We start from the raw sequence: 56,388 nt of genomic DNA on the forward strand, positions 1-56,388 counted from the left end.
GATATCACGGGTGTGTACTTGTAATTATTAATACCGTATCTGTCTGTCTGTTCTTGACTTGTATTGTGATTAGACTTGGGTGAGTTTTATTATGACTATAGATTTAAATATAGTGACATTGCAGTATCATACTTTAAGAACTAGTACTGCTTAAGTCCACTCTAGGGACCATCTTCACCTTGTTTTACGGTGTTGATGATTCTTTAAATGTATTGTTGAAGACCTTACGGCAACTATCAAGATGAAAGGCAGGAACACAAACTTTGACCATTGATCATTTGTATTGCTTCTATACATTGGCTTTGTGTGCGATTATGTCCCCATACTCCTTTATTATCTGTTAAAGGGTCTCAGCACGACTTAATGCAAATTTAACCTTTCAATGTAAAAGGTCATATATGGCAAAACCTTGTTTTTTTTCTTCAAATTATTTGATACTGGGAAATATGTGACCTTACTTTAATTCAAACCATGTCAGCTATCTAGTTTTATTTACAATAAAACAAACTGTTTTTATTCTTTGATATCAATTTCAATTATCCATGCAGAAAGGACAGGTATGATTTTTTTGTGTCCACTGAGTAGCATCGCATGTTCTTAAATATATTTCTCGCACAATTCTGGACATCGGTGGACATGCAACATTGCAAAACCACGTTTACAAATGAAAGTCAACACTCAGACTATAGTCATAAAGTAGGACAATAAATGAACAAAAGTCAAACCTGGAACACAAAAGTACAAACAATAGGCCATCAACTCTGAAAACTAAAAGGAAATAGAAACATGGATAACGAAAAACATCCAGGGGATACACCAGAGAGTGAAGAGAACTTGCTTCTTGCAAGACACTTTCCGTGAAAACAATTTGATATGAAAACAACCTTTTTTTTACATGAGGCATTTGTCTCATTTGCCTCAGTCAATGTAGTTACGGCCCTGAATTTGCAATTCCTTGTTGGGCATAGTAGTACTATTGCCAATGTTTTATTAGAAATACACCATACTAAGGAACTATATACTAACTATACGTGAACTCTGAGACTACGATAACAGTAGTCTCAGGTGAACTATACTATACAAATGGTGATGCATTGACCATACCGATATGAAATCCGGATGCTATCGAATAGACCGAAGTTGATTTATGTCATATCACGATTTCTTAACTTCCTATTTCCAAATTTGGCTCAGAAGAATGTCAACAAATGGTCACATATTTTACTTACAAAATGATTTACTTTAACTACATTTTAGACTGAGAGGTCAAATGGTTTGTTTAAGTTCAATATTTTTCGAACCCAGATGATGATTTCTACACGTCTTCTTCAAATTCATCAGTAGAATCGAGAAACCTTATTTATTTATTTGGGTCGGGATAATTTTTACAGAGGAAGTTTAAACAAATATTAATCAAAATAATATTTAAAAAGACAGGAAGATTATCAAAAACTCCAGAATAAACTTTATATTTGTAAGTTGTAATTGATAGCTCAACTGTGTTAATAGATTAATAGCTTGATGAAATCGAAACTGAATAAAAGAAGAATGGATAATGATGGAAGCAACATAAAAAATATTTTAAAAAACTTTGAACATAAATATTATGAATATTGATGATTAGATCAGTTTACTCACTTGGCTATGGACATAGAATGCATGGGTACATCAGAGATATATAGAGATGTCTTACTCTATGTACACAACATAGTCTTCCCCCATTTGACACATGATGATTTTGCAGACTAGATATCATATGGGCAGAGTTATATTTTCTAACTTATTCTTACAAATCCTAATTTTTATGGTATCTTTTATTTGTCATTTATAATTAATAAATATGAAATATTTTATTAAAGAAAGCTCAATTATGAACATAATCATTAATAGCATAGATACAACTAAGAATAACATTTTAAGATATTCTATATTGATCTAATTTTAGAATGTTTTTTTTTATATGAATTGGATATTGAATGATATTCACCACGCAAATCTTTGCATGTTATTACATGTACAATAACAGTAAAATGTTGGACATACAATTGGTTTAGGTAAATAACTGTTTAATACATACATATTTTTCTCTGTCTGAACATGGAATTAAACTATTACTGTCTTTTGTTTCTGTAAATATGTGGTTTAATTGACTTTTAAAAAACCTAATGACATTCACTTTGGGCGTTGGCCTTAGTGAATATCAGTTTTTCCAATTCAATAAAAACCACATATTTACCTCATCAAAAGACAGTAATTGTATATGATTGCAATTCATTTATCTAAATAAACATATATTTACCATGTTTACAGCTACAAAATGTACATTTGTATAAAAGCAAAGTTAATGTGTTTAAACAGGTTTATGCTTTTTTGAGGAGAAATTTCTGAGGAAACAACTGTTGGTGCTGTTTTAACTGAAGGAAATTTGCTTGTTTGTCTCTATGCTGCTTATGCAGGAAAGTTTGATTTAATCTAAGGTGAAATTTTGTGCCTTTTAAAATTTACTGTGACAAAATTTAGAAAGACAGTATTTCCTGTCTTTGCATATCTTATTAATGTACAAATGTACATGTGTATGTTATTAAATATTGGAATAAAAAAGTTAAATGATGTTTGATTTGATGAAAGGATTTTTTTGTGCTGTACTTATTTACAGTTCAGCAAACTACATATAAACCTAACTGTGCAGATACCAATTGTACATTGTATAAGAAGCAAAGTCAGTGTTGTGCAATATAAAGCAATCTAACGTTTATTACCTACCTCAATTTGAAATATGTTTACAAAAGACAATGCTATTTGGCTCATATATTTCAAATTGTATGGACACAGGTCACACAGCTGATGTTGTTTTTAAGGTTGTATATACTTGTATATATATATGTTACATCTGGTGAATACGTGATCTGTTTATTAGGCAATCTCAATGGCAGTGAGCAGTGTTTACATGTAAGAACATCTGTTGTTTGACCAGCTGGAGTCAAATGTGTTTGTTAAAATCTATTTTTTTACTTCATGGTCTTTATGAAAAATGTTGTTTGTGCTGTATTTAGACCCCTCTAGCTACTAAAAAAAAATTGTTTTGCATACACATAAAGAAATTGCAGTTTTTAATCAAACACAATCATAGGTTTAAGCATTGTTTTCAATTACGACTTGTTTGATATTGTATTTTACTTTTGCAACATTTTCATTTCAGAAAGGAATGCCAAACAATAATTTTCTGTAAAGTAGAACTAGCATCATCTATCAGATGAACAACAAAATGGAGAGAGCTGCTTCTCCTGCCAGACTTGCCTACACATCAGATAAACATCCAAGACATACATTAGAATCAATTAATGTCTTAAGGAAACACAGAGAACTATGTGATGTTGTCCTTATTGTTGGTCAAAGGAAAATATTTGCTCATCGTGTGATACTCTCTGCGTGCAGTCCATATTTTCATGCCATGTTTACAGGTGAACTTGCTGAGAGTAGACAGACAGAAGTGACAATTAGAGACATTGATGAGGCAGCTATGGAACTCCTCATTGACTTTTGTTACACATCCAACATAACAGTGGAAGAAAGTAATGTACAAACACTATTGCCAGCAGCTTGTTTATTACAGCTTGCTGAAATACAAGATGTTTGTTGTGAATTTCTTAAGAGACAATTAGATCCATCAAATTGTCTTGGTATAAGAGCATTTGCTGATACACATGCATGTAGAGATTTGTTACGGATAGCGGATAAATTTACCCAACATAATTTTCAAGAGGTAAAGTACTACTCTGTATTAAAACAAATTTTCTAACCAACAGGACTATGTGATCAATTCAATTCAAAATCCTTTATAAATATCCTGAAAACATCAGGATTAAACTACATGTAGCATTAAATATATAAGTAATCCTCCACTGTTCTAATATGAAGGCAACTTGTGACGATACATGTAGTTATAGATGATAAAGGGCTGGTCTCAAATTTTTAGTGTTAAGAGCCGACATAACCAAAACATGTATGTTTTTTTTTCATGGACTAATACATTGTAGTTTTAACTCTAGATATCAAGTTTTTATTTGATTAAAAATACCTCATATAAATGTATATGTACATATAATTTTGTGATGTATATCTGTTTCATTACAGGTAATGGAAAGTGAAGAATTCATGCTTTTACCAGTGAACCAGTTAGTGGATATAATATCTAGTGATGAATTAAATGTCGGATCAGAGGAACAAGTGTTTAATGCTGTCATGTCCTGGGTAAAATACAACACACAGGAACGAAGATGTCACCTACCCACTGTAAGTTCTTTCAGTTTGGCAAATTACACTATATCATAAGAGAACTGTACATGTAAATTAATAAATTAATGTGTACATTTATTATGACAAGTACCCTATAGCTGGTTATTTTGTTTAGTGTAAATTTTGTGATTTTTGTCGAGCCTGCAACTTTTGTTGCAGAAAGCTCGACATAGGGATAGTGATGCGGCGGCGGCGGCGGTGTTAGCTAACTTCTTAAAAGCTTTATATTTAAGAAGGTGGAAGACCTGGATGCTTCATACTTTGTATATAGATGCCTCATGTTACGAAGTTTCTGTCAGTCACATGTCCAATGTCCTTGACCTCATTTTCATGGTTCAGTGACCACTTGAAAAAAAAGTTCAGAATTTTTGTAATGTTGAATCCTCTCTTATTATAAGTAATAGGATAACTATATTTGGTATGTGCGTACCTTGCAAGGTCCTCATGCCTGTCAGACAGTTTTCACTTGACCTCGACCTCATTTCATGGATCAGTGAACAAGGTTAAGTTTTGGTGGTCAAGTCCATATCTCAGATACTATAAGCAATAGGGCTAGTATATTCGGTGTATGGAAGGACTGTTAGGTGTACATGTCCAACTGGCAGGTGTCATCTGACCTTGACCTCATTTTCATGGTTCAGTGGTTATAGTTAAGTTTTTGTGTTTTGGTCTATTTTGCCCATACTTTGTGCAATAAGTCTACTATATTTGTTGTATGGAATGATTGTAAGGTCTACATGTCTAGCGGGCAGATGTCATCTGACCTTGACCTCATTTTCATGGTTCAGTAGTCAAAGTTAAGTTTTTGAGTTTTGGTCTTTTTATCTAATATTATATGCCAAAGGTCAACTATATTTGGTGTATGGAATTATTTTATGATCTATATGTAAGTCCCGCAGGTTTTATTTGACCATGACCTCAATTTCACGGTTCATTGCACAGTGTTAAGTTTTTGTGTTTTGGTCTGTTTTTCTTAAACTATAAGTAATAGGTCAACTATATTTATTGTATGGAAGCATTGTTAGCTGTACATGTCTGCCTGGCATGGTTCATCTGACTTGACCTCATTTTAATGGTTCAGTGGTTATAGTTAAGTTTTTGTGTTTTGGTCTTTTTTTCCCATACTTTGTGCAGTAAGTATACTATATTTGTTGTATGGAATTATTGTAAGGTGTACATGTCTAGCGGGCAGATGTCATCTGACCTTGACCTCATTTTCATGGTTCAGTGGTCAAAGTTAAGTTTTTGAGTTTTAGTCTTTTTATCTAATATTATATGCCAAAGGTCAACTATATTCGGTGTATGGAAATATTTTATGATCTATATGTAAGTCCCGCAGGTTTTATTTGACCATGACCTCAATTTCACAGTTCATTGCACAGTGTTAAGTTTTTGTGTTTTGGTCTGTTTTTCGTAAACTATAAGTAATATGTCAACTATATTTATTGTATGGAAGCATTGTTAGCTGTACATGTCTGCCTGGCATGGTTCATCTGACCTTGACCTCATTTTCATGGTTCATTTGTCTTTGTTTAGCTATCTTGGTTTATGTTAAGTTTATATGGCAGTTGTTAAAGCTTTATACTTAGGACTATCAACATAATATCAATGATTAGTAAAGAAGGCGAGACATTTCAGTGTGTGCACTCTTGTTATACAAAGTATAATAATGAGTATTAATTGAATAAGGTATACAAAATATTTATGCGGTTAACATTTTGGCAAATTCAAAATTTTTATCAATACCTTTGCATGTGCACTTTTAAATTGGTGGAATTTATTTTGGCGATTTTGTTCTATCCACGAAAATTTATACCCCGCGAAAATTGCCCACTATAAGATAACTAATTATTAATAAGGTGAAATGTCAGAATTCCATGATTTAAACTAACATTTGTCTTACAGGTCACACAACATGTTAGATTACCCCTTATGAGCCCAAAGTTTTTAGTTGGAACAGTTGGTTCAGACATTTTAATAAAGAGTGATGAATCCTGTCGAGATCTTGTTGATGAAGCCAAAAATTATCTGTTATTGCCACAAGAAAGGCCATTGATGCAAGGACCAAGAACAAGACCAAGAAAACCAATTAGATGTGGAGAAGTACTCTTTGCAGGTATAATTTGGTTTGTGCTAAACATTTTCATTTTAACAGTTAATGAGTTATGGTCCTTGGAAGATTGAAAAATTGGTACAGACCATGGCAGGTTGAACAAGCCTGAAAGTGACTTAAAAAAAACAGAAAATCATGTTTGCTGTCAATTTGACAGTCATGTTCTTTACAGTACATATTAAAAAATGTAAGGGGCGATGTATTATATAATTAATTGAATTTATTCACAACTGTACAGAGTTGTAGCACTCTTAAATGTAAAATACATGACAGTATGGATTTATTGCACTTTTTTAGAAAATTCTCCTTTTGTATATTCATACATTTTGATAATTCTATGTTTAAAAATTTGACAGTCACTTACTTTTTTCTAAAACAATTCTTGATGCATTTTTAGTTGGAGGTTGGTGCAGTGGTGATGCAATTTCAAGTGTTGAACGTTATGATCCTCAAACAAATGAATGGCGGATGGTTGCACCAATGAGTAAACGGAGATGTGGAGTGGGAGTAACTGTTCTGAATGATCTATTGTATGCAGTTGGAGGACATGATGGCCAGTCATATCTAAATAGCATTGAAAGGTAATTGCCACACTGTCAATCAAAGCAAAGAAACAGCTGGTATGCATTTTTACTCTTACTATGCTGATTTGTTTTCAGCAAATGTCTACTTCTCTTTTATTTGTAAATGAGCTACACCCTGATGCTGATGTATCAATATTAATTTACATCTTATCTTCAAGAAGTTTAGTTGAATAAGCACTGCATTCTATCATATTGGTTATATCTGTCTATACATTTGTAGGTTGGGTTATAAACTAATAGATTATAATATTTAGTCACTTTCAATAGCAGTATATGTTGATTCTTCTTTCAGATTTGATCCCCAGACAAATCAGTGGAGTGGTGAGGTAGCTCCTACCAGTTCCTGTAGAACAAGTGTGGGTGTGGCAGTGTTAGATGGATATATGTATGCTGTTGGGGGTCAGGATGGGGTATCATGTCTCAATTTTGTTGAAAGGTATATTGACTATACCATTTACACATTATGAATTTAGTAAAGTTTACAATTAGAATATGCAATATTCAGTCAGTGTCTGTTTGGTCCACAGAGTAAATAAATAAACAAAGTCAAGTATGTGTATCAGATCAATTTCTTTAATTACATTGAATACAACGTATACAATACAATTTTCTGCAAATACATAAATTATAAATCATATTCAACAGTGAAACTAAGTTCTGTTACTCATAAAAACAATATACAGTGCATTAAGTACTTTTCAATCCAAAAAAAAGATATAGAAACATATTTTCTAATAAAGTACAAAGTTTTCACAAAAAAATAAGTCAATATATTTCCTTTATGGAACATTGTTACAATTCTTGTTAAAGAAATGAATGCTAAAGTCAAATCAAATATGTGCTTACTGATTATGCTCTTTTATAAAAATCATTTTGTGTGTAAATACAATCCAAATGATAAACTGCCATAAACAAATTAAAATAACACATTTGATAGAACTATTGTATGAAAAGCACCAAAGACAGAGCTGCTTGTAGGGGGAACATTACATTTGCACTCATTTGGGGATTAAAATGTTTTTACATTTGTGCGCAGCTTTTGATTACATTTGCACGCATTTATTTTACAGGTAAAAAAGGTAATATAAAAACAAATATATAAACATTTAAATTATACTTTAATTTGTAATTTTTATAACAAAAGACTATAGATTATTAATTTTGAAAATATTTATTTTTTACTTTCCATACTGTTCATATTAAATTCTAAATCAAAATATAACGTGCTCATGATAAATCCTGTTGGAGACTAAGACATACATGTAACTTTATTGTGAATATTTCAGAATATTTGATGGAACAATTCAGAAAATATTAGGTTTAAGAAATTAATAGACTTTCATTTCTCAAAGCAATTGGCTTCAAATTTTCTACACCTACCAATATGAAACGCCATGTACTATCAGTGCTTTTACTTTTACTTTTTAGATTAGCTGTTTTAACATTTTAACATTTTCATTTGTACATTTTTAAGTGCTTGTGCATAATAAAACGGACTTATCCTGTTCGAAATCCCAGTTCCATCTCCTCGTTGGTGCGCAGAGGACTTCAACTGAAGGAAGGGGTACTTGCACTTTTAAATAACTGAAAAAATTTATAAATAAATAAGTGATATTACCGGTATTTACCTGAGTTTACCTGTCAAATAAATGCGCGCAAATGTAACCAAAAGCTGCACGTAAACATAATGATTTTTGAGCGCAAATGTAATGGTAATGCGTGCAAACATAATGCACCTCTTGTAGGAAGGTAATGTGGAATAGTTTGATTTACATTTTGTCTAAAAAATAAAACATTGTGTAACATAATCTTATGGCTTTTCTTGCAGATATGACCCTCAATTAAATAAATGGGCTAAGGTAGCCTCAATGAGTACGAGAAGATTAGGAGTAGGTGTAGCTGTACTGATGGGCTACCTTTATGCTGTAGGAGGAAGTGATGGTACATCACCTTTAAATACAGGTTTGTTATCAAATACATACATATATTTTATTACATGTGTGGCTTTGCCATTTAGTTTAGATAGCATTTATTCTTGTATATAATTAAGCACCCTGGACTTCCAAAAATGATTTCAGAGACACAGGGTTCAATGGCACCCGTCATAAATTATTTATGATAAAAATAATAGAATCTGAGATTTAATGAAACCAATAAATTTAAACTATTTTTATCTTGGTACCAGTTATAAAGACTTTGTTTTTATACGACCGCAAAAATTTTAATTTTTTGGTCGTATATTGCTATCACGTTGGCGTCCTGCGTCGTCGTCGTCGTCGGAATACTTTAGTTTTCGCACTCTAACTTTAGTAAAAGTAAATAGAAATCAATGAAATTTTAACACAAGCTTTATGACCACAAAAGGAAGGTTGGGATTGATTTTGGGAGTTTTGGTCCCAACATTTTAGGAATTCGGGGCCAAAAAGGGCCCAAATAAGCATTTTCTTGGTTTTCGCACTATAACTTTAGTTTAAGTGAATAGAAATCTATGAAATTTTGACACAAGGTTTATGACCACAAAAGGACGGTTGGGATTGATTTTGGGAGTTTTGGTTCCAACAGTTTAGGAATTAAGGGCCAAAAAAGGGCCCAAATAAGCATTATTCTTGGTTTTCGCACAATAACTTTAGTATAAGTAAATAGAATCAATGAAATTTAAACACAAGGTTTATGACCACAAAAGGAAGGTTGGGATTGATTTTTGGAGTTGAGGTCACAACAGTTTATGAATTAGGGGCCAAAAAGGGGCTCAAAAAAGCATTATTTTGGGTTTTTGCACCATAACTTTAGTATAAGTAAATAGAAATCTATGAAATTTAAACACAAGGTTTATGACCACAAAAGGACGGTTGGGATTGATTTTGGGAGTTTTGGTTCCAACAGTTTAGGAATTAAGGGCCAAAAAAGGGCCCAAATAAGCATTATTCTTGGTTTTCGCACAATAACTTTAGTATAAGTAAATAGAATCAATGAAATTTAAACACAAGGTTTATGACCACAAAAGGAAGGTTGGGATTGATTTTTGGAGTTGAGGTCACAACAGTTTATGAATTAGGGGCCAAAAAGGGGCTCAAATAAGCATTATTTTTGGTTTTTGCACCATAACTTTAGTATAAGTAAATAGAAATCTATGAAATTTAAACACAAGGTTTATGACCATAAAAGGAAGGTTGGGTTTGATTTTGGGAGTTTTGGTCCCAACATTTTAGGAATAAGGGGCCCAAAGGGTCCAAAATTGAACTTTTTGTGATTTCATCAAAAATTGAATAATTGGGGTTCTTTGATATGCCGAATCTAACTATGTATGTAGATTCTTAATTTTTGGTCCTGTTTTCAAATTGGTCTATATTAAGGTCCAAAGGGTCCAAAATTAAACTTACTTTGATTTTAACAAAAATTGAATCTTTGGGGTTCTTTGATATGCTGAATTTAAAAATGTACTTAGATTTTTAATTATTGGCCTAGTTTTCAAGTTGGTCCAAATGGGGGTCCAAAATTAAACTTTGTTTGATTTCATCAAAAATTGAATAAATGGGTTCTTTGATATGCCAAATCTAACTGTGTATGTAGATTCTTAATTTTTGGTCCAGTTTTCAAATTGGTCTACATTAAGGTCCAAAGGGTCCAAAATTAAACTAAGTTTGATTTTAACAAAAATTAAATTCTTGGGCTTATTTGATATGCTTTATCTAAAGATGTACTTTGATTTTTTATTATGGGCCCAGTTTTCAAGTTGGTCCAAATCAGGATTCCATATCAAGTATTGTGCAATAGCAAGAAATTTTCAATTGCACAGTATTGCACAATAGCAAGAAACATCTAATTGCACAATATTGTGCAATAGCAATTAATTTTCAATTGGAGTTATCTTTCTTTGTATAGAATAGTAGTTGATAATATATGTTGGAAATTTGCCAGACATGACTTTGATGTCATTTTCTATTTTTATTTGCCAATAAATTTATGTAAGTAACTTCATTGGAAATTTGCCAATATAAAATGTTGCTGATGAAGCTTTTTTTCCTTATCTTATCTAAAATGTTTTTAGATAATGTATGTTGGACATTTGCCAGACATGACTATGATGTCATTTTCTATTTTTATTTGCCAATAACTTTATGTAAATAACTTCATTGGAAATTTGCCAATATAAAATGTTGCTGATGAAGTTTTTTTTATTGTTTTATACAATAAACAATTTATATTCACTTTTACTACCAACCAATCTTTACCATTCAGTGATAACAAGCAATTTATTTTACATTTTAATATTTTATGATGTATTTAAAAGAGTAGTTATTGTTGCAAACTCCATTAGAAATTTGAATTGGGGGGGGGGGGGGGGGGGTGGGGTTAAATTTTTCTCATTTCAGATTTCATAAATAAAAAGAAAATTTCTTCAAACATTTTTTTGAGAGGATTAATATTCAACAGCATAGTGAATTGCTCAAAGGCAAAAAAAATTTTTTAAGTTCATTAGACCACATTCATTCTGTGTCAGAAACCTATGCTGTGTCAACTATTTAATTTTAGATTTAAATAAGTTTGAAGAAGAAATCTTTAATTGATTTGTAAAATCTTGACATTTGTTTTGTGTAAAAAAAACCATGTAATGTCAAAAATTTGATCACAATCCAAATTCAGAGCTGTATCACGCTTGAATGTTTTGTCCATACTTGCCCCAACTGTTCAGGGTTCGACCTCTGCGGTCGTATAAAGCGGCGCCCTGCAGAGCACCTGGTTGTTTTTAAAAGCAATGCTGTGGTATAAAAAGTTACCATCATTTAAAGTACCGGTATATAACAAAAGTTTATCGATATTTTACAGTTGAACGTTATGATCCAAGAACCAATCGTTGGACACCTGTTGCTCCCATGGGAACAAGACGTAAACACCTAGGTGTAGCAGTGTATAATAACATGATATATGCTGTTGGAGGCAGGGATGATACCACAGAATTGAGCAGTGCTGAAAGATATAATCCACATTCTAATACATGGCAACCTGTTGTTGCTATGACCTCTAGAAGAAGTGGGGTAGGTTAATATTTAAAAAGGAATAAAAGATATTTAGGATAAATTTTATTATAAAATATAACTTCAAGACAGTAACACACAAGTTACAGTGTTAAGAAAATTAAGGAAAATAGATGTTTCCATATGTTTTAAAGGACAAGGACAAGCTATCATTCTCATTTCATAAAAACAATCTTTATGCTAGAGACTTTGCCTTTCTTAATACTAAGGTGCTCAACACATTTTCAAGATGCAGCTTGAAATAAATTATTTGAACTGATCAACTCGTTTTAAAATTTCAGCGCTTTGCACTTTTACAAGCACTGTGTTTTGAAAATATGCTATTATTTTATTATGACTTTCGGCTTCATCTGAAAATTTGAAAATCCAAACACATTTTTTTCACAAACTCATGTTAAAAAAAGTCCAACTAATTTTGGCATTTTTATGTAAAAAAAAAAGTGAAATATATTTGTATAGTCAGTGAAAGGTCTTGTGAGAAATGTTTGATGCATAATATAAATGGGAGACAATTTTGGTCATGTGAAGATCAACCATTTCATTTCCTTTCCCCATTGAAAAGCAGATCTAAATTCACACTAGAACCTAAATGAAATGTTTGGCTCATATAAATCTTAGAAAACAGAGCCTATTTTATATGATTTGTTATTTAGATTAATTGGTTTTGTTAAAGGATCATCAATACCTTTAAAATATGCACAGTTATATAAATTAGAATATTTTCCAGATGTGATTCTGCGCTTTAAGTTCTTTATTTATAACTAATCTATGGGTTATACAGGTTGGTTTAGCAGTAGTAAATGGGCAGCTTATGGCTATTGGAGGATTTGATGGTACAACATACTTAAAAACAATTGAAGTTTATGATCCTGAAACAAACAGCTGGAAATTATGTGGTGGAATGAACTACCGACGGCTTGGAGGAGGTGTAGGTGTGGTCAGAATGCCACAGAATGAATCTCATTTATGGTGATGCGAAGCATAAAAAAATTTACAGACCTTCATCACACAGTAGAAAGTTTTATCTGATAGAGAAAAAACCCTTCATTGTATATTTAGTTTATTGGTGCCACATTTATATTAAATTGCATTTATTTGAATTAATTCTAAAATATTTGTGATTTTGTATTTTAACCATACTGACATTCTTTAAGAAGTCTTAGGATACTACTAGATATTTTGCATTTTGTTATTTTACCACATGCATCCTGTTAATTAAACAGGAATTTTCATATATTGGTTTTTTTGGGGATTAATGTTCTAACATTCTTTAAGATTGAGAGTATTGTTTTTATCTTTTTTAATGTATTAATATGCTTGAGGTAAATATTTAAATATATTGCATATTAAATTTCAAATACCTGTCACAGAGTGTATGATGCATATACTATTTTCCCTATATTCCTCATTCTAACTTGCATGAATATACCAATTGTTAAGTATTTTTTTCAGTCTCCAATGAAGTTGTTTGTTTTGTTTTTGTTTCATTTTTCATTTAGGTCAGATTAAAAGAATCCATTGTACACAGTAAATGTCAATTGATAATTTTTTTACCATGTTTTTGTGTGTGTTTACTTATTGACTTGAAAACTATAATAGATAAATAGAAACTTTAAACTTGCAAAGTGATCAGTTGGACAAGATCTACAAAAAAGATCTACATCATGAACACAGGTAGTCATACAGTGTGTCCAATTTGCATTATACTGTATTTACAAGTAAATTGTACATCAAAATAACATACAGATGGGACATTACTCTGTGCCAATAAATTATTTTTATCAAAATATAGTGTTTTCTTTTGAAAGAAATATGCTGTCTAACAATTGAGAGAAATATTTTTTACCAATATCCAATAAGAATTTTAATTAGAAGATTTCTTCTGCATTAAACATTTAAGTTTCAGATCAACTAGGGGCAACTGAACACTAAAACTAATTTTCTTCTGTTTTTCTACAGAGCCAATTAAGATTCCCTCTAAAAAAAATATTATTTTTGCAACTATTTTGACAATAAGTACAATAAGGGTGTATTATGTGCTTGTGGCACAGCTATTTATTTAATTTTTTCATTCAAAAAGTATGTATCAAGATTGTTTAACGGATTATATTTCAACAAGCTTAACCGGATATTTGTGTCAAGTTATGGTTACTTGTTGCTGTCTCATAGTGTTTTTGTTGTCTTATTTGTTTTATATCATTATTGGGCATTATAACATATGTATGTATGATATTTATTATTAGGCTATAATTTTCTTTTGATAAATTAAATGAACAAATGATAAGAGACAAATGTAGATGTAAAACTTAGGACTATTCCATTAAAATGTGTGGGGGAGGGTAGGAAGGGAAGTTTAATTATTAAATGTTGGTCATGGGTCTTTTGCAGTATGCTAGACGTCTTTTACTGTTATGCAAAGTTATCTGCAAAATGTTGTTTGGTTTTAGGGATATCTTGAAAGTCCCTTCCTACCCTTCCCTTCCACATACATTTTATGAAATAGCCGTTATTATATGCTGTTCATTAAAGGTTTAATTTTATTTCTTTTAATGAATTAAATAGTTTAGTACACTTCAGATAATTTATTGTTTTTTTTTATGATAGAAAAGGCACCACTTTGGTATCAATACATGTATCAGCATTCTTTGCAGTATGGTAAATTCAGTAATTGATATATATATAATTCAGGCTTTTGTTAGTGCAAATCTGTGATGTATAATTTATTTTGTGTTAAGGGCATACAATATAGTTTTAAAACCTTGATGATCTTTGACTGCAATTTGCAAACAAGCTATTATTTACCTATTCAATTCAAATAAGTAATAAAAAATATAGCTTTACATGCTACTTGTATAGATAAATGGGGTTGAAATTTTAGACATTTGCTAAACCTTTCAGTTTCTTAGAAATTTCTATTCTTTGGACAAACATACCTAACTTTTTTTGTTTAAAAGGATTTGTGAGAGAACTAAAATTTACATTAGCAATGTGATTATCTCCCCTGTAACTGTATTTTATGCCCTTAAATTTGTATTGGCTTGTTTGACTGATTCAAAGATGGACAATAGTTGAATCAGTTGATTTGAACACTATAATTAGCTTGGACGGACTCAATGGTCTAAATTGTCGAACAAAATCAGTTTAGTTTTGGTGTGGATTTGGTTTGACATGTTTTTCAATGCGGTTTCATTGAAACTATTTAGGCAACTAAACTAAATTTGTTCAAATCATTGTCCTTTTATGGCAGTTGAATCACATCTCCTTAAGTTTTATATTATTATATGAATGATATTTTTTTAAGTTGTATATACTATCAAAACTTAATATGCAATTTTAAGTTATTATAATGATGATCCTATTGTATTTTTAATAGCTATTAATTTACTATTATGTAGTATGTAGGCTATAAATGTGATATTAACTTTCCTTAAAAATTATTCCTTTTAAATCATTATATATATCATAGAGTGCTAAATATTTATATGTTCAATGTTTTCTTGAAGTTATGATCATTTATGTATGTCTTCTGTAAATATTTGTATCTGGCTTTTTTTCTCTCTTCTTCCTTCAATTAAGATCCTTTACAAATTAAACTATGAGAATTGATCCTTAAAAAAAAAGTTCACAAGATTTAACATTGTACATATTAAACATTGCCCATTTGCAGTACAACAGAAAAACATTTGCAGTACAACAGAAAAACATTTGCAGTACAACAAAATAAAATTAAATTGAAAGAGGAAAATTGTACAACCTTTGTGAAGTAATTCTCCCAAGTTTGTTCTAGTGCTAAGCAAACTTTAGGAGATTTTATGTTGGCAAACTTAAGTGATGGAAAGACATATACTTAAAAAACAAGTGCTGTTTGATTATCATCTGAAAATATTTCAAAATCTTCTTGGTTGAAGAAATTTTAAAACTAAATTATCACAGTCTATATCTTAGATCAACTTTTCTTTCGCCTCTAAGAAATAGCATGTGAACAGTCTTAACCAAGAATGTTAGGACAATAATAAATGTTTTATTTACACCTTTAACATCTTGCTTTGGACTATACCAGTTTAAAATATAATTGCATCAATGACTTTTTGTATAACATTATTTCAAATAATTTGTATATTTCCTGTTGCGACCAATTTATTATTATGCTACCTTCATTGTATTGTTTAGATTATAGTTATGTCTGATCAAATCAGAAGTTTTTTTCATAAATTAATGTATTCATAAGAACAGATTTGTGTCTATTAATAAATATTAAATTGAAATCTGTATTGTATTAATTTTTTCTGCCTAAGTTGGCAGTGGTCAAAACCTACAAGAGAAGACACACTAAAATGTTGTGACTTCAGATTTTTGACTGAATAGCATGTGAATATATGAGTTTAAATTCAAATAAATGCATTCAATTACAGGCTGTACTTGTAAAGATCTTATTTCAAGAGGATATATTATCTTTATTTTACAATAATTACATTAGATGTATGTTTCATTATAATATGTTATTCTGATTGGCCAACTGCACATCTCGTGCTATTCCTGAAACAATTGTATTAGACAATAACATTTATCATTCATGATGACACGAGGTCCCACAATAAAGTGCACAGGTAAATTAAATGAAAACTTGATAAAAATCGTGTTTTCATGATTCTAGCTAAAAAAAATGTAATTATAAGTATTGAATGCGTCTTTTTGTAACTTTATAGGGTTGTAAAAGCGTTGACCGTGCGCACATTTTTAGTATGAAGCGCTTCCGCGCTTCATACAAAATGTACTTCGGTCAACACTTTTATACCCCAATAAATTTACAAAAAGCAGCATTCAATTCTTAAGTAACCTCCTATATAGAGGAGAGAATGGAAATAGGGAATGTGTCAAATAGAAAATAGGGGGCAGTGGGGTGCAAGTTGCAAAAAAAATGGGGTGGAGTGGGAACAATTTTAGATATTTTTTTTTGGGGGGGGGGGGGGGGGGGGTCAATTTGCAACAGCATCGTGTGTAGCTAAAAAGCAAAAAAATGAATATAAATTAAAATCACATAACCAGTTCAAGTTCTAGTACATTTGTACTACAGTTATTCTGTGTCAGAAACCCAATGTGTGTCAAATATTTAATTACGATCCAAATTCAGAACTGTATCAAGTGTGGTTATTGTGTTCATTTTTGCCTTAATTGTTCAGGGTTGAACCTTTGTAGTTGTATCCAGCTGTGCGCGGCAAAGCAATTTATAGGTACCTTCATCAGAATTTTTAAAATAGTAACTTCTAAAAATAAATTGACAGCTAAGGAAGCTACCATTTGATTTTTATGGGGGGGGGGGGGCTAGGATGAAATTTGAAAAAAATAGGCAGGACAGGAGTTTTGAGTAAAAAAAAAAGGCAGGATGAGACACTTTGCAAAAAGAAAAAGGCAGGATGACAATTTAGGTAAAAAAAGTCAGGATAAACTAATAAAAAAAATGGCAGGACCGAAGAGAGTGAAAAATAAAAAGGCAGGACAGAGATTACAACTAAAAAAAAATGCAGGACAAAATTTTTCATCCTAGCCCCCCCATAAAAATCAAATGGTAGCTCCCTAATCACCTCAAGACAATACAACATTTCTTTATACATAATTTAATAACAGTGTAAGGGAGGTAATTGAGAATGTTTTTGAATTACCTCCCTTTAATTATGTTTTGTTGTCCATTAACCAGGACACCCTTATTTTTCCCCTAATTCCTAGACAATTTGAGACATTATCCCCAAAAGCTAATTCTTACCATCCCTTTGTGGGGTAGAAACTGTTGGTATAATTTCAGAAAGATCCATATACCATTCTACAAGTTATTTTCTGAAAACTAGAAAAATGCCTCTTCTGGGCCCATAATTCCTAAACTCTCGGAACTATATACCCCAAAATAAATCCCAACCTTCCTTTTGTGGTCATAATCCTTGTGTTACAATTTCATATATTTCTATTTACTTATAATAAAGTTTTTGTCTGAAAAAAATGTTTTGGACAACAACGACCTGATACCAATATAAGACCGCAATTTTTTTAGCAGTCGTATTTAAAATATAAACCCATGAGGAGACTCAATGATCAGCCCTTGAATGATTTTTTGTTTGTTTGCCAGAATTGGTAAATTTTGTTGTTGCATATTAATGATTTTATGCAAAATGCTAGGTGTACCAAATCAACTCATAGTTCGATGTTGTATCTGGTTAGGGTGTCATATTCAGGTGGATGTTTACACCTCAGTGGCAGAACCAGAAATTTTTATAAGAGGGGGCTCACTGACTGCCTAAAAGGGGGCCCGCTCCGGTCATGCTTCAGTGATTCCTATATATCAAAAATTTTCCAAGAAAAAAGGGGGGAGGAATCTGAAACTCAAATTGGGTCATCATCTTAGATCAGTGGAATGAAACTTTTCTTGTAGTAGCATTGACTAGGATTTTATATTTACTGATCCTAAAAATGTATATGGATTTCGTTTCTTTCTAACCTAATCTTGATACATTTGCATTTGGTTTCTAAAGATTATCTGTTAAAATCATTATAAATAGGGTTTTCTCAATCTCGAACAGTCACTGGAACCATGTATTTTGTTTTTACTTAAAGTCCTAGACTGTTTACCATGTCTTGCAAAACCTAGGTAAAAAGCAGGAAAAGTGTCAGATAATACTTTGGCAAATTCAAATTCATTAAAATTCTGAGATACTTTTTTGTACTGCAGGATACATTGCGATTCAGACTATTCGTGGCTCTACAGTCTGTCGATATCTGTATAATGGTATTTTACAAGGTCATGTTTTTCTCTTGGCTGTAAATAATATTTTTCTCTTTTTTAATATAATACCCGAGGGTATCACCAGCCCAGTAGTCATCACTTCGGTGTTGACATGAATATCAATTATGTAGTCATTTTTATAAATTTCCTGTTAACAAAACTTTGAATTTTTCGAAAAACTTCGAAAACTAAGGATTTTCTTATCCCAGGCATAGATTACCTTAGCCGTATTTGGCACAACTTTTTGGAATTTTGGATCCTCAATGCTCTTCAACTTTGTATTTGTTTGATTTATAACTATTTTGATATGAGCGTCACTGATGAGTCTTATGTAGACGAAACGCGCGTCTGGCGTACTAAATTGTAATCCTGGTACCTTTGATAACTATTTACACCACTGGGTCGATGCCTCTGCTGGTGGACGTTTCGTCCCCGAGGGTATCACCAGCCCAGTAGTCATCACTTAGGTGTTGACATGAATATCAATTATGTAGTCATTTTTATAAATTTCCTGTTAACAAAACTTTGAATTTTTCGAAAAACTTCGAAAACTAAGGATTTTCTTATCCCAGGCATAGATTACCTTAGCCGTATTTGGCACAACTTTTTGGAATTTTGGATCCTCAATGCTCTTCAACTTTGTATTTGTTTGATTTATAACTATTTTGATATGAGCGTCACTGATGAGTCTTATGTAGACGAAACGCGCGTCTGGCGTACTAAATTGTAATCCTGGTACCTTTGATAACTAATTAATATCAATTAGATGTAGGATGTGTACAGATTGGTAATTTTAATAGTTCAAAGATTCCTTTTTTTTTTCTGAGCCTGCGACTTGTCGCAGAAAGTTTGACATAGGGATAGTGATCCCACAGCGGCGTTATTTGACTTCTTAAAAGCTTTAGAAGGCGGAACCTGGTTGCTTCCTACTTTGTATATAGATGCCACATGTTATGCAGTTTCAGTCAGTCATATGTCCAATGTCCTTAACCCCCTTTGCATGGTTCTGTGGCTACTTGAAAAAAATATTTTTTGTAATGTTAAATTCTCTCTTATTATAAGTAATAGGATAACTATACAGTATTAGGTATGTGCGTACCTTGCAAGGTCCTCGTGACCATCAGACAGTTTTCACTTGACCTCATTTCATGGATCAGTGCTCAGTGTTGTTTTTGTGTTTGTAATATTTTAGGTCAACTATAATTGTTGTATGGAAAAAATGTTAGCTGTACATGTCTGCCTGGTATGGTTCATTTGACCTTGACCTCATTTTTAATGTTCATTAGTCAGTTTAGTTTTCTTGGTTAATGTTAAATTTATGTGAGTTGCAATAAAGCTTCATATTTAGGACTATCAACATATATTAATATCATTGATTAGTTAAGAAGGCAAGACATTTCAGCATGTGTACTCTTTGTTGTTATTGGATTTTGAATCAGATGTCAGTAACTGCTAGTACTCTCAGGTCTGTTCCGAGTGTCTTCTTGTTGTGGGGGTGAATAAGTACCCTGCCAGGTCCACTCGTGCTTGTTAAGATGAATCATTGCTTTGTATCCATCTGATGTTGAGCCCTTTTCAACTGATTTTTTAAGATTGTTCTATGTTATATAATGTACTATTACACCATTGTCCTAGCCTCCTAGGTAAGGGTAGGGTTTGCACCTTCAAACTAGTTTAACCCCACTACACACTATATGTGCCTGTCAAAAGTCAGGAGCTGTGGTAATTTTTTGTTGGTTCTCATGTATGATAATGTTTTTCTAAGTTTGTGCCAATGCACCAAACTAGTTTTTGAGTATTCGGCTGTGAGTGTGCGTTAAAGGTAAATTCTAAGAAGCACTCTGGATGTGTAAAATTTATAACATTGTTTTCATTTTTAACAGCACTGGTCGGTACTTTCCTGCTGAAGGTTTATCTAGAAAAGCACAAAGATTACATGAAATTTATAATGTGCAAGTTTCATTTTTAACTCTGTCACATTCTGTGTGTGCCTGTAATTCAGTGGTTGTTGTTTCTGGATATCATATATATTTTTTGTTCCATTATTTTGCACGTAAATTAGGCTGTTATTTATTTGGTTTGAATTGTTTTACATTTGTTGTTTCACAGCCTTTTAAAGGAGACTATGATGTATTGGTTTTACTTATAAATGAAGGCCGTACAGTGACCTATAGTTGTTAGTTCGTGTCATTTGGAAGTCATACCACATCTTCTTTAATATTTTTATATGCACCTATTTTATTGCCAGACAGATATTTAAATTCTCTTCCAGACATGAAGACAAGAACATAACATAATGACAAATCCTCTTCATTGTAAATCAGAATGTTCAAGTTTTGAATATTTATCGGGTAAATCTATGTATATTTGGGCCAATTAATACCAGCAAATATGGAAAATTACAAACCTCACAAGATAATAATGATTTTTTTGTAGGCAATATCACAAATAACACAAGAAATTACTCTCTTAGTTTATTAATTTATTCCTTGACAGCATACTTTCGGACAGGGTACAGACGTTCCTTGCGCTGTTGTTTAGCTGTTTTTATGGAAAGTTCATAACTGTTGAGGGCTCTCCTCATGGCTCTTGTCTTTTTTGGACGTAAGTCCTTTGGCTTGTGGCGTTTTGTCTTGTAGAACTTTCTCAGATTTTCTTTTTGAGTCTGGTGCATCACTGTCAAGACACGGGCAATTGATTTACGCACAACTCGACTGAAAAAAAACCAACACATATTTATTATAAACTCAGAATAAAATGGTTTCATTACTTTACTGTTAGAATTTCAAATAGTTTCTATATTAAATTATACTTTTTATCAAACTAAAGCTCATTAATATTATTCACATTGTATTTATGCATTCTATAGCCTTTAATTTATCTCAACCAACTGAAAACTAATCAAGATTCCTTAACTTGGTCAATTTGCACGATTTCTTGCAACAACATAAGATTATTACCAACCAAACCAGGAAAATAAATACTATAATCATAATATAAAAGTCTCAGAAAAACTGTTTTTATGAGATGAGGCGATAATATCAATGATGATAGCATCATTGAAGATTTCCGACCTTCAGTGGGAAATGATATTGCATTGGTTCCATCCTAAATTAGGTCACACTTAAGACTTAAAATTAGCATCTATTTATGAAGAACTTAAAAATTGGAAGTTATTAGAACAAGAGCGAAATAAACTGAATCAGGCCTATCGATCCAATGTTTTATTATTCAACATTTCTGTTCAGATAGAAACATTTCATCATATACAGTTTATTTTTCTCTCTAGTCTCAAGATATAAGATGGGGCAATAACATCAATGTCAGATGGTAGTATCATTGAAGAATTCTGGCCTTCAGTGTGGGATGTTATATATTGGTTCTATCATAAACTAGGTCAAACTAGAAGTAAAGACTTAAAATTCTGAATTTAATTATCAGAACACAGTAACTTCTTCAAAATGAATAGAGTTAATGTAAATGGTTAATAACAGAAATGTACTATTATGGTGACAGGTGTTAGCCACATATCTTTGCTAGTTTCTGTCTTCTTCAAATAAAAGCAGCATTCATTTGTAAAATTAACGGGCTTACAAATTGCAAGTTATTAGAACAAGAGCTAATAAACAGAATCAGGCCTATCGATCCAATGTTTTATTATTCAACATTTCTGTTCAGATAGAAACATTTCATCATATACAGTTTATTTATCTCTCTATTCTCAAGATATAAAATAGGGCAATAACATCAATGTCAGATGGTAGCATCATTGAAGAATTCTGGCCTTCAGTGTGGGATGTTATTAGTTCTATCATAAACTAAGCCACACTAAAGACTTAAAATTTGAAATTCAATGTCAGATCAGAACACAGTTAATTTCTCAAAATGACGAAAGTTAACTGTTATTTAAGAAATAATTCATGGAAGCCATAGATTTGTTGGAAATTTTCACACGGCCCATTGCATTGATTATTTCGTTAATAACTGCTAGAAAAAATATGTTTTATTTTCAAACCCAATATTTCTGATTTTTAATTTACATGTTTTCTCGTAAGCTACCGTTAAATTCAAAATTGACATTTGGTAACGGAGGAGCTGCCATGTTGACTCGCTGAAATCAAAGGCAATAGAATAGAAAACAAAACAAAACCTACCTCAGAATTCCATTTTAATACAATATTATACTAACTTCGATGGTTACAAAACTTAAAATTAGTATATTGATAGCTTTTAAAATTGTAACATCAATATCAAGCTTATTTTCATCCCTTAATGAACCCCTGATTGTGGAAAAAGTGTTCCATGATGAAATTGATATTGCACAAAATATAGCTGTGTTTATACTATATTTAGGAAATAGACAAAACTACATGTAGTTGCAATAAATTAATTCTTTTGTCTTTTGTTTTGTTACAATTTCGAATACAATAAAATTGGCAAAGCGTTTGCAAAGAAGGTTCAAATATATGTAGATTTACGTGGGAGGTATATGTAACATCCATTATTATGTATATCTCCGAGTCTGCGCGAAGTATAGATATATCGAGAATTTTCACACAGTGTTGTTTACAAAGCAAAATAGCATGTCATATTAGAATAGTTTATAACAGAGATGTACAATTATGGTGACAGGTGTTAGCCAAAGATTTTTTCTTTCTTCTGACTTAATTCAAATAAAAGCAGCATTCCTTTGCAAAAATCTAACAAAATCGTAAGTTATTAGAAAAAGGGCTAATAAACTGAATCAGGCCTATCGATCCAATGTTTTATTATTCAACATTTCTGTTCAGATAGAAACATTTCATCATAAACAGTTTATTTATCTCTCTTTTCTCAAGATATAAGATGAGGCAATACCATCAATAATGATAGCTTCATGGAAGATTTCTGGCCTTCAGTGGGACATGTTAATGCTTCAATTCTAATCTAAGTCACACTAAAGACATACCATTAAGATTTTATAGATCAGAACAAGTAAATTCCTCAAAATGAAGAGAGTTAACTGTAAATAGTTTATAACAGATAAGTACTAATTGATAGGTATTAGCCACACATCTCTTTGCCAGTTTCTAATATAAAGAAATGCAGCATCCATTAATAAAGAACTTAAAAATTGGAAGTTTTGATAAGAGCTAAATAAACTGAATCAGGCCTATCGATCCAATGTTTGATTATTCAACATGTTTGTTCAGATAGAAACATTTCATCATCTACAGTTTATTTTCTCTCTTTTCTCGACTATATAATAATGCAATTAATAATGATAGCATCATGGTAAGAATTCTAGAAATGCAGCATCCATTTATATATAGATCTTCAAATTAGAAGTTTAGACAAAACTTAATAAACTGAATCGGGCCTATCGATCCAATGTTTTATTATTCAACATTTTTTGTTCAGATAGAAACATTTCATCATATACAGTTTATTTATCTCTCTTTTCTCAAGATATAAGATGAGGCAATACCATCAATAATGATAATCATGGAAGATTTCTGGCCTTCAGTGGGACATGTTAATGCTTCAATTCTAATCTAAGTCACACTAAAGACATACCATTAAGATTTATAGATCAGAACAAGTAAATTCCTCAAAATGAAGAGAGTTAACTGTAAATAGTTTATAACAGATATGGACCATAATTTGGTATTCGGCCTTTGGTTTCTTTTTGTATCCTTTTTTATAAGTTCTAAAATTTTCACTTTTATTTTGTGGGTTGTGTTGGTGTTAGAATAGTATGAATGGAACAATTGAGTTTTTCGAGAAAAAATTAATACATTTTGATTCACCGTTTACGTGACAGGAAACCAAACAGGAAACCAATCTTTATCTTCTTTATTTTGCACAATATAATTCAAAAGGCATAAATAAACACCATTACTAGTTTTATTTGCTTCATGTTAATATTTAAAATCTATTTTCAATGTTATATTAAAGTTTTTTTTAAACGTGACAGGAAACCATAAGAAACCGAAAGCATTTTTTTAGTTTTATTTTATTGCAAAATCTGCTTAAAATAATCTGAACAGTATACTTTTTCTTAAAATCCATCTTAAATGTAACAGTATTATAAAACTCCTAAATATGTGCTTGTTTTGAAAACAATTGGTACAATTTATTCAGAATTTTCCATATTTTCTTCATTGATACAGGATACCATAATCGTTGTATCTTGATGTTTTGGCCAAAAAAATATATTTATATTTGGTTTTGAAATTCCAGTTATATAAAATTTATTCCAAATCATTGGCAATGTAAAATTCTTTAAATCCAGTAAAGAAAAAAACTTTTAACTTGGAATTAAAATCTTTAAAATAGGCACCATGTGATATTTGTGACCTGTACACCATCTACATGGTTTCCACATTTTAACCTACTTTAGTGGGCTAAAATCAATAAAGTACTTCCTTTCAAGTCATGCCTGGTAAAAGTTTACTTTTCCTTTGACAAGTTTATTGCGTTTCTGAAAAGTGTTTGCAGAACATGAATAAAAAAAAAATTAACAAGAATGTGTCCAAAGTACACGGATGCCCCACTTGCATTATTATTTTACATGTTCAATAGACCGTGAAATTGGGTAAACAATCTAATTGGCATTAAATTAGAAAGATCACACCATAGGGAACATGTGTACTAAGTTTCAAGTTGATTGGACTAAAACTTCATCAAAAACTACCTTGACCAAAAACTTTAACCTGAAACTCACACTTTAATTTTCTATGTTCAGTGGACCGTGAAATTGGGGTCAAAACTCTAATTTGGCATTTAAATTAGAAAGATCATATCATAGGGCACATGTATACTAAGTTTCAAGTTGATTGGACTTCAACTTCATCAAAAACTACCTTGACCAAAAACTTTAACCTGAAGCCAAAAACTTTAACCTGAAATTTGCACTATCATTTTCTATGTTCAGTGAACCGTAAAATTGGGGTCAAAACTCTAATTTGGCATTTAAATTAGAAAGATCATATCATAGGGCACATGTATACTAAGTTTCAAGTTGATTGGACTTCAACTTCATCAAAAACTACCTTGACCAAAAACTTTAACCTGAAGCCAAAAACTTTAACCTGAAATTTGCACTATCATTTTCTATGTTCAGTGAACCGTAAAATTGGGGTCAAAACTCTAATTTGGCATTTAAATTAGAAAGATCATATCATAGGGCACATGTATACTAAGTTTCAAGTTGATTGGACTTCAACTTCATCAAAAACTACCTCGACCAAAAACTTTAACCTGAAGCGGGACAGACGGACGAACGGACGAACGGACGAACGAACGGACGAACGGACGCACAGACCAGAAAACATAATGCCCCTCTACTATCGTAGGTGGGGCATAATAACAAGAATGTGTCCAAAGTACACGGATGCCCCACTTGCATTATTATTTTACATGTTCAATAGACCATGAAATTGGGTAAACAATCTAATTGGCATTAAATTAGAAAGATCACACCATAGGGAACATGTGTACTAAGTTTCAAGTTGATTGGACTAAAACTTCATCAAAAACTACCTTGACCAAAAACTTTAACCTGAAACTCACACTTTAATTTTCTATGTTCAGTGGACCGTGAAATTGGGGTCAAAACTCTAATTTGGCATTTAAATTAGAAAGATCATATCATAGGGCACATGTATACTAAGTTTCAAGTTGATTGGACTTCAACTTCATCAAAAACTACCTTGACCAAAAACTTTAACCTGAAGCCAAAAACTTTAACCTGAAATTTGCACTATCATTTTCTATGTTCAGTGAACCGTAAAATTGGGGTCAAAACTCTAATTTGGCATTTAAATTAGAAAGATCATATCATAGGGCACATGTATACTAAGTTTCAAGTTGATTGGACTTCAACTTCATCAAAAACTACCTTGACCAAAAACTTTAACCTGAAGCCAAAAACTTTAACCTGAAATTTGCACTATCATTTTCTATGTTCAGTGAACCGTAAAATTGGGGTCAAAACTCTAATTTGGCATTTAAATTAGAAAGATCATATCATAGGGCACATGTATACTAAGTTTCAAGTTGATTGGACTTCAACTTCATCAAAAACTACCTCGACCAAAAACTTTAACCTGAAGCGGGACAGACGGACGAACGGACGAACGAACGGACGCACAGACCAGAAAACATAATGCCCCTCTACTATCGTAGGTGGGGCATAAAAATTGTGACAAAGTTACCAACTTTGTACATTCCTAGTGTAACGGTATATTAACATGCATTTTTCATTTAATTATCTTTATTCACCTAAAATATCCAGTAATATTTACTGCTGAAGCAAAATCAATCCAACGAACATCGGCACCATGATAAGAGACGTAATTTCGATTGAATTTTCCATGGACCCTTTACATCGTTATTGGGAAACGTAGTGTGTTTAAACGTCGGTCAAATTTGAAATCGATTTTGTCAAGTCATTGGGCATTTATTTTCACACAAGATCGTATGTAACATTATGCACATAGGAATAATAATACACCCCCGGCGCAATCTCTTTGAAAATTGTATTTTCCTTTTTTAAACAAGTCGAAACAAGTCTACAGATTATGTTTGCTAACATCCCGTTGGAAACAAAAACAATGTTTAGAACTAGTATATCGTATGTCCGGCTGTAAGGGCGTGATCACATGTTAGTCACATGTTTCACGTATGACCGGAAATGATTAGTACTTAAGGACAAAAACAATTTTAATAAATAACTGGACTCCTGTTTCGTGTGAAATGTAACGCATAACGATAACGTCATTTTCTTACTTAATTATTACGAAGATCAAAACAAGAATGTAAATCATCTCTGATTTACCTGTTTGAACATCTCGCGAGAGTTCATATTTGCATATTGTTTTTAAGAATTCTATTACAACAAAGCAGATTACATCATCTAAAATTTGCGTTACGAAATCGGACACAAAAATCACGCCACTGTTCTTACATCTGCTACATAAATACTTATAGTTCTCGGCATTTTCTTCTCACTATTCTTATTGGTCGATGTTCTTTGTTATTTGAAAGCAAAAGTTACGAATTTGCCGGTGACGATTATCTATAAATCAGTCAGCGTTATGCTCTTCGGAAGCAAAAAGTAACGCGAGAAACGACACAAAAATACGGTTGTAGAATCTTTGAAATTCGTATATTTCAATTTTTTTTCTAGGGAAGAGTAGCATACACTTGTATGTTAATAAAAATAATGGCATCTTTAGATGTAGTTCCAACTTTTCTTACAGTAATTCAAATTTTATCACTTTTCTATAGTTATAGGAAACGGAGCCCAATAGCAAATTATGGTCCATATGTACTAATTGATAGGCATTAGCCACAAATCTTTGCCAGTTTCTAATATAAAGAAATGCAGCATCCATTAATAAAGAACTTAAAAATTGGAAGTTTTGACAAAAGCTAAATAAACTGAATCAGGCCTATCGATCCAATGTTTGATTATTCAACATGTTTGTTCAGATAGAAACATTTCATCATCTACAGTTTATTTTCTCTCTTTTCTCGACTATATAATAATGCAATCAATAATGATAGCATCATGGTAAGAATTCTAGAAATGCAGCATCCATTTATATATAGATCTTCAAATTAGAAGTTTAGACAAAAGCTTAATAAACTGAATCAGGCCTATCGATCCAATGTTTTATTATTCAACATTTTTTGTTCAGATAGAAACATTTCATCATCTACAGTTTATTTTTCTTTCTATTCACAAGATATAGGATGAGGCAATTGATTCAATAATGATAGCATCATGGTAAAATTCTGGCCTGTGGGATGTCACTGGTTCAATACTTAACTGTGTCATCCTAAAAAATTAAACTTCAAAGTTGGAACTTCTTTCTACCATTTAAGGATCAGAACAAATAAAAAAGTTTCTGACAGTGCAGCATCCCTTTTTGAAGAACTAGTCTAAAAAATTGAAAGTTTAAGACAAAAAGCTAAATAAACTGAATCAGGCCTATCGATCCAATGTTTTATTATTCAACATGTTTGTTCAGATAGAAACATTTCATCATATGGGACAACATCCCTAATGCGCCTTGAAATGAGGAACTCAAAAGTCACGTGTAAAGAAAAAATCTCTGTGTAGTGATATTGGACATGTTTCTATTTTTAGCAAATGACTGAACTTAATTATTTGTGGTGATTAGGAAAGTAGAGGAACATAGAATAAATGTGTAAAAACTATGGAGCTATTGAATGTGTTCAAAGTATTAAATTTTCAAAGAACTTATTGTGTTAAAAAGCGGATATTTTACCACAAGGAGCCGCATCACAACAGGATGTTCGGGGTTTGCTAATTTACGGAAAAAGTAATCTCACTTCGTACCCCGAAAATTTAACCACATATGTGAAAATGTCACAGCTTCGAAACAAGCTATCATACATATCCAAGTTAACGATATGGACTGAGCTACAGGAAAAAACGTTACCATTACCGCCTATGTAAAAACAATTAAAGATTTTGACCCAAATTAGAAGCTCAATTCCAGAGGTTGTCAGACTGATTTATGGATGATTTCACCTTGTACACCACCGAAAATGATGGTAAGTAGTTTTTTATTTATACCTAGATATTATAAATTGTTTAAGCTAAATGTTATTGATAAAGATCAGCAAAAACTCAAGAAAATTTTCGCTTTTAAAATGCATCACTAGCACGGGGCTGAACACTTGTTTTAGGCACAATCATAAATTTGTTTACTTCCGAGAGATCCAAAAGGAATGTGTTTACTACATTGAAAAGGCAAGAAATAACTTTTAAATATTATTAAATTGTAAGTAAACATGACACAATATAGTCTTTGTTATGTAATATCACTCTGGTCTACAGGAATACCTGATAATCAAGGGAGATAACACACTTTATACGAGTAATGTGAGATTCATCATCGCATGTGCCTTTATCCAATGATTTGACCCCTGGTCAGTAGATATCATATGCACAAAAAAAACAGACAAAAACAGTTACATGTTTTTAGAAAATCATGAATTATTATTTTAATGCACATGAGCAAAACAAAGGATATTGTCATTTCTCAGTGAAAAAGGGGGAGGGTCAAACCTTCTTGAAAACAATATTTCTGCACCTATTCAACTATTAAGCTAGTTAGCTACTACCCATGGTTCTAATACAAAAGGTTTAAACGAAGGTGGCTAAGCCACAAGGGAGAAGCATTTGTCTTTCTTTGTGATTAAACTTTCAAGAATAGATTTTTCTCTCTCAATAATACTTTGTATTTAAATCAAATGATAACACAGCCTGAGTATTTTTTTTGTTGTCTTATTTCAGTTCCAGACATATCATTATTTTTCAACCTGAGATGGCAAACTAGAGGTTTTGAAAAGTCCTGAATAACTGGTAAGCATTTTGTTTTATTAATCAAGCTCTAATTGTTTATTTCTGGTATTTATGCAATTAAAATTACAGTCGGTATGTTAAAAATATGCTAATATGAAAACTGTTGCTATGGTCTTGGTATTAAATGAAAAGGCTTAGTTACAGATCGTTTGGACTCAATATTTCGAGTTAAATCTTGCGGCAACTGTTTCTCGTGTAACACTGCAAACTATATTCAGCGCTATTTTGATCTGTCGTTATTTAATGACGCCATAATACATGTGATGTCACAATGTTTCCGTTAAGACCTCATGTGGATTTCTCACTGATAAAAGGTTTTCACTGAAAAACATGTAAAAAACATTTTTTCTCAAATGGAATTATGTGAAAGGACAAGTTTTGAAAACTTGCACTATATTGCACTCTAATTATATGATACGGATGACTTTCCCAGTAGTTTAGAGCGGTTTCAACAGTATTAAATACAAGATTTCCACTAGTAAGAATAATTATTTTGGTGTTGTTTTTTTTATAAAACCTTCAGTTTTGCATAATTTCTCTGTCAAAATGCACTTTAAGGCACAAGAAAATTTTATAGAATGCTTTATCAGGGTCTGTGTATTGTAATTAAAGGTTATAATCAGAAGTTTTGTCCTTGATTTGACTAGTGGAGGTAATCTGGAAGAAATTACTTATACATACTCATTGTATTCAAAATAAATGAATATAGCGACGAAAGTGTCATTGCCTTATAGTGCTAAAACAACTTTATTTTTTTTCAGAAATGGACAAAAAAACAAAGATTTATTCAGAATATTATACCGATGAAGATAACATAAAAATATTTGGAAAAATCAGAAGTATGGATTACAATATGGGACAACATCCCTAATGCGCCTTGAAATGAGGAACTCAAAAGTCACGTGTAAAGAAAAAATCTCTGTGTAGTGATATTGGACATGTTTCTATTTTTAGCAAATGACTGAACTTAATTATTTGTGGTGATTAGGAAAGTAGAGGAACATAGAATAAATGTGTAAAAACTATGGAGCTATTGAATGTGTTCAAAGTATTAAATTTTCAAAGAACTTATTGTGTTAAAAAGCGGATATTTTACCACAAGGAGCCGCATCACAACAGGATGTTCGGGGTTTGCTAATTTACGGAAAAAGTAATCTCACTTCGTACCCCGAAAATTTAACCACATATGTGAAAATGTCACAGCTTCGAAACAAGCTATCATACATATCCAAGTTAACGATATGGACTGAGCTACAGGAAAAAACGTTACCATTACCGCCTATGTAAAAACAATTAAAGATTTTGACCCATATACAGTTTATATATATAAATATTTGATATAACAGAAATGTACTATAAATGGTGACAAGTATTCAGTCTGCACCTTTAGCCACTAGTCCCATTCTGTAGACTAGTATAATTTTAATTGAACTAGAAAGTATTTGAAAAACTTTGTTTAGACACGGTGTGGCACGTATGGTAATTTGGACTAGTAGTTTGAAATGTTTTTAGTGCAGACTGAGTGTTTGCTACTTTTTGTTTTAATTTGAAAAGCAACATCCATTTATAAAGGCTTAAAAATGAGAAGTCCAGACAGACAAGAGCTAAATAAACTGAATCAGGCCTATCGATCCAATGTTTTATTATTCAACATTATTGTTCAGATAGAAACATTTCATCATATACAGTTCATATCTCTCTGTATTTACTAGATATCAGATGAGGCAATATAATCAATAATGATAGCATCATGGTAAAAATCTGCCCTTAAGCATGTTTGGTGTGGGATGCTATAAGATCAATAATTGTAAACGGTGCTCGAATCATAACTTCAAAGTTTTATGTAAGAATTTTCTTTTCAATCCTTTAAAGATCAGAACAAAGAAAATTGATTGAAATGACAAGTCAATTGTAAAATAATTTCTGAAAGATAGATGTTGGACTTCAGTCGAATTTAAAGAAAAGCAGTATCAATTTGTAAAGGCCCTAAAAATTGCAAGTTGAGACAAGAGATTAATATAATAAACTGAATCAGGCCTATCGATCCAATGTTTGATTATTCAACATGTTTGTTCAGATAGAAACATTTCATCATCTACAGTCTATTTTCTCTCTATTCTCAATTTCTCAGTATCAAAATATTAAAATTTGAAAAGCTTAGGTTAAATGGCTCATGAGTAAATGCAACAATATGAATGGAAACGCCATTTTTCGATCTTTCAAGAACCATAACTCCTGAACGATAAAAGACAAATTCAACATTACTGAACTTCACCTCCCTTTTGTCATCAGTAACAACATATTAAAATTTGAAAAGCTTTGGTTGAACAGTTCATGAGTAAATGCACGGACATGACTGGAAACGCCATTTTTGATCTTTCAAAAACCACAACTCCTGAATGGCAGTCTGCACCGTTAGCCACTAGTCCAATGCCCCAGAGTAGTAAATATTGATTTGGACTAGTGAAAAATTTCAAATTTTATATACTGTGGATTCATTTATTTTCGTGGGTATCAATTTTCGTGGATTGCTGAAAACTTACATATTCGTGGATATTTGATTTCGTGGTTTTGCCAATCTCTGTATACACAACTATTGAAAATATGATATTCGTTGAACATTTAAATTCGTGGTTCACCTGTAACCACGAAAACAACGAAAATTGGTATCCAACGAATATTAATGAATCCACAGTAGTCATAAAGGGACAAATTTTCATATTTAGATTCTGGACTAGTAGATGTAAAAGTTTTTGGCACAGACTGGAACGGTTAAAGTCAAAATTGACATTACTGAATTTGACCTCCATTTCGTCATCAGTAACAACATATTAAAATTTGAAAAGCTTTGGTTGAACAGTTCATGGGTAAATGCATGGACACGACTGGAAACAACATTTTTCAATCTTTCAAGAACCACAACTCCTGAACGGTAAAAGTCAAAATCGTCATTATTCAACTTGACCTTTATTTTGTTGTCAGTAACAACATATTAAAATTTTACAAACTTTGGTTGAACGGTTCATGAGTAAATGCATGGACAACATTTGGTTTCCGCCCGCCCGCCCGATAGCCATACATCCCCAAATCAATAACCGACATTTTTGTTACAAAAATCCGGTTAAAATTATAGCATCATGGTAGAATTCTACTATTGGTCAGCTTTTTGCTAGTTTCTGTTTAGTTTATTCTCACTATTCAGTCTGTGCCAAACTGTTTTAGGGTTTGTCTGACCGAAAGAGAAATTTGGACTTTTCTACTATATATTCAACCAAAATATTTTAAAATTTCTGTCTGTCTGAATGATTTTTTATCTGACAATTTGTTGGTGAGATAGAGTTTGGGATACACTGACTATTACAGATTTGGAGTGACTTAATGGTTGGCATATTTTTTTATAGACAAGTGACGTCTTTCATTTAGACCTTCACTACCTAAGATGTCTCTTGAATAATTTTGTTGTCGGATTGGGTTGCTGTCTCAGTCTCATTAAGATACATGTATTTCTTCAATTGATATTTCAAAATACCTATCCTATCCAGCCTTTAAGGTGTTGTACATTCATTAAATGAAACAGGCGCCTTTTAACTGTTTCATCACTTGTATGATTAAAAGTATTGTTTACAGCTTACACTTGAACTATCTAATAAGTACCATTTCCTGGGTTACAAAGAAAAGCAACATCCATATAGTAGTAGTCTTAAATTCAGAAATTACTGTATACAAAAGCTTAATAAACTGAATCAGGCCTATCGATCCAATGTTTTATTATTCAACATATTTGTTCAGATAGAAACATTTCATCATATACAGTTTATTTTCTCAATCTTAAAGTCATAAGAAACCCCATATCAAAAAAAATAATGCATATGTTTTTTTTTTAACTCAATGGATAGTTTTCATTATAAAACTTATGTACATATACTTTTTTCTGAAGAAAATTCTTTCATTTATTCATATTTAGAAGAAGTTTACTTTATTTTGATTGCTTCCTTCCAGGAAGCAATTCCCCGGACATATTTTCCGTATGCAAAGTGACCTCAGTGTGACCCATCTCGTAAAAATACGGTGATCACAATACGCATGGATATCCATAAAATAGACTATTATCGGAATTTACATGTTTAACACATGCTCAATTTCCATGCTATTTTGTTAATTTTTTTGTCGATTGTTGACAAACAGGTGACAATCGTTAAACTTCGGCTTCAAAACATGAACTTTAATTACCTTTCATATTTTGACAACAACACTGACCGATTGAAAAAAAAATTGACGATTATACGATATTTACACGAAAAAAATGATAAATTCGTGTACAGAAGACTAAGTTTATGATGTTTGTATGCATTGGTTCAAGAATTGGAAGATCGTTATTTTTCACCGGTCACTCGTTTCTTATGACTTTAAACTAAAATCTTTATAAAGACTTAAAATTTTCAATTTGGTTTTATTCGGCAATTAAGTTCAGAATAAAGTTAATTGAGTTAACTTATTAAACATGTACATTTTGTGTAACTAGTTCTGACACACAGTGATGATAGTCTGACACAGATCCTCGCTAGTTTCAGTCTATAAATTTATCCTCAAATATTACAGACTTCCCACAACTAAAACCTTGACATATTATACATAATTTGTATTTTTTATTCTTATATCACTTACATCTTTGACAACTTTGATGCTGCTCCACCTGTTACTTTAGCAACTCTAAGTGTAGCAAGCTCCTAAAATATAGAGAAATTTGAAAGTTAGGATGAACCGTACAATCCTGATTTTAATTAAGAATTTTTCTACTCATTTTAAATAAATTGTCCTAAAGCAGGGTTTGACCATGGAAGTAATATCTAGAAGGAATAACAACGACTAATTAGCATGTATTTATAGCATGCTGAGCTCTGTACTAAAGTCATACGATTTCATCCAATTATAGTCTCAGCGGTAAGACGCCTTTGGTTACTATCTGCGTTACCGCGGTTGTAAAAGGCATCTGGAATTTCTTATCAGTCACATGGTTTTATCGAGTCCGGTAATTATAGCGCACCTGTGGGAAATCCCTAGTTTATTAATATCAAGGTAGCGCTGTATCACATAGAATATCTACCTTTAGAAAGAAATCGAATGGTGAAAAAAACTTGTAAAACGGACGAGAATTGTTCAAACTACAGCAGTTTAACATGGAAAATTGTATTTAATTTAGCATATTTTTGCTTTTTACCGTTTGTTTTAAACTGTTCTAAAAGTATTTTCCGGTTAAAAGCGGATCCCGAGTTAAACAGTTAAATACCGATGAATCGATCAGGTTTCACATGATGTTTAACAAAATAATGTAGGCAAATGTAGGCATAGATTTTTTTACTGTTGAAATGTGCAAAGTTTATCGAGATTGAATGAAATAATATTTACTTTCAAGTATTCTAAATTTATGTATATGTCATAAATGTCATTGATGGCATTATTGAAACTGGACAACTAAAACGGGGATAATATTTTCGTAAATATATATTTAAAAAGTGTTTATTGTGGAATGCTTGTATTAATATAATAAGCTATACAGCAAAAAATATAACAAACTGACGAAATGGGCTTGCATCTATCTGTCTTAGGGTAAATTCATTTTTACACAAATTAGTTTATGTATCAAGAACTTAAATTGAAGGATAGAACCGTTTAGAATTGTTAATAATTTAATTGACTATAAATACACGAGAGATTTAGATTTTTCGTATTTAATAAAGGGTGTCCAAACGTATTTTTTGTACAGTCATCTTCTTAACTTTATACGGAAATGGTTTTTTAATTGTCTGTAAATTTTAAAATTGAAATGACACAACTTTGTTCTCCAATTTCGTATGTGATAGCTGTCGGTTTTAACTATTAAGTTCAAACTAACCAAAAATAGGGAAAAATTGGACTAAAATAAAAATTGAACGAATGACTCTTTTCGGCAGCGTACATCAACGGAATGTAACGAATGGACTATTCGGGTTACTTCGCATGTATATTGACAAAAACTTGTCTGTTCGTAGTTCTCCGTGAACACGAAAATGACCGATAAGTGTCAGTGATTTGATCGATCACATGCGGAGAATAAACTTCCATGCCAGATATTGAACCAATTAACGAGTTATTGAAAGATGGGCGGTAACGCAGATGAAACCTTTGAAGTGACGACGATGTTATTCCTTCCAATATTACTTCCATGGTTTGACACAGGATACTGAGAAAGAAGATATCATGATCAAGAGAATTATATGAATTAACAGCCAAACACACGATTCTGTTATCCAACCCTGTCAAATAGAATATAAAAAAATGTTTCTTCTACCAACTTTTAAACGCAATACATCATCACTTTTCTCATACTTACATTTTTCAGTTCATCAAGCTGCTTCACAAGTTCATCTTTCTTTTTACCCCTCAATTCCTTTGCTTTAACTTTGGCCTACAAGTTTTAAATAGATGTGTTTAAGAAATGAATGAGTATATTACTTATTTCAAGCCATAGATGAATGCATATTTTACAAAAGTGATATTGATTGGATCTTCCAGCCATAAAAAGGTCTAAGCCTGCTTTAATGAAAAGGCTACATGTAGATCTGATCAGCAAGATGTTTTATGTTCCAACTAATTTGGTTCATGACAAGTTTTAACCCTGTTCTCGTTAATGCATTAGGACAAGCAACCACCCTGGTACAGGCAATGGACGCTTTCTGATACCAATAGAGTAGTCTTGTTATCCCCATCATCCCTCAAGTCTCAAAAAGAAGCTAAACACATGCTTTTATTCAATATGTTTACCAGAAATTTACTTTCGTTTCAATCCATTGCTTACTGTAATGTAGCTGCGGAACCATAGCTCTTAGGTCCTTATGTTATTTTTTGACTATTTGCGGACCATAGAGCTACGGATTTTTCCTATTTCAAAACGTTCGGAATTGCGACCCAGGTTCAGGTTATTCGCATTAATAAAAACCTCGCAATAATTTCTGAATTTACAGTAATAGTGTTAAGGAAATGAATATTCAAACATAAATAGGTACGTCATATCCTAGAAAAATATCTAACAAAACGAACTATATATATTGACAAGTTTTGCAAGGATTATAAACAATATTTTTTTGAGAAATAAGTGCGACCTGAACCTGGGTCGCAATTCCGAACGTTTTGAAATAGGAAAAATCCGTAGCTCTATGGTCCGCAAATAGTCAAAAAATAACATAAGGACCTAAGAGCTACGGTTCCGCAGCTAACTGTAATGATAAATCCTGAGCAATACGAAAAGAATTATGACGACATGAAAAACGGTAATTCAATAAAGACAGAGAAGATCGAAAAGTTTACATCACCCTGTGTACCTTTGGAGTAACAGAAAAAATTCAACAGAAAACCTTTCAATGCTCTATTTCAAGAACGAAAGAACATTTCCAACTTCAAATATTTACACGATGACTATGAAATAGATGAGGGTAAACCAGGCATAGATTTATCTGGAGCTCTGATGTGATAAATATTAAATACAATAAAACCAAAATGTATATGCAGTCTAATTAATATTTATTTCAAAACGGGTTATCATGTAACTTCGTGCATTCTTACTATATGGAACGAGTAGTCTTAGGCAGAGTTGACTATATGGCGACTGGTTTACGGTAGAAATTATACCCTCCAGTACCAAATAAAGAGATCGTGGAACCAGTGTAAACAATATTCGACGAAGCTGTTAGATATGACCAGCATTTGGACTGTACTTTGCCAAAAGTACAACAAATTGATGTTCAATGACAAATAAATTTACTAGCCCCTTAGGGCTACTGCGCCAAGGACATTTACTAGCGTTAGTGTCTAACCCTGTGTTACGTGTATGGATAAATATAAATATATTTGTGTATGTGGCTTTTCTGAACTGAGTGCCACTGAAAAACCTGTGTAAAACAGATGTACATGTAGGTTGACCCTGCATTTCTTTATTCATATACCATATATACTCATCTCGAATGTTTAATCTAATTTTAGGCTTTATTCACGCATATGCCATTTAGTATAAATCAGTAGTTTATAAATAGAACAGATGGCTGAGATGCAGAATTCAAACTAGTAATATGCATCCCTTGAAATAAGCAGATTTTATGAGGTTGGAAGGTATAATGATACGATGGGATAACAATGACAAGACCAGTTTCGATCAAAAGGTCCTACAAGATTGTATTAACATTGTTAAATGTAGCCGAATACATATATACATTCCCATTTCAGTTCACAACCTTCAGAAAAGGAAGGAATCATGCATCTTTTAAAATAAAGATAAAAGAAATATAAGTGAAATGGCCTAGAATAGATTATGTTTTGTCCCAACGACATGTATTTATCAATTAATCTGATATCAGTGTAAAAGATTCCGTTGGATTATTTTGAATTAAAATTTCTACCATGTTAGATGAGAGTGCGATTGGAAAAGGCGGAAGTGGAATAACGAGCTGGTAATGTATCCAAATACAGATTCGTCCCAAAAATGATATTTCGGTCCAGTAATATTAAATACGATATTTTTAATAACTTTAATACTCCCAACAATAACATATCATTAAACTATATTTATTGTCACAAAAATAGTAGACGAATTACAAACAGCGTCAAAATGAATTTTCGACAGCAATTTTCTACCAGCTATTTTAAGGGGCGAATTTGTCTTTTATAAAACCGGAAATATTGACTGTAAATTTCCGGGGTGTGAGTTTACTTCCTTGTTTCACCAAAGACTGAAAGATGTCCAAGTCAGGCAATTCTAGAGCTTTTCGTAAAGTTGACGTGGACCAGTTTGACGAAGATAAATACGAAGAACAAGATGATGAGAACGAGCAGATTTCTGGCCCGAATGAGTCTGATGTTAACGCTCTCTTGGCACAATATCCTTTTTTATAACATTGATATACAAAAATGTAGCATGTAGTTGATAAAGACGGAAACAAAACAATATTTTATGCGCCCTTTGCAGAAGATACCAACACACCTTGGCAAACTGACTTGGACATCCCAACTTATTTAAATATATATCAGCATTTATTAAATGAGAAGACCTCATTTTGTTTGTTGCTTCTCTTCCTTCCTGATAAACTAATCATCACACTTTATGTCATATAGGTACCATGCATAGTCGCATTTGTCATCCTCACTTATGATAATTTAGTTTGTGTTATTTTGGGAGAAAAACAAAAATAAAGGCGTCTGAAGATTGGTTCTGTCATCAGACAGAATTTTAAGTTATGGAAAAGACTTCCATTTAGGACTGTTTTAGATCACCTGGCCCAAAGGGCCAAGTGAGCTTTTCTCATCACTTGGCGTCTGTTGTCGTCCATCGTTGTTAACTTTTACAAAAATCTTCTCCTCTGAAACTACTTGTCCAAATTTAACCAAACTTGGCCACAATAATCATTCACATTGGGGTATCTAGTTTAAAAAATGTGTCCGGTAACCCGGCCAACCAACCAAGATGGCCGCCATGGCTAAAAATAGAACATAGGGGTAAAATGCAGTTTTTGGCTTAAATATCTCTGAAACCTAAGCATTTAGAGCAAATCTGACATGGGGTAATATTGTTAATTAGGTCAAGATCTATCTGGCTTAAAATTTTCAGATGAATTGGACAACTGTTGTTGGGTTGCTGCCCCAGAATTGGTCATTTTAAGGAAATTTTGCTGTTTTTGGTTATTATCTTGAATATTAATATAGATAGAGGTTAACTATAAACAGCAATAATGTTCAGCAAAGTAAGATCTACAAATAAGTCAACATGACCAAAATGGTCAGTTGACCCCTTAAGGAGTTATTGCCCTTTATAGTCAATTTTTCATAAATTTTTGTTATCTTGTACAAAAATCTTCTCCTCTGAAACTACTAAGACAAATTAAATCAAACTGGTCCACAATCATCATTAGGGTATGTAGTTTAAAAAATGTTCATGAATGACACCAAAGCTGTTTTTGAGAGATGGGTGGTAAGTTAGAACACATGGAGTCCTTTTATTTTTCTTTTTAACTTTGTATTCCAATAGTTCACTCCTCGGAATTGAATCAGCTTTCTGAAAGCTTTTTTTGATATTTCTGTGTTTGTAGCCCCTTTTCTTCAAGCAAGTTTCAAGTTGACGTAGTTATCTTTTAGTTGTTTCTGTGTTGGAACATATTCGCTTGACTCTAAGTGCCTGACTGTATGGGATGCTCTTGGTAAGATGAGCAGGATGGCAACTTTTAGGGGTCAAATATTGATGAGTGTCAGTAGGTTTAGAATATAAATCTGTAGATATGATGCCCTCTGGGAAGTTTCGAAGAAGGCGATTTTGGATTTAGACTTCTCATGAGTAAATTTGATACTTGGATGTGTTTGTCAACACGATTTAATAACAACATTTTCGTATAATAACATCTTATATCAGTACAGTTGTGCAAATTTTTAGACTGATATAATTTTTTCCTTATCTGCATAGTATCGCCTATTCTAGACGATCCGGTACGTAGTAAATTTGCTGGTTGGTCCTTTTTATAGACTTTTTTATATATATATATAATATATACAACTCGTCTAAAAATCAACCCAACAATGTTAGATCTGTAAATTTGTAAATTATATAATATATATATATGTTAAAAGTGTACAGAAATTTAAAAATAGAAAAAAACAAAAAAATAAAGGACTTTGTGGGCTAAAACAAATTGTCCTATCACCAAGTACTTATGACTTTTTATAAGACTGCAAAAATTTTAATTTTTCGTCGTATATTGCTATCACGTTGGCGTCGTCGTCGTCTCGGTCGTCCAAATACTTTTAGTTTTCACACTCTAACTTTAGTAAAAGTGAATAGAAATCTATGAAATTTTAACACAAGGTTTATAACCACAAAAGGAAGGTTGCGATTGATTTTGGGAGTTTTGGTCCCAAAATTTTAGGAATTAGGGGCCAAAAAGGGCCCAAATAAGCATTTTCTTGGTTTTCGCACTATAACTTTAGTTTAAGTTAATAGAAATCTATGAAATTTTGACACAAGGTTTATGACCACAAAAGGAAGGTTGGGATTGATTTTGGGAGTTTTAGTTCAAACAGTTTAGGAATTAGGGGCCAAAAAAGGGCCCAAATAAGCATTATTCTTGGTTTTCGCACTATAACTTTAGTTTAAGTAAATAGAAATCTATGAAATTTAAACACAAGGTTTATGACCACAAAAAGGAAGGTTGGGATTGATTTTGGGAGTTGAGGTCTGAACAGTTTAGGAATAAGGGGCCAAAAAGGGGCCCAAGTAAGCATTATTCTTGGTTTTCGCACCATAACTTTAGTATAGGTAAATAGAAATCTTTGAAATTTAAACACAAGGTTTATGACCATAAAAGGAAGGTTGGGTTTGATTTTGGGAGTTTTGGTCACAAAAGGTTTTTAGGAATAAGGGGCCCAAAGGGTCCAAAATTGAACTTTGTTTGATTTCATCAAAAATTGAATAATTGGGGTTCTTTGATATGCCGGATCTAACTGTGTATGTAGATTCTTAATTTTTGGTCCCGTTTTCCAATTGGTCTACATTAAGATCCAAAGGGTCCAAAATTAAACTTAGTTTGATTTTAACAAAAAATGATTCCTTGGGGTTCTTTGATATGCTGAATCTAAAAATGTACTTAGATTTTTTATTATTGGCCCAGTTTTCAAGTTGGTCCAAATCGGGGTCCAAAATTAAACATTGTTTGATTTCATCAAAAATTGAATAATTGGGGTTCTTTGATATGCCAAATCTAACTGTGTATGTAGATTCTTAATTTTTAGTCCCGTTTTCAAATTGGTCTACATTAAATACCAAAGAGTCCAAAATTAAACTAAGTTTGATTTTAATAAAAATTGAATTCTTTGGCTTTTTTGATATGCTGAATTTAAACATGTACTTAGATTTTTGATTATGGGCCCAGTTTTCAAGTTGGTTCAAATCAGGATCCAAAATAAATATATTAAGTATTGTGCAATAGCAAGAAATTTTCAATTGCACAGTATTCAGCAATAGCAAGAAATCTTCAATTGCACAGTATTGTGCAATAGCAAGAAAATTTCAATTGCACGGTATTGCGCAATAGCAAGAAATCTTCAATTGCACAGTATTGTGCAATAGCAAATATTTTCAATTGCACAGTATTGCGCAATAGCAAGAAATATCTAATTGCACAATATTGTGCAATAGCAAGAAATTATTTTCAATGGGAGTTATCTTTCTTTGTCCAGAATTGTAGTTGAATCAACTTAAATCATTGTTTTATACAATATACAATGTATATTCACTTTTACTACCAACTGATAAATTAAAACAATCTTTACCATTCAGTGATAACAAGCACTTTTTGTTACATTTTAATATTTTATGATGTATTTAAATGAGTAGTTATTGTTGCAAACTCCATTAGAAATTTGAATTGAGATCAGTTTTGAAAAAAGGGAAAGGGGGATGTGAAAAAAATGGGGGGGGGGGGTCAAATTTTTCTCATTTCAGATTTCATAAATAAAAAGAAAATTTCTTCAAACATTTTTTTGAGAGGATTAATATTCAACAGCATAGTGATTGCTCAAAGACAAAAAAAAATAATTTTAAGTTCATTAAACCACATTCATTCTGTGTCCAAAACCTATGCTGTGTCAACTATTTAATCACAATCCAAATTTAGAGCTGAATCCAGCTTGAATATTGTGTCCATACCTGCTCCAACCGTTCAGGGATCAACCTCTGCGGTCGTATAAAGCTGCGCCCTGCGGAGCATCTGGTTATACCTTAATTTCCTGAAATTTGCCAGTCTTAAATCTTTTACAAAAATTTATCCTACAACAGTTTACATACTTTCAACAACCCTCTATTTGCCCGCAATTTTGCAGGTGTTTTCTAGTATGATATATACAAATACTAAATTGTATTAGTGAATTATTTGAATAGTGAAATACCATGATTACATGTGACAATAGTATTGAATACCCTAAATTATTAAATTGTTCCTCTCATTAAGTCATTTATTTTTTATCAAAGTTATTAAATGGTCAATTTGTTCCATCTGATTTTGTTAATTATTTAATAATATTACTGTGAATGAATAATCATCATGATCATAACTTAGTCTCAGTGTCAAAATATCATTTCTTAAGAATAAACCATAGAACTAAATTTTGCTTAAATATTTGTTTACATTATAAAAAGGCATTTATAAATAACATAGGCTCAGCACTAAAAATAAAGACAATAACCTTATTGTTATCATGATTATTGTCAGATCTTATTTTTTCATACATTATATTGATTTGTACTATGCATGCCTTTTCAATGGAAATTTTGAGGTCACAACGCATTCTTAAAAGCACACAAACCCATGGCCATGAGATGCAGATAGTTGTATGGTCAAATAGCTTCTATATAAAGTTGAAATAAATTGACCAAGCAGTTTTGGATGAGTTTTTAGGTATTAATGATCAGAGTTGAAACAATCATCCAGATACCCCCTCATTACATACAATGTAGTGTGCCTGGGTTCGTGTGCCCAATTAGAAAATATGTATAAGGTTTAGTGGTATTTAGGTTTGATATACCAATGTTAATATTTATTTTGAAAAATAAGAAAGACAACACATATAAAAATAAAATGAGAATGGAAATGGGGAACGTGTCAAAAAGACAACAATGGGTCTTCAATGCAGCGAGAAACTCCTGGCCCCTAAACAAATATGTACATGTATACTAGTTCAGTGATAATGGACGTCATACTAAACTCAGAATTATACACAAGAAACTAAAATTAAAAATCATACAAGACTACATGTAACCAAGGCCAGAGGCTCCTGACTTCGAACAGGCGCAAAAATGCATCAAGGTTAAACATGTTTTTTGAGATCGCAATCTATGTATCTTAATATCCATGAAATAACATGGAAATATTTTAAAGTTAATTGATTTTGTTCAATGTCTTCATTGTATTGTATATTTGTTTTTAATGACTGTTAAAGTGTTTATTATTCTGCTAATGACATGATATATTTACATGTATAATGTATTTGATCTCACATTGTTATATACTCTTGAATGGTAAAACAATAGTCCTATAAAGTATTAGTAACACAAGCATAGCCTTTGTTGGTTCTTATTGCTTACTTTCAACGTCTTTTAACAGATTTCTTTTTTACGATCAATGCCAAAACCACAATATGTACCTACATGTATGAAGGCTTATTTTATAGGACTAGTAAAAAATTGAAGAAAAAAACAATCAATAAAATAAACTACTGGTAGCAACCTTGGAATTGGTAAAAACAATGTATATGCAATGTCAAATTGTAAGGGAATTTAATTTTTAGCAGATGTGTGATTTTAGTGAAAAATTTGTAACGTTACTGTGCAATACTGATAATTCTAATTGATACATGACTTACATATATTCTAAAGATCTGTTGATTTAAACTATTATCTGCCTTAACTGTAGAACAGGAAAGAACAGTGATGCCTTAAAAAGTGCACTGAAAAATGCACCAGTTGGAAGTAAAGATCAAAAGTTAAAAGTAAGTATTTTGAATTAAAGATAATAAGAAATATTCAATTTTATGTTGCCCTGCTTTAAATGAAGTATACACAATTGTACTGTATTATGGTTAAATATTTTCACTGGGATATATATATCTGTTTCGATTACTAGTGAAATTTGCAGAGATGGCAATCTAAAAGTTATCTTTTTATATTGAAGGCCATTTACACTTACATATTTAAGAATTGAATGCTTCTTTTTGTAAATTTATTGGAGTGTAAACGGTTGACCGAAGTACATTTTGTATGAAGCGCCGAAGCGCTTCATTCTAAAAATGTGCGCACGGTCAAGGCTTTTACAACCCTATAAAGTTACAAAAAGAAGCATTCAATACTTATAATTACATTTATTAGCTAGAATCATAAAAAAATTATCAAGTTTTTATTTTATTCACCTGTTCACTTTATTGTGGGACCTTGTGTCATCATGAATGATACATTTTATTGTGTGATGCAATTGCTTACGGAATAACATGTGATGTGCAGTTAGCCAATCAGAATAATGTATTATAATGAAACATACATCTAATGTAATTATATATATATAAAATTATTTTTATTTCCAATACATGTCCTAAATATGCATGCAATATATGCCACTGGGAGTAAATCAAACAACAATGAATATTTTTTAAAGTATATATATTTTTATTTTGATATCATAAAAACAAGTGGAAAATCACTAAATAAGTTAAACTGTTGGGAATGCATAAAGCATGTGCAACGTTTTGTTATATAAATTTACATATAATTTTTTTTCAGAATAAAGCTGTGCAATTAGTGACAAGAGTCCTCACATCTTTTAAGTCAAATGAAATTGACTCGTGTGTGAAATCTTTAGATACAGTGACATTAGATTTACTTATGAAATATATATATAAAGGATTTGAAAACCCATCAGAGGGAAGCAGTGGTGCACTTTTAACTTGGCATGAAAAGGTTTGTTAATAGAAATATAAAATTAATGTGATGTTGTATGCTTATTATGATTATCCAATGCTTAATCAAAATATATTCACCAAGAAAAAAAGGATAAGGATAAACGCGATTTTAACATTAGAATTTTAAAAATAAAAAACAAGGGAGGCCCTAGTGACTTTTTGGTCTGAGTTATCAAACTACATGTACCTACTATATCTCTAGCCTGTCAACACTGAATTTATGAGTTCTAATCCCACAATATAGGAGGCAGTCGACTCCAATCTTAATTGACTAGATGGCTGTCAATTTTTTCTACTGAGGTTAGTGGTTCACTTGGGCTTCCTCCACCAATATAAACTGGCCGCCATGAAATACCAAAACACCTATTTAATATTCAATAAAAATAAAAATGGCAAAGGTGGAAATTTATTTACCTAAATTTCTCTGTGTAAAGTTTTCTTTAGTTTAATTGGAAATACAGTACTAGTGTTGTTCAAGCTTAGATATGATATATATATACACTATACCTTTGTTCTACAAAAAAAAAAGATAAATGTCTTTTAACAAGTTTGAACTTGTCACATGCTTTATTTGTTGAACATGTTCCCCCTATGTAATTGACAATTTAATAAAGGAAAAAGAAAGAGAATAAAGGGTCATAATCAGCCTTAATTATTAATAAAATATAGCTATATTCAGAAATCAGTATCACAAAACTTAACTTGTCAGAAGTACAGCTTTCAACACGGAGAAATTTAAAAACAAATTATCAATAATTAATCAAATATTACATTTAAATGTTGTGTTCTTTTCTCTGATAAGCTTCACATACCATTTATTGTAAATGTGTGTGTGCTAGTCATCAATTAGGCTGCAGTTTGCAAATACGATTCAAAATTTTCCATTAAATTTAAATATAATTAAGTTTGGATCAGTGATGAAACCAGTGATTCATATATATATAGTCTTTGTAGCTCACCTGGCCCTAAGGGCCAAGTGAGCTTTTCTCATCACTTGGCGTCCATAGTCCGTCTGTTTACTTTTACAAAAATCTTCTCCTCTGAAACTACTGGGCCAAATTTAACCAAACTTGGCTACAATCATCATTGGTGTATCTATTTCAAACATGTGTTTGGTGATCCGGCCAGACAACCAAGATGGCTGCCATGGCTAAAAATAGAACAAAGGGGGTAAAATGTAGATTTTGGCTTATAACTCTGAAACAAAAGCATTTAGAGCAAATCTGACAAGGGGGTAAAATTGTTTATCAAATCAAGATCTATTTGCCCTGAAATTTTCAAATGAATCGGACAACCCATTGTTGGGTTACTGCTCCTGAATTGGTAATTTTAAGGAAATTTTGCTGTTATTGGTTATTATCTTGAATATTATTATAGAGATAAAATGTAAACAGCGATAATGTTCAGCAAAGTAAGATCTATAAATAAGTCAGCATGACCAAAATGGTCAGTTAACCCCTTAAGGAGTTATTGCCCTTTATAGTCAATTTTACCATTTTTCTTCAATTTTTATTATCTTTTACAAAAATCTTCTCCTCTGAACTACTGGGCCAAATTTAACCAAATTTTTCAAAATTTCATCATTGGGGTATCTTGTTTAAAAACTTTGTCTGGTGACCTGGCCAGCCAACCAAGATGGCTGCCATGGCTAAAAGTAGAACATAAGGGTAAAATGTAACAATTTAAAAAAATTTCGGTAAATTTTTACAAAATGTTTTTCTGTGTAATTACTGGGCAAAGTGCATTATAGACAGATTTAATGTTAACAGCAAGAGTGTTCAGTAAAGTAATATGACGTTACAAGGGTGGGCCAATATCTACCTTAGTACGAACACATCACCATCACCAAAACACAATTTTGTCATGAATCCATCTGTGTCCTTTGATTAATATGCACATAGACCAAGGTGAGAGACAGGCTCTTTAGAGCCTCTAGTTTTATTGTACATATATTATACCTAAAAATTGTGGATGCATAGACTAAAGATAAACAAATTTTTCCTCTTTTTCAGGCTTTTGCTTCAGGTGGTTTAGGAACAGTTATGAGAGTTTTAACAGACAGGAAGTGTGTATGATAACATGACAAAGTACATTCTAAATTTTTTATATGAGCGCAGAAACTCTGATATATTTTATAAATATAAACAATTTTATTACAAATACTTATGTTATGACTGATATTTGCAAAAAAAAAGGAAATCAAGTTGTTCCAGTGCCAGCTGTAACATTCTATATGTACATATGTCCTGTATGTATGTCAGGTTTTCTGTAGGCTACCCATTTATTTCATTATTAAAAATATATACATAACTGGTATTATGAACTGCTGAGAATTTTGTAGTAATAAATAATGTAAAAAATCTTTGGAAAATCATATTTTTTTTTTATATTAACATGATATGCCAGCATAAAATAAACTTACTAAGTAATTAAAATATTGTATCTTTATCACTAGTTATAGTGGTTTTTTTTGTATTATGCATGAATTCATTTGACTTGTTATTGTCTGAAACAGTCTGAAACACTTATTATAACTCACAGACCAAGCATAAAAACTGAGGGAGTGCAGAGATTTAGTTTTAAATACCGGTAGATTGAACTTATATTTGACATTGTTGACGTCTGTTTACTTTTTAAAAAAAACTTGTCCTCTGAAACTTCTAGGAAAAATGGGACAAAACTTGTTTACAATAATGTTTTTTTTTTGGGACCGAAACTGGTCAGGCTATGAAACATCACCAGGCGCTGTTAATTATGTGTATTGGTATATATCCTATATTTTTATTGTTTACAATCATCCTTTAGGGCATATAGTCTGGAGAAATTCCTCTCCCATGTCACCAATACTCATACCCGTAGCCAGGGGGTTCAGGGGGTTCGTCCGAACCCCCCCTTAAAAACAAATAATTACTGTTAAAGTCAACGTTCTGTTCGAATTGTGACTGTTAAAGTCAAGTTTTTGAGGCCAAATAACCCCCCTTTGGAAATTCCTGGCTATGGGCCTGATACTATAGTACAACATAAGTATAAATTGCAAATATTATCTTTTAAACTTTTATAGCTAAAAACATCTGACAGGTCACAAATGATCAGCCGATTTATACATAAAACATTAGTGACGTATCTTCAGTTTATTCCTAATATTGAAATTAATACCCTTGAAATTTGGAATTTACCAAGTTCTAGATTGAATTTGGTTGACTTCACTTTTATTGACCTGGATTTATGTCCTTTTAGAAATGGAAAAATTGCTAAATTTGCCATTTCTGCAATTTTCCTTAGTTTGCCTGAAAAAATGTTATGATACATACTCAATGCTTATTAATACCGAAACACTGATGAGGGAGGGTAGGAGGGGTCCTGATCCCGAAATTCTGGGCTTATAAACACAAAAATCCAGAGTTCCCGAATTTAAATAAATTTAAATCCCGACATCCCGAAACTCAAAAATAGAATTCCTGGTACCTGAAAGGGTCAATCGGGAAATCCCAAGCTTAAAAACACCCGATCCCGGAGTCCCCACCCCCAAACTGATCAAGATAAAACTTGTAAATTGAAAGATTGAAGAATTTGCAGTATATTTCCATGCAGGGGTATATGTGTTGCTTAGACACATTCATCATTTAAGGAAGCTATTTATAGTACAATGAGGGAGGAACTTATCATACTAGGAATGTACATTTACAATAAAAAAAATCATCGTAGTTGAAAAAGATTTTGTTACCAGATAATTACTTTAGTATAAGTATATAGAAATCTATGAAATTTTAAACACAAGGTTTATAACAAGGATTGATTTTGGGAGTTATGGTACTAACAGTTAAGGAATTAGGGGCCATAAAGGGACCAATATCAGCATTTTTCTAGTTTCCAGGCAATTACTTGTGTTTAAGTGTATGAATATCAATGAAATTATACAAGTTTCCATACCACTAAGGGATGGTTAGGATTGGCTTTGGGGGTTATGGCTCAAATCATTTAGAAATTAGGAGCAAAAAATGGGGGAAAACCAGGGTTTCCTGGTGAATTGACATATTTAAGACAATTTAAAAGCAGTGTAAGGGAGGTAATCCAAATACATTTATGATGTATTTTAATGGGTTATTATTGTTGCAAACTCCATTCGGAATTTGAATTGAGATTATGACCATATCTTGAGGGAAAGATTTTTTAAAGGGGGAGGTGAACAAAAATGGGAGGGGGGGGGGGGCATTTTTTTCTCATTTCAATTTAAAAAATTTAAAAGAACATTTCTTTGAATATTATTTTTTTTGCAACAGCATAGTGTTATTGCACAACAGCAATAAAAAAAAAGGGGAGTTAAAAAAAAAATAAAAACCTATTATGTGTCAAATATTTAATAACAATCCAAATTCAGACCTGGATCAAGCGAGAATATTCTGTCCATTTTTGCCCTTACTGTTCAGGGTTGGACCTCTGCGGTCGTATCCAACTGTGCTCAACGAAGCAATTTATTCATTTATTTTTATGTTTGTTTTTTTTTGTACATCTTATGTATTTGAAGATTTTTTTCTTCAAATAATTAATCATAAATGTATTTTTTCAAAACTTTATTTTTTTTTTAACAAGTTTCTCATCCTGCCTTTTTTTTTTACTCAAAACTCCTGTCCTGCCTATTTTTTTCAAATTTCATCCTAGCCCCCAATAAAAATCAAATGGTAGCTCCCTTACTGCAAATTTATTCCACACCAGGGCATCTTAAACTTATTTTGATGATCACTTTCATCATATTCACATACTTTTAAGTGTTTTATGAATTGCTTCGTCCAATGCAGCTGGATACGACCGCAGAGGTCCAACCCTGAACCGTTTGGACAAAAATGGACACTATTCATGCGTGATATTTGAATGTCTGAATTTGGATTGTAATTAAATATTTGACACATAATATGTTTCTGACACAGAATAACTGTAGTCAAAGAACTTAAAATTGGTTATATAATTTGATTTTATACTTATTTTTTTGCTTTTGCACTACGCTGTTGCGAACTGCCCTCCCCCCTTCCAAAAATGAAAAAAAAAAACACCCTTTTTTGGTTGATTTTGTGCAATACACTATGCTGTTGCATATTGACCCCAACCTGAAAAAGAAAAGAAAAATGTATCCCCCTCTTTTTTTTTAATTTCTGATATGAGAAAAAAATTTCTTTACACATCATTTTAAAGCAGTGTAAGGGAGGTAATCAAACATGTTTGGATTACCTTAATATATTTGGATTACCTTCCTCACACTGGTTTCAAGTTGTCTTAATTGGCAATTAACCAAGAAACCCTTGTTTTTCCCTCTTTTTTGCCTCTAATCCCTTAACGGTTTGAGCCATAACACCTTCCCCCACCCAGTTTGTATTTTAATAGATTTTAATTGCGGATCCAGAACTTAAAAACTATACCATTGCCTAGGTATGAATTCGAGTTTATTTTAATTTGAGTTAGTGTTTCAAGAAGCTAAAATTACAGATCCAGAACTGTGAAAGACTATACAACTATTCCATGATTTCGAGACTGAGTATGAATTTGAACTGGAGTCTCGGAGTTAAACAGAATTATATTGATAAAGAATCAAACCAGAGGCGAAAGATACCAAAGGGACATTCAAACACATATATATATAAGTCGAAAAATAAACTGACAACGTCATTGCAAAAAAAAAGAGAAAAGAATCAAAAGACAACATAGAAAACTACAGACTGAGCAGCACGAACCCCACTGTGACGGCACAAAAAAAACGGAGTTGATCTCATGTGCTCCTAAAGGGTAAGCAGAAACTTCTCCACATGTGGCACCCGTTAGTCACCCGGTGATGAGTCTTATTCGGTAGGTCACATTCTCGAGAAAGAAGACTGGATTGCGCAACATATCAGTCGTCATCTGTGAAACAGATATTTCATAATGGTCAACATTCTCGAAATGGCGTCCGTAAAATTTACGACGGAATTATTTCAACTTCACCACTTGGAATTCATGGTTTAATAACTTTCTTCTGAGCAACATCCCTTTACATGCACACCGAACAAAGTACCACGTTATAGTTGCTCACTTTTGTCATATCTAAGGGTACATCATGAACCGTTTGCAAGGGTGACGGTGTTCTTCATTAAATCTTGAATTCAATTATGACACGAAAAGTTAAACATAAGCCAGATATTTGGTTCCGTTTATTTCATAAAAAAATATACTCATTGTAAAACTGAACAAACGATTTTGCTTATATCACATGTCGGTACGTGTTTGCTGCTTCTCTGCCAATCAGGCAACATTTAGAGGTTATAGTTAAAACTGGTCGATACGCATTATAATAACGTGTCGTACATCGTTCATATTCATTTCACTTTAACATGTTCTCATCCTAAGAATGTGATATTTGTCACATGACATCGAACAATCTGAATTCGTCCATCATTTGTAAAGTGTTTACGGGTTGGGGAGATTTCCAAAGTTGTGCCTTTAAACTAAGAATCTCATCGTATTCCCGAGCTGTAAACATTGTCAATTTAAGATCATTTTTTTCTCTCTCAGAATAACTTCAGAACTCTTTTATTTGTTTAAATGCCTAACATGGTCATTGAAAGATCTCTTGCATTGTAAATTGCATGTGCATAAAACGTTTTATAGTATTGGATCTTTATATACAGATATATATTACACCTACATTTAAAAAAGATAATATATGTCTTTTTGATAACTCCATTCATTCATATATTAATTAGAAGATTTGGTATTATTGCAAATGAAACAACTATCCACCAGAATTAAAATGAAGTGGTAGCAGGCGAGTATAGTTTACGATAAAACGGAAGGTAAATCAGTTGAATATTTCCGTCCCAAAGCGAATGGTTTATATATTATGAATCAAGGGGTTATCATTCAATACAGTATGATTATCAATAGCAACAAAATTAGAAAACTTTTATAACTATAATGAGAAGTAACTATAAAATCACCAGCGAATCCTGTCAAAGCTAAAATTGAAATTATGGTTAGCAACATGGAGTACCATACAAAAAGAAAATATATTTTTTTTTAATTGAAAACTAGAATATCATGTGTTCATAAACACCCTTTTCCGTTCATTTCACGTCACATCAGCACATTACATTTTCGGTGAACTGAGAAATCTAAATCTGGTTCAAACCCTTCGTTGGGATATACTGATTTTTAAGTTCACATCATATTTATGACTAATAATTGCCATGCTGCAACTTTAAAGTATTAGAAGTATTTAGAAGATCGAAAAGTAAAAGTGACTTTCATTCGCTATTTTGACAGACCTAATAAAAGAACAGCCTCCGCACAGCTAAACATCATATCAGATGACGAACCGTATATTTGTGCTCCACATTTCTGGCCAAGTGGAATTTTTACGAAACCATGGCTTTCTTGGCAACAATTTGTGAGTGAACATTCGATAGCATCTTACAGACGCAATGGCATATAACAATCTAAATTTGATGTGCTGGAACTGTAGGGGACTTTTTTCTAGTATATCATGTCTCTCCGATTTATTAGCTGAATACAAAGTTAACATTTGTGCTATTTCTGAACATTGGTTACGTACATACCAGCTTCATGTACTTAACACTATAGATAATAACTTTGTCTCCATATCAAAAGGTGTGGACATACATAATCCTGAATCAATGTCATGCAACAGTCGGTGTGGGGTAGCCTTTTTACTGTCAAAAGACATTGTTTCATTTGTTACTGAAATAGACATTGACAGTGACAGAATCATAGGCATCCAAGTTAACTTACCTAATGTACAAACTTTTATTATTCTATCAATTTATTTACCAGCTACAACTCAACCACATCAATTGTACCAGTATAATGTTGAACTTTTGCATGAAATTTGTTCTATATATAAAGATATGGGATCTGTCATACTGATGGGTGACTTCAATACAAAGATTCAAGGCCCGCGTTATAAATTTAATCCCGATGAAAGAAGTAGGCTTATGTATTCCTTAATACAAGAGTACGAATTGTTTTCAGTAAATACGCAGATGTTTTGCCATGGACCAGTAACAACGTTTCAATCATACGATAATGGTCCGTCTACTGGTATCGATCATATTCTTATGCCACTATCAGAAATTGGAAAGGTGTCAAATGCAAAAGTTATAGACAGTCAACCTTTTTCAGTATCTGACCATCGACCAATATTATGTTCAATAACATTAGAAAACTCAGTTTTCACTCATACTGAAAGTGAACAATCAACTCGTTCCGTTTCGTGGGATCGTGCACGCAAGTATGGTTACATAAATGATTATTCGTTCGCACTATCACAACACTTGTGGACGGCCGAATTTCCAAGACACGAAATTAATAAACTAACTATTGAGGATTACTACAACAAGAAAGTGTCTGCAATTAAGCAAGCCGAACAAGAGACATTGCCGTACTCTATATTCAAACCTTATCAAAAGCCATATAGGAATAAAAGTCTCACTCATTTGCGCGACATGATGCGTCTGAACAGAATCGAATGGTTAAACAACTGTAACTGCCATGATTTAAAATGCGATGCGTTCAATCATTACAAGCAGGCGAAAAGGGCTTTTCGTGACGCTCAAAGATCCGCAATTGACGAATATGAAAGTGCTATTGCGCAGAAAATTGAAAATGACATTGACGTTGACCAAAAGTCCGTATGGATCATTCTTAATAAGCGGAAACAGAAGCCACACACCTGTACAGCTTTAAAGAAAGATGGCACTTTGTTTACGGATAGTAATGATCTAATGAGTATATGGTATGACCATTTTCAAAACGTTTTTTCGCAATCTGTGTACAGTGAACCAGACCGTGAAACCTACATATCAGACCGCGTATCAACCATTCGTGAAGTAAATAGAACTCTCAACGAGAAGGATGTTTTACAATTTAGTTACTCTGATGTCATTAACATTTGTTCGCATTTGAAAAACAACAAAGCGTGCGGCCATGATCAAATCACTTATGAGCACATCAAATACGGAGGAAAACTACTCTTGAGACATCTACATCACTTGTTCAACATGGTAATACAATGCGGATATATACCGGGTGAGTGGCGAAAAAGAATTATTTTTCTTCCTTTTAAAGGTGGAAAAAAACCTCGCACTGATACTAACTCATACCGTGGGATATCTCTAGTGCCAAGTATCGCTAAAATATTTGAAAAACTGCTTGAGAACGAACTTACAAAATTGAGACCCGACTTTCCGAATCACCAGCAAGTTGCTTACCAAAAACAATTAAGTAGCATGAATGCATCATACAATCTACAAGAAGTTAAATTTCATCACATTGAAAAAGGTGGACCCGTCAAAATCGTTCTATTAGACAGTACTAAGGCGTTTGACACTGTCCCACACGACGGTTTGCGCATCAAATTATACGAATATGGCCTTCCCGCAAAATTATGGTGTCTTCTTGATAATATGTATTCTGATCTTACGAGTGCGGTATTCTCTGGTGGAAAGCTGTCAAATTGGTTCAAGTTGCATCGTGGTGTTAGGCAAGGAAGTGTACTTTCAGCAAAACTGTACTTAATTTTTATCAACGACCTCATTGACAAATTAGAGTCCAGCCAACAAGGTGCTTTTATACATGACCTCAACGCTAGTACACCCGTTCAAGATGACGATATTTCAATAATCGCAACTGATCGCCAATCTTCACAAGTTATGGTCAAAATTTGCGAAGAGTACAGCACCCATTGGAGCTTTGCGTTCTCTGCAGGTAAAAGTCAGCTCTTACATTTTGGTAAACCTACAACTGGAACCGATGTTCTTCTATATAATGAACCAATATCGACAGTTAAGATAGCAAAACATTGTGGAATTAATCTTTATACGTGCCTTAAGTCGATGGATCGTACAATAGACGTTTGTAGAACACTGCGTGCAACCGTTATATCTTTAATCCGTCTAGGTGTTCATCCAGCTATTTTAAACCCTATTGTTTGTTCAAAATTCGTAAAACAAGTTTGTTATCCGAAAGCGTTGTACGGATGTGAACTATGGGGCAAACTTACTTCAACTGAATGGTTAATGTTGGAAAGAACTCAGCACTACATTTGCAAAAATATTCAAGGATTACCACGGCGCACACGAAGTGATATGTGCCTTCCGATGATCGGTTGGTTTAGCATTGAAAGTTATGTGGACGAGAAGAAACTTCTATTCCTAGGACGGATATGTAATCTTCCGTGCGAAAGTGTATCTTTCCGTATATTAATTCGTAGAGTTAACGATTTTAAATACAACGACGGAAGCCATTCAAATTTGGGATTCACTGTTGACATTATAAACATTTTGAGGAAGTATGAGTTATCAACCTATTTTAACGATTTCTGTGAAACAGGACTTTTTCCAACACCTCTAATATGGAAGCGTATTGTGAAAACAACAGTGGCTGCTTTCGAGATTGTTAATTGGAAAAGACGTATTAACATTGATGATGATTTTGTTGCTTTTAAAATGATCAAAAAAGAATATGCACCTCACCCTGCATGGACTATAGCATTGAAGCATCCAAATTTACGGAAACAAGCACAATATTTAACTTCTGTTTGCTGTTTAGTAAAAGACTATGACAATGGGCAAAACATTCTCTATGACAGATGTGGTAAAATGTTTTTGGATCCTTTAGTGCACGCTATCGCTTCATGTGACTAT

At 32.2% G+C, this 56,388-nt stretch overlaps 3 protein-coding genes and 1 long non-coding RNA gene across 5 annotated transcripts; 3 read left to right on the plus strand and 1 right to left on the minus strand.

Moving 5' to 3' along the window:
• The first annotated feature begins 1,159 nt into the window (after positions 1-1,159).
• On the plus strand, positions 1,160-16,294 carry LOC139512606 (kelch-like protein 20). 2 transcript variants are annotated; one of them, XM_071300330.1, is made up of 9 exons: positions 1,160-1,474; positions 3,200-3,763; positions 4,135-4,293; positions 6,202-6,412; positions 6,807-6,990; positions 7,286-7,429; positions 8,822-8,955; positions 11,821-12,029; positions 12,811-16,294. In XM_071300330.1, the coding sequence occupies exons 2-9, from the start codon at positions 3,254-3,256 to the stop codon at positions 13,000-13,002; spliced, it is 1,743 nt and encodes a 580-aa protein (XP_071156431.1). In that variant the 5' UTR covers positions 1,160-1,474; positions 3,200-3,253; the 3' UTR covers positions 13,003-16,294. The 2 variants fall into 2 exon arrangements, with proteins under 2 accessions (XP_071156431.1, XP_071156432.1); XM_071300331.1 differs by having other exon boundaries at positions 1,167-1,273.
• A 4,968-nt stretch (positions 16,295-21,262) lies between these two features.
• On the minus strand, positions 21,263-38,697 carry LOC139512634 (large ribosomal subunit protein uL29-like). The gene is made up of 4 exons (XM_071300381.1): positions 38,614-38,697; positions 36,555-36,629; positions 34,850-34,911; positions 21,263-21,515 (listed from the first exon to the last, which is right to left on the minus strand). Exons 1-4 carry the CDS (start codon positions 38,614-38,616, stop codon positions 21,284-21,286), a joined length of 372 nt encoding a protein of 123 aa, XP_071156482.1. The 5' UTR covers positions 38,617-38,697; the 3' UTR covers positions 21,263-21,283.
• LOC139512635 (uncharacterized) lies at positions 28,843-31,251 on the plus strand. Its single transcript, XR_011662314.1, has 3 exons — positions 28,843-29,370; positions 30,116-30,184; positions 30,946-31,251. It is a non-coding gene; the product is annotated as an uncharacterized lncRNA (long non-coding RNA).
• A 201-nt stretch (positions 38,698-38,898) lies between the features above and the next one.
• On the plus strand, positions 38,899-48,151 carry LOC139512633 (actin-related protein 2/3 complex subunit 5-like). The gene is made up of 4 exons (XM_071300380.1): positions 38,899-39,090; positions 44,668-44,740; positions 45,525-45,701; positions 47,716-48,151. Exons 1-4 carry the CDS (start codon positions 38,951-38,953, stop codon positions 47,776-47,778), a joined length of 453 nt encoding a protein of 150 aa, XP_071156481.1. The 5' UTR covers positions 38,899-38,950; the 3' UTR covers positions 47,779-48,151.
• The last annotated feature ends 8,237 nt before the right edge of the window (positions 48,152-56,388 follow it).

Source organism: Mytilus edulis, chromosome 2, assembly GCF_963676685.1.
Source record: "Mytilus edulis chromosome 2, xbMytEdul2.2, whole genome shotgun sequence".
NCBI lineage: Eukaryota > Metazoa > Mollusca > Bivalvia > Mytilida > Mytilidae > Mytilus > Mytilus edulis.

Coding starts and splice junctions, on each gene's coding strand:
- LOC139512606 (XM_071300330.1), top strand. CDS start 3,254: ATGAACAACAAAATGGAGAGAGCTGCTTCTCCTGCCAGACTTGCCTAC. Junction 3,764..4,134: donor CCCAACATAATTTTCAAGAG/GTAAAGTACTAC, acceptor GTTTCATTACAG/GTAATGGAAAGTGAAGAATT. Junction 8,956..11,820: donor TACATCACCTTTAAATACAG/GTTTGTTATCAA, acceptor GATATTTTACAG/TTGAACGTTATGATCCAAGA.
- LOC139512634 (XM_071300381.1), bottom strand. Junction 34,912..36,554: donor AGCTTGATGAACTGAAAAAT/GTAAGTATGAGA, acceptor TCTATATTTTAG/GAGCTTGCTACACTTAGAGT. Junction 21,516..34,849: donor GCATCAAAGTTGTCAAAGAT/GTAAGTGATATA, acceptor GTTTTTTTTCAG/TCGAGTTGTGCGTAAATCAA.
- LOC139512633 (XM_071300380.1), top strand. CDS start 38,951: ATGTCCAAGTCAGGCAATTCTAGAGCTTTTCGTAAAGTTGACGTGGAC. Junction 39,091..44,667: donor GTTAACGCTCTCTTGGCACA/ATATCCTTTTTT, acceptor TAACTGTAGAAC/AGGAAAGAACAGTGATGCCT. Junction 44,741..45,524: donor GTAAAGATCAAAAGTTAAAA/GTAAGTATTTTG, acceptor ATTTTTTTTCAG/AATAAAGCTGTGCAATTAGT.